The sequence below is a fragment of the Chelon labrosus genome, assembly GCF_963514085.1.
Source record: "Chelon labrosus genome assembly, chromosome: 21".
NCBI classification, from domain to species: Eukaryota; Metazoa; Chordata; class Actinopteri; order Mugiliformes; family Mugilidae; genus Chelon; species Chelon labrosus.
Window position 1 is genome coordinate 9,933,916 of NC_140354.1, and position 71,576 is coordinate 10,005,491.

Sequence of the window (71,576 nt, forward strand, 5' to 3'; positions counted from 1 at the left end):
AAAGTATAGTGGGGACATACGGAAGCCGAGAATTTCCGTGTTTGCAGTGCATTTTAATGCGACCTCGTCTTCTCGCGATAACGAAAAAAACATCCCGTTATCGTGTGGTGTTCGGGTGTTCGCTGTGCAAAAGTCCGTACTGCAGATGGAAACCACCGGATACTACACGTTTACACTGAGTGTATGCATTAACTAGCCAGTTTATTAGTAACACCAGTGAACACAAATGCATTCTGATATAACGTCATTATATTATGGCACTATGGTATTTTCTTAATAACTGCAGCGTCGTTGATTCATTTTGAAATCTGTGACACGTGATATAATTCTGTCAACCCCATTTTAGGCACAGGCCTACTTAGGCTAAACAACAGAAACACTTGTGTGTACCTAATAAACTGGCAAGTGAGTGTACAGTTTCGCTATGGATCTTCCTCAACAGCAGTGGTGATCCTAAACTTTATGGGGACCCGGGGCGAAGAAGATCATCAACTCCACCCCAAGTCAACTGTGCTCCACCAATCGTCATAGTCACTTACTTTTAAGAAACGATAAATAATATCATGTGAACACTCTTTTTCTTTTGCTGATTAGAGATTGCAGTTGTTCCATCGTACACCATTTCTTCCACATGGAAAAAGCAACAAATACCTAAAGAGTAAAGCAAAACCACCACTCTCTTTCTGCTATGCATTTTCTCTCCCACTTAATCTAAATGCAATTAATTGTGTAATTAATAAATATGAACACTAATAGATTAAGATTATGATGAATTAATTTATAATAAAACTTGGATGACTAATGGTTATTTTGAGGAGCTTTAGCTGGTAAGTTTTCCCAAACTAATGTTTATCAGTAGAACTTAGCTACACTGACAATTAACTGATGAGGATTTTAAAACTGGTTAAATCATGATTTGTAATGCTAGGTCTACAAATGCAGAAATAAAAAGGATAGACAAATAAACACCGTGAGAAGGTGCACCAGGTATTGTTTCTTAGATCGTTAACAGGAAGCTGTAGTTGGCATTCTGGTTAAGTTCCATTAAAATAAAAATACTCACACTAACATAGCATTATATGCAGTTTTATCAAAAGAATGATATAACAAGAAGTCACACAGTTTCTGTAAATGATCTCAACATCGAAACAACTCTTTTTCTTAAACATTTGTTCTTTTGCATATCAGATTATAAATGCAGTGTCCTTCCTTTTTGGATAACATTACATTATCCATATTTTTTCTGATGCGATCACAAGAGAACACTTCTTACAGAAGAAGCTGACAGTACTGGTGGGCTCCTCCTTCCCCTCTTGTGTGTTTGTTGTACCGTCACGTGACTCCGCAGCGCCAGGTGACCGAACACCGCCCACCGCTACCAGCCAGGCCTGGCCAGCAGTAGCGCATTACACACAACGAGAGAAAGAGGGCTGTTTGGTTATATTTTCGGGCCGAAAATGAAATGATAGCAAGTTGTACAATTTGAAAAATAGGCTGTAAGATACAGTGGTAACACAACAAACTTGTAAAAGCATATGGAAATTGGCAGGGGGGCGGGGGGCCCTGAAAACAAGAAAAAAAAAGTGCACTGGGAGAGAAATGTCTTATTTTTGTACTGTATTGTACTTCCTAAACATTTCCTTACATTTATAATATTTGTTATGGAATGATCATTTTGTACACTTTGTTTATTTAAGAAAAAACAATCCAGAAAGAAGTGCAATGAAGGGAGAGATTTAGTTTTATAATTGCATTGTAGTTTCTGAACACTCTGAAAAATAGTTTGTTTTTATTTGTTCTCAAGTGATCATTTTGTGTTGTTTCTGAACAAAAACTTCATTCATTCATTCATTCATTCATCTTCTGTACCTGCTTAGTCCTGTTAAGGGTCGTGGGGGTCTGCTGGAGCCTATCCCAGCTGTCATCGGGTGAGAGGCGGGGGTACACCCTGGACAGGTCGCTAGTCCATCGCAGGGCCACGACAGAGACAGACAACCATTCACACTGACACTCACACCTACGGCCAATTTAGAATCACCAATTAACCACGCAGAGAACATGCAAACTCCACACAGAAAGGCGGCCCATGGATTTGAACCAGTGACCTTCTTGCTGTGAGGCATCAGTGCTAACCACCTCTTGCCGCCCACAAAAACTTTTATTGTGATAAAGTATTTTCTATTTATTTTATACTTACTAATTACTATACTTATGTACTGGATCTTAACTGATTAATAATCCTAAAGGCAAATCACAAAAACACTTAAATGTCATGAAAGTTTATTCAGATTTAGATTAATTCAGACTGATGATGCATCCACCGTAATTATTAAAAAATATCGATATCAGTATCGGCCATACTGGCCCTGTATTTACTTATGTGTTTACCACTGTATTTATCGGATCGACACCAAATCTGGCGGCATCGCACGCCTCTAGCTGACAGAGCATATATAACATTCTGACTGCTCACTTTTAAGATCTACATTCAGCTACGGTCTTGCTGTGTAGCTGGAGGATGTGGTTTCTCTGTTTAGCAGTGTTCACTTCCTGGAAATTAACACCAAATGTGAGCAGGCTGATGAAAATCCCAAACTGTTAATATTAAATCAACTTGCAAAAAATGCAGCATCTCAAGTATCATGAGGTTCAAATATTGTCTAAATGGCAAACTGACATAAGGCTTGTGTGTTTTGAGACAATGCTTATAATCCCTTCTTGTTCTTGATAATAAAGTGGGTACTAGGCCAACACTTCAGCAAATTCACACAAAATCACGGTTCAAAGATGAACTATTTTTTCACGATAACGAAGGCAACAGGGCCTCTAAAGGTGAACCCCAAGTAGAAGGAAACATTTTCATTACTGTGAGGCACTGAGGGAACGTAAATAGGCAGGATGCTAAACTTCTTCTGCGGACCTTCAAGGTATACCACTCTATCTTCAGTCCATCCAGACACACGTTTCCGCCTCTGAGCAATCTCAGGCATTTTCCATGCCTCACCAGTATGCCACTTCATGCGTTTCTCAGAGACAGAGAACCCCTTTGTGACTCTTTCAAACTTTCTCTTGTGGACAAATTTATCCAATCCATTCCCATTTCCGAGAAAGAAATGGGTGTAAATCCTTCTTTTCAGCTGAGGAATGTCTTTTCTCTTGTTCCAGTAGCCTTTCTCCAAGTGTTCAATAGCAGTCTGCACAATTTCATATTTGTTTTCTTTTTCCTGGTCTGTGTCATGATCTTCTGGCCAGAGTAGCAGGGTAAGCAAGAACAAAGCACTGGGCAAACATTTCCTTTTATCAGATGGAAACTGATGGCGAAATGCCTGTAGCTCTTTCAGTGGAGCTACCTTTTGATTTTGTGGTGACAGGCAGTTCAGAGAGATGTGGGCCACTATGTAACTGACAATATCCCTTTGACTAAGTCTGGCCTTTATTGGATTGCTGGGGTAGAGAGAAAGGATATTTTCTAGACTAGGTATAGCATCTTTTTGGTCAGTTAACTTGGAGATAGATGTTATGTTACCCCCACCAAGTTGATAGATGATCATGCATTTTTGGAAAGGAGCAAGGTTGGCTGGGAATGGTTGCCCATGACGTAGAAGGGTAGAATACTCTCCACTGAAGTATTTCCCATACTCTGAAAATTTCTTTGCCAACCATGTCAGTGGATGGCTTATCTTCTCTTCGGGACTTTCAGGAGTCTCTCCTTCGTCTGCATCAATGTCTGTCTGGAAGTAACTGAGGTCTTCTGAGATCCATTCCAAGGCATCTTGCATTGTCTTATGAAGTTTTTTCAAACGGTCATGGAACGGTTCCCAGGCATCTTTAATTTCCTCTGGAATGTAATCTGTTAACAGGTATTTCATGCATTCTGAATGGCCATTGGTTCCTTCAGCAAACACTGGCAATGAAGAGATCAGTTTGAGCAGGCTGCACCCAACTTCAACTTCAGAAAAAAACCCTGAACTGTTAACATTTTCCATTTCAGCTTCAGCTGCTCTCTCACATTCTTGAAAACACTCAAGGGCTTTCAGCCCAGTTTCTACAGCATCCGCTGTATTTTGGGCTGTCTTTGGTTTATTATCACAATCAAATGCTTTGCATTTCGCTTGGAACCATTTTCTGTACACCTGCCCTCTTGTGTCGAGTATGTATGAGTTGTTGGGTAGCTGCTTAGCTGCTGTCTCTGCCCAGAGCTTTGCTTCTTCAAACTTTTCGTAAGTATAATGAAGACGAGCAAGCTGTTGTGCAAAGAATGCATCTTGATGGAAACGCTCAAATGCTTCCTCGAGTAACTCAATTGCTTTGTCTGGACTTTCCTCTTTTACAAGAACATGATCAATCAGAGGAGAGAAAAGAGTATCATATTTGTCTCCTTTGCTTATTCTGGATCGCTTTATGAAAAGTTGTCTCAAAAAGGACAGATAATCATCTCTTTCTAATCTGTGCTCAGGAAGAATATCCTCGCAGAGCAAATCCATTGCCAGACTCCCAAGGGTCTGTTGGGGACCCATAAGTTGTTGGAGAATTTCTTTTGCAACAAGTGGATGGATGATTCTGATTGATTCAATATGCATCCTGTCATCTTTAAGATGCAAGAAGACAAGTTTGGCCTGATCACTGAGGGATCTCTCAAACGCCTGCTGGCGAAATCTCTCCAAGTGAATGGTTAAGGCAAGCAAAGCTTCACAATAGCACTGAGAGATGAAAGACTTTCGAACATATGTGTTGAGCAATGCCACATAATGAATGAGGCGAGTGGCAAGAGAGTGACGGTCAATGTCTTCAAGCAAGCGTTCTACAAACTGTTGAATATAATCCTTATTGAACCCTTCACTCATCAGAACAAATGTCAGGATAAATTCAGGCTCGTATCGTTGCTGAAGTAGCTGTCGTTTTCCAGCAAAACTTCTCTTCTCTTGAGAGGACAGTTTGTGAGTGACAGACACGTTCTGTAATGGAGACTCCTTGCATTTCCTCTCTGGATCGTGGGAACGCCAGCAACTCAACAAAATGAAACATAGTGTTCCGATCTGGATTTGTTTAGTGTTAATAGCAACCTCTAGTTCGTTTCTTAGATCTTCTAGATATTCTCTGTCTGTGTCTTCAATGAGGAGCAGGACAGGAAGACACCTCTGAGGATCTTTTTCTTCATATTCTCTTAGTTCAACTGCATGTTGTGCAACAACAGCAAATGAGTATGAAGGCTTCACAACTGCACACCTTAGATCTTTCCTGTTGTTCCATAGCAACTGTCTTGCCACAGTGCTTCCACCACTTCCTGGGTGATGGTAGATGTTTATCCTATTCACAGGAGTTTGGTCAGCATTATTTTTCAAAGTATCATTGAGGAGTTAAGAAGCATCACGATAAGCATCTCGTTCAATGACCTCTCCAACATACTTGTGCTCAGCTAGCCAGAAATTCAGCCAGGTCACTCTCCCACCATGGTAGAAATGCTGCTCGATGTTTTCTTTCTGCTCATAGATGAAGTCTGTGTTTGTTTCATCACAATGATTGACTGTCAGTATTTCCAGAGAGCACATCTGTTCCTCTACATGTGTTTTAAGAAGTCATGTCCCTTTTACAAAGACCGGTAAGTGTTTGGCATATGTTTTTGTGTGTTGCACACGCTGCAGAGTTGAATTAATGTGACTCATTTTCATCCCAACAACACTGCAGTTGTTAACTGTTTCTTTCCCACATGAACCCTCTGCAAAGCTTTGCCATTTCTGGAAGTTTGTCTCTGATTCGCAGATGCAGATGATGTCTTCATGGCCTTCCATGTCTGTGAAAAACTCGTAAAAGGTGTGCAAGAGTGGTTTCTCAACTGGTGATGTGAGAAGGAAAATGACCTGGAATGTTCCTTTTGGCAAGATTTGTTTACAGATCGAAGACACAGATTCCCGAAGTAAAGTCATTTTTGTCTTGATCCAAGTCATTTCATCACATGGAGTTTCATTTCCTCTGAAGTCAGTACGGCCATTACAAAAGATCCAACTAGTTTGATCGAACAGCTGCAAGTTAGATGTGAATTCTTTGATGCTCGTGCCACTGGATAGCCTATAGCTCTGTAGAAAATGCATGTTTGCAGCATGATGCTCAAGGTATTTACTGCAAAGACCTGATATCTTTGAATCCGGATCAAAGTCAAACACACGGAACAAGTTTGTGTTAAGTAGCCAATCAATGTTGCAAAGGTCATCGGGTTTGAATTTGTTTGTGACCAGTATGAACCATTTTTCTTTTTCGATGAATTTCTTTCCACTGGTCATAAGCATTGTGAGTTTTCTTCCAAGGTCTTGACAGTTCTCAGGAGCAGATAAGAACTGACTTTTTTCTGCTTCTTCTCTTTGAGCATCCCGATCTTTGACTCGTTGGTAAAAATCACCCAGGTCTTTGTCGCTCACTGGCTCTGTTTTTGAACCCACTCTTCGCAGAATTGTTTCTTTCTCAAATTCTATCTTGTTCGTTGACTCTTTAAACTTTGGCAGACGAACTGAGTACACCTTGTTCTTGACAATGCCTATCAAAGGCACAATGTCAACCTCAATCACAAATCTCTTTTCTGTACATTGCCTATCTATGACCTCAATGAACCTTGGTGGTCTCACGCACTGACGTACATGTTCCTTGTCGGAGCGGAAACATCTTTCAATGTAGTCCAAAGCATTGACATAAATGTCCTTCTCTTCTACAGGGATCCCGATTACCTCACCATGCACATATCCTGAATTATCCTTGCTGTCCATCACTCCAAAGTGTATTGTGCCATTTGATCTAATATTCATACAGCCAGCTGCAAACTTAAGAACCTCGTAGGCAAACTTAGCCTGGAGTCTTGTGCGGTCCTTTGCAGCGGCTACAGCACAAGACTTATATTCGTGGCATGGAGATATCAAATTAAAAGCACCTCACTCAGGCTACAGAACACTGTGCTTTACATACAGTGCTGCTTGAAAGTATGTGAACCCCCTGAGCAGTTTAGATGTTTCCGTTGTTTTACCATGATTTTCTAATTTTATTATCGCCAGTTTTTATGTATGAAATGTCAGATATATGTTTATCAATTGCATGTACTTGTTTAGTGGGACTTGTTTAAGTAGCCCAAAAACTACATGAAAAATGGATTTAGTGTATGTGCAAAAGTAAGTGAACCCCCCGCTGCATTGATTAAGTCAAGCAGGTAACAGACTCAGGTGAAACACATTTGGGTGCTTAATTAATCATTTAAGCAGACCAATGAAATGGGACATCCTTGGGAAAGGGTTTGGCCTGCACTAATTAAAAGAGAGAGGAAACCAACCAAACCACTGTGGTCCCATACAAATCAACAATGCCGAGAGGAAAGGAGATATCAGAAGACATGAAGAAGAGAGTAGTGACAGCCCATCAGTCTGGGGACGGCTACAAGACCATCTCCAAAAGATTCCAGCTCCATCCATCCACTGTAAGACAAATAATTTACAAATGGAGGGCCTTCAACATGACAGCAACTCTGCCTAGAAGTGGACGCCCATCAAAACTATCACCCAGAAGCACCAGAAAAATAATAAATCAGGTAAAGGCCAACCCACACATCACCTCTAGAGAGTTGCAGACCTCTCTGATAGCATCTGGGACAAATGTGCATGCGTCTACAATCAGACGAAAATTGAGCAACCATGGCATTTATGGGAGGGTTGCTAGAAGGAAGCCTCTGCTCTCAAAAAAGAACAAAGCTGCCCGTTTCAACTTTGCCAGAGAGCACTTGGACAAACCAGAGGCCTTCTGGAAGTCCATTCTCTGGACAGACGAGTCCAAAATAGAATTATTTGGTCACAATCAAAATCACTATGTTTGGAGAAAAGCCAACACTGCATATGAAGAAAAGAACCTCCTCCCAACAGTGAAGCATGGTGGTGGAAACGTGAAGGTCTGGGGCTGCTTTTCTGCTTCTGGACCTGGACGACTCCATATCATCCAAGGAACCATGAATTCTCTGGCATATCAACAAATTCTTGACCAGAATCTCCTGCCATCAGTCAGGGAGTTGAAGCTGGGCCGAAAATGGATTATGCAACAAGACAATGACCCAAAGCATTCCAGCAAAACTACAAAGGAATGGCTTCAGAGAAACAGGATTCGTACTCTGGATTGGCCCAGTCAAAGTCCAGACCTTAATTCAATTGAAATGTTGTGGCGAGACCTGAAGAAGTTGGTACATGCCAGATGTCCCTCCAACCTCTCTCAACTGGCTGAGTTCTGCAAGGAGGAATGGGCAAAAATCCCCGTAAGCAGATGCGAGAGACTAGTTACTGGTTACAGAAGACGTTTGGTTGAAGTAATGGCTGCAAAAGGAGGAGCCACAAACTACTAATACAAGGGTTCACATACTTTTGCACATGTGAAATTTTCAGTTTTTGTGAAATAAACCACTTTTGTTGAATTAAACAATGAAAATATATCTCTTTTTTTGTGTGTGTCCATTATTTGGAAGGTGTTCTTTACAAATTGGGATTTGGATATATGTTTAATGAGGTTATTTTAATGTTTTTTACAAAGACAGTGACCATGTCTGGAGGGTTCACAAACTTTCAAGCAGCACTGTACATGAAATCAATCCCTTCTTGATCAAATGGTCGTGGTTTGCAGTCTTTTTTTGCAGCAAAGTTGTCAGCTGAATGGTGAAAAGAGACAAAAAAATAAACGGGTTTCATTACAAATAACATAATTAAAGAAACACAGATCTTTGGTAGCAGCACATACAGTAAGGCCAATACCTGTTTTTAACGTTGTTATTTTCGCTGTAATTTTTAGTTATACTGTTAATATAGGTCAACAGTGCGTACTCTAATTAAATTCAGATAGGAGGAAAGGTGAAGGGATTCCTGTCATGTATATTCATATGGCTCAAAAGTGATTGGACACGTGACCAAAAAACATTTTCATCATCAGTTAAGCAGATGAAATGTTTTGGATTTAGAAACTGATACAGAACAAAGTGTGTGTGTTGTGCGTGAAAATAAACAGTAGTAATCCCTACACCTTCCCTCAAATTTGGATGTGAACACTCTTAAACCAAAACTGAGAGTCTGCACCTTAAGCCTATATTCGTTATAAAATTATACCTTCAGTATGTTTAGGTACACAGCTAAAATAACAAAGTTTTGCAGGGCTAAAAGCATAGACTGTATAAATATGGACAATGTGTTCCCACTTCCTTGCATTGGCCAAACTCCCGCTATTTTCCCGGGGATACGGGCAGCGCCATCTTGCGAGTTTGGACCCAGAGTCTGTGCAGTACACCAGACTCACTCACATTTTCATTTAATTAACACACTTTCTGCTCTACCTCCACCAATTACAAGGGAATGTTAAATTATACACTGTACTTATTATTACTGTACTCTGCTCGGCAACTGGTGGTCACCATTTTGTCACATTCTATTTTCTATAGTGTCAAATAAACTAAAATGAAACTTATCCAGAAATTGACATTTGAACATTCATCAATGTTATATTAACTACCTAAAATGACAGAAGACATCCTTGAAAATGTATATTTTAATGTTTTAGTTCGGCCCAAGTCCCATCTATTAACATGGAGGAGGTTATGACCTATACTGCAGCCAGACACCAGGGGGAGCTCTACTTGCTTTGGCTTCACTTTTGAGGAGCAGTTCCACTCCATCTTTAAACAGTCTGTGGTTAAAAAGATATAGTCATTCCTACACTTTGAGATTAAACAACTATTAAAAATGTTATATTCTGTCATCAAATCCAATGAAAAGCCAAAAATCAACAACAAGAACAAGTGTTCAGTAAAACCAAAACTATGCCAAATTGTTGGTATTAAATTATCCATATAATAGAAGAAACTGCAAAGTTGGGTAATTGCAATTACCAGTTACCAGTAGTGATTGGTAGATTTTTTTAAAACAACCAACTTGTCACTAAACTCACCCATGGTTTTTGTCCTTTTGTCGCGTCACCACCGCCGTTGTTAATTATCATCAGCTCCGTCTGCAAAAGAAGACGTTTACCTTGAGCCCACAATCATATTGCTGACACATTTATGTCATCAAACTTTGTCGTGGCTCTGAAACTATAAACACATATAGCTCTATTTTACAGTATCCTTCCTGGCACATTCATGTACTGAGAAAACAGTCTTCTAAATCTTACATTTCATTTACATGAAAATTACTCAGTGCATATTTGAGGCTGGAAATTGATATAAGTATCTCAGAGTTAGACAATATCAACACAAACTTTGTGGGGATTTGTCAGTGGGACATTATACAGTAAAAAACAAATTAGTCAGGGCTCTCTGGAGGACAGGTAATGGTGACACTATTTCATTATTTGACAAAATGTTTCTGACACCAATGCAACAAATCTTGAAGATCAGTCGGTGCTGCTGTTAATTACTATTCACTCTGGGGTCTCTATAGAAACCATCAACATACGGACACGCAATAAAACAGGATGTTGCATCATAGATGGGTATTTCATATAGCGAGATGAATGCCATTACTAAAGCAAGAAACTCACTTAGAACAATTCAAAAAGTCTCCTCTCACTCACTGCAGTCACCTTGCACCAGTGCCAACAGAAACATCAATGTCAACTCAGTAAAATGGCAAAATTATACATAAAAGATGTAAATACAATTCATTTTACTCACTAGAACTAGAACGGTCATAGTTGCTGCCCTCAAAGTGGCAGACACACCCTTTACCCGTCTGGGTCAGGCCTCCTAGCTCCAGGATTAGGCAGCCTTTCCTCACAATATCCAGCTTTTCCTTCAAAGTCCACCGTGAAAATGTCTTTCTAAGAAGATCTACAACCAAATCGATAACCTCTCCTTCTTACGTCATTGTGGGTTCAAAGCATTAACGGAGACAATTTGCTTGTGCTGCTCACAACAAATGGACATGAATCGCTAGCTTGGCTTAAAACGGAGTGGCTTTCTGAGCCTCCAATGAGAGGATGCAAAAATGCCGGTACCATAGGCCACAGAGAAAGCCTAAGAATATGAACTTGAAATGTGATTGGTTAAAGGAACAGGATCATTATGCATGAGTAATGTATTTCAAGCTTCATTCAGTTTTAATTGTGAAGGCCCAGGCAGATTTGTTTGAATATGATGAGATATGATTGGATAAAATGTCTAATGCAAAGTTACACTGCCAGAGCCACCGCAGCTGGGAGACAGACAAGCCATAAAATCAAAAAAATAAGCTATTGGAAATAATTGAATAAGATTAATGGGAAAATATTAAATTGTTAAGTCAGTGATTTTGTTAAAGTTTAGGCCAGCAGAGAAGACTTTGCTAACCCTGACGGCCTGCCACTGAGGACTGAATTTGGATCTTTATTTGTTTTAAAATAAAAATAAAAAACAACTGCCAGGAACCAAAAAACAATGCTACAAGAATTATGATAATTCATTTAATTTTCTTCCTCCCACCGTCCAAAGACATGCTCATTAGGTTAATTGGTGATTCCAAATTGGCCGTAGGTGTGTGTGCGAGTGTGAATGGTTGTCTGTCTCTCTGTGTTAGCCCTGCGATGGACTGGCGACCTGTCCAGGGTGCACTCCGCCTCTCGCCCGATGACAGCTGGGATAACAGGAATAAGCGGGTATAGAAGATGAATGAATGAATGAATTTAATTATCATAATAATTTTATATATATATATATATATTTTAACAGTAAGAAATGTAAGAAAGCACATTTCAGCCTTACACAGATTAGGAGAAATGTGTGGTTCTCAGTGGAATTTCTCGCTACAACTTTCAAATACAGATTGTAGGTTATAAGGCATAACCATGAGCTTCATTTTTAATATTAAAATATAGATTACAAAGCACATAGCAGAGGTACAAGAGTCATCACAATAAGAAAAACACAAACATGTGTGCACATGTTACCAAATGGATTTTAGTCTGAATTCCACGTTTTTCTTCCAAACAAAGACTGCACAACCAACTTTTGTCACAGGCAAAATCCAGGGGAAAAAGCAAAAGGCGATCTTAAAAAAACAAACAAATACAAACTAAAAAGAAATCAAAATCCTTGTTCTTACCTTGCATGAATACCGACGGAAACTTTCTGCTTTAGACTGCACTGAGAGACGGTCAACTTGATATGTGCAGCTGTAATCGTATGCCTCAGTTATTCAGTCTGGGGCTGACAGTACTGCGCATGCTCAGCTCTTAATGTTTCGTTTTCAAGGAAACTTGAACAAATGACAACGAGAACCAACCAATATAGTGTCTAAGAGTCCGTTTTACATTTTACATTGTAAAACGGCAGGTCCGAAATGCAATCTGGCTCCACATCTTTTTAATTATGGGTGGCAGCAGTATTATTATGTTAAGGCTTTTAAAAGATACAATAGTTTGGAGTCCGGCATCTAGGATCCATGGTCTATAATGGTCCATATGTGTTAATTATGTTTCTGGGGCTTTTTTATTATTATTTATTTTGTTTAAAAAACCATATTAGGTAGGACTTGAGCCACTGTGACTGTGTGCAACAACCACAGGCTTTTTAAAGTGAAGGAAATTAAGACGAGCCTGGAATGAAATGGCTCATTTTACACTTAAACTTCCAGCACTTTATTTAGTTGCTTAAATTCTTCTGAAACCACTTCAAATTCACTTGGTTTTCCTGATAAATGTCAAACATTCATTCACGTTTACCTCCGTCTTAGGTCCCCCCCACCGTCTCCTGTTTTATATCCGGGGTACAAAGGGGGGTAGAAGCACCAAGGGGGGAAATTAATGAATGAATGAATAAATGAATGAATGAATGAACTTTATTGTCACTATAACAAGTACAGCGAAATTACAGCACTCAACCCGTCCGTACATATACAGACAATACATACAATAAAACAGACATACGGGATGAGTGTTAGGTAATAGAGGGGGGAGGAAAGGGGAGAAAAACAAGAGGAGAGGGGAGGATAAAAAAAAAGCAGCTCCCAGACTACACTCCTCTGGGGGAGTACAGTGTGGGACTGGGAAAAAAACCTCAGCAACATAAGCACATATGAGCACACTTAACAACATAAGAACTCAAAACAACTTGCACGGGGGGAGGGGGAAAGGGGGTGGAGGTGTTCCAGCGCAGACAGGCAGCCAGCCGCGGCTGCAGCCATTCGGCGCCGCCTTCGAGGGAGGTGTATTGCATATGTGCATGTGTGTAAGTGTCCGTGGGTGCGTGTGTGTACATAAGCCTGAAGAGTCGCTTCGTCTAGCCTTCCAATCAGTGCCTCAGTTCGCAGGATGTCATCGCGATAACACAGCAGGTTGCCATGGATATGTCCCTGATCGGGTCCCAGACGGAGTCAACCATCAACAGGTGTCCGTGAAAGAAGGGAGGGAGGAATAGGACAGAGCGTCTCACTGCAGCGATCTCCTGGGGGGTTGTTACAGCAGCCGGTGCTGCTGTGGGCCAAAATGCAGATTAGATTATGATTGTTTGGGTTAGCCAGCTCCAATAGCGTATCTTAAAGTTGCTGCAGTTAAAAAGCTCGTAGTTGGATCTCGGGATCGAGCTGATGGTCCGCCGCGAGGCGAGCTACCGTCTGTCCCAGCCCCTGCCTCTCGGCGCCCCCTCGATGCTCTTAGCTGAGTGTCCCGCGGGGTCCATAGCGTTTACTTTGGGCAGCACAGTGGAGAGGTGGTTAGCACTGATGCCTCACAGCAAGAAGGTCATCGGTTCGAATCCATGGGCTGTGCCTTTCTGTCCCTTTCTGTGTGGAGTTTGCATGTTCTCCCTGTGTCTGCGTGGGTTCTCTCCAGGTACTCCGGCTTCCTCCCACCATCCAAAGACATGCTCATTAGGTTAATTGGTGATTCTAAATTGGCCGTAGGTGTGAGTGTGAATGGTTGTCTGTCTCTGTGTAGGGAGGGTACTGTCCCTGCTATGGACTGGCGACCTGTCCAGGGTGTACCCCCGCCTCTCGCCTGATGACAGCTGGGATAGGCTCCAGCAGACCCCCGCGACCCTTAACAGGACTAAGCGGGTATAGAAGATGAATGAATGAATGAATGTTTGGGTTAGGGCGAATAGTCGCATTTCAATAGACATGACTTACTCTGTTTGTCCATTCTGGTCTTCAAATCGATCCATGTTGCGATTTATAACCACAGTCAGTGCGCTGATAGCTCTTTCCAAGGTGTTTTCCATGTTGCGGTTACAGTCTGAGCTAACAGCTCTGCTCACTCCATCAATAATGTCAGGCAACTTTATGGGGCTTTGGACTGCTGACACCGTCTTCCAAAATTTTCATGTTATGTAAACCAGTACTGCATATACTTTTGCAAACAATAGGCCTACTTCCAAAAGAGACCAAAAATCAGCACAACAAATCAATTTTGGGGTACTCACAGTGAAGTGCAGGCAGCCTGTGGTCTCATCTATAACATAGGGGGGTCATTTCTGAATCACATAACGACCCCAGGTAAAACTAGTCCAGTGCGAATAGGGCGAATGGTTATTTTGAGGAACTTTAGCTGGTAAGTTTTCCCAAACTAATGTTGATCATTAGAACTTAGCTTACACTGACAATTAACTGATGAGGATTTTAAAACTCATCAGGCATTGTTTGTAATGCTATGTCTACAAATGCAGAAATAAAAAGGTTGAACAAATAAACACTGTGAGAAGGTGCACCAGGTATTCCTTTTTAGATCATTAACAGGAAGCTGTATTTGGCAGGCTGGTAGTCCCACAGGCTCCTCTCCTGTTGCTTGAACCCAAACAGAGTTTCACAGATAACATTACAGATTGCTCAACCAAAATGAGTGACATAACACACTTATGTAGATAGATTTTCAATTAACAAGTCTGTCTTATACAGGTGTCAGTAGTATTATTCTGTTTTATATATATTTAAGTGCAATGATATTTAGAGTCAAATATGTCTTCGTCAAAAACCATTAAGTGCCATTAAAATAAAAATGCTCACACTAACTTTGCATTATATGCAGTTTTATTAAAAGAAGGATATAACAAGAAGTCACACAAAGTTTGTGTAAATGATCTCAACATCGAAACAACTCTTTTTCTTAAACATTTGTTCTTTTGCATATCAGATTGTATATTCTCCCTCTGTGGATAACATTACTCAAGTGCTCATAATACATTATTGTTAAAATACTGATACAATTGCCATGTTGTTTCCGTTCTCGAAAATACAGGAGTAACTAAAACTTCCAAGATCTACTAGAAACTCTGATATTTAACATGTGTTCACACCAAAATTAATTTTGTGTGATGCGAACACAAGTGAACATTTCTTACAGAAGAAGCTGACAGAGCATATATAAGGTTCTGATTGCTCACATTTAAGATCTACATTCGGCTACAGTCTTGCTGTGTAGCTGGAGGATGTGGTTTCTCTGTTTAGCAGTATTCACTTCCTGGAAAGTAACACCAAATGTGAGCAGGCTGACAAAAATTGCTGCAGGTCTAAATAAAACAATAAGAAAAAATAAGAATGAAAAAAAAAAAATACGAATCAGACATACGAGTTTTAGACACAGGTCTAAACAGTGACTTAACACTGAGCTGTTGAATAATACAACCATGTTTACATCTCTGTGAATAATGAAGCATTTTCTAGTACAGGTTAAATGTGCTCATATATACACAACAATGATGGTCCATTTTGTGAAACTTTTTGCATAACTTCAAATCCGTCTCAAGTATCACGAGGTTCAAATATTGTCTAATTGGCAAACTGACATAAGGCTTGTGTGTTTTGAGACAATGCTTATAATCCCTTCTTGTTCTTGATAATAAAGTGGGTACTAGGCCCTCAATTCAGCAAATTCACTCACAGTCACAGTTCAAAGATGAACTATTTTTTCACAACGATGTTGTAGGCAACAGGGCCTCTAAAGGTAAACCCCAAGTAGAAGGAAACATTTTCATTACTGTGAGGCACGGAGGGAACGTAAATAGGCAGGATGCTGAACTTCTTCTTCTGCGGACCTTCGAGGTACACCACTCTATCTTCGGTCCATCCAGACACACGTTTCAGCATCTCAGCAATCTCAGGCATTTTCCATGCCTCACCACTAAACCACTTCATGCGTTTCTCAGACACAGAGAAACCCTTTGTGACTCTTTCAAACTTTTTCTTATGGACAAATTTGTCCAATCCATTCCCATTTCCAAGAAAGAAATGGGTGTAAATCCGTCTTTTCCGCTGAGGAATGTCTTTCATCTTGTTCCAGTAGCCTTTATCCAAGTGTTCAACAGCAGACTGCACAATTTCATATTTGGTTTCTTTTTCCTGGTCTGTATCATGATCTTCTGGCCAGAACAGCAGGGTAAGCAAGAACAAAGCACTATGCAAACATTTCCTTTTATCAGATGGAAACTGATGGCAAAGTGCCTGTAGCTCTTTCTGTGGAGCTACCTTTTGATTTTGTGGTGACAGGCAGTTCAGAGAGATGTGGGCCACTATGTAATTGACAATATCCCTTTGACCAAATCTGGCTTTTACTGGATTGCTGGGGTAGAGAGAAAGGATATTTTCTAGAAGACATATGGCATCCTTTTGGTCAGTTAACTTGAAGAAGATGGCTGTTATGTTACCCCCGCCAAGATGATAGATGATCATGCGTTTTTGGAAAGGAGTAAGGTTGGCTGGGATTGGTTGCCCACGACGTAGAAGGGTAGAGTACGCTTCACTGAAGCACTTCCCATACTCTGAAAATTTCTTTGCCAACCATGTCAATGGATGGCTTATCTTCTCTTCAGGACTTTCAGGAGTCTCTTCTTCGTCTGCATCAATGTCTGTCTGGAAGTAACTGAGGTCTTCTGAGATCCATTCCAAGGCATCTTGCATTGTCTTATGAAGTTTTTTCAAACGGTCATGGAACGGTTCCCAGGCATCTTTAATTTCCTCTGGAATGTAATCTGTTAACAGATACTTCATGCATTCTGAATGGCCGTTGGTTCCTTTTTCAAACACTTGCAATGAAGAGATCAGTTTGAGCAGGCTGCACCCAACTTCAACTTCAGAAAAAAACCCTGAACTGTTAACATTTTCCATTTCAGCTTCAGCAGCTCTCTCACATTCTTGAAAACACTCAAGGGCTTTCAGCGCAGTTTCCACTGCATCCGCTGTATGTTGGGCTGTCTTTGGTTTATTATCATGATCAAATGCTTTGCATTTTGCTTGGAACCATTTTCTGTACACCTGCCCTTTTGTGTCGAGTATGTATGAGTTGTTGGGTAGCTGCTTAGCTGCTGTCTCTGCCCAGACCTTTGCTTCTTCAAACTTTTCGTAAGTATAATGAAGACGAGCAAGCTGTTGTGCAAAGAATGGATCTCGATAGAAACGCTCAAATGCTTCCTTGAGTAACTCAATTGCTTTGTCTGGGCTTTTCTCTTTTTCACGAACATGCTCAATCAGAGGAGAGAAAAGAGTATCATATTCATCTCCTTTGCTTATTCTGGCTCGCCTTATGAAAAGTTGTCTCAAAAAGGACAGATAGTCTTCTCTTCCAAATCTGTGCTCAAAAAGAACATCCTCGCAGAGCAAATCCATTGCCAGACTGCTATGGGTCTGTTGGGGACCCATAAGTTGTTGGAGAATTTCTTTTGCAACAAGTGGATGGATGATTCTGACTGATTCGATATGCGTCCTGTCATCTTTAAGATGCAAGAAGACAAGTTTGGCCTGATCACTGAGGGATCTCTCAAACACCTGCTGGCGAACCCTCTCCAAGTGAATGGTTAAGGCAAGCAAAGCTTCACAATGGGACTGAGAGATGAAAGAGTTTTGAACATATGTGTTGAGCAATGCCACATAACGAATGAGGCGAGTGGCAAGAGAGCGATGGTCAATGCCTTGAAGCAAGTGTTTTACAAACTTTTGAACGTAATCGAGATTGAACCCTTCACTCATCAAAACAAATGTCAGGATAAATTCAGGCTCGTATCGTTGCTGAAGTAGCTGTCGTTTTCCAGCAAAACTTCTCTTCTCTTGAGCGGACAGTTTGTGAGTGACAGACACGTTCTGTAATGGAGACTCCTTGCATTTCCTCTCAGGATCATGGGAACGCCAGCAACTCAACAAAATGAAACATAGTGTTCCAATCTGGATTTGTTTAGTGTTAATAGCAACCTCTAGTTCGTTTCTTAGATCTTCTAGATATTCTCTGTCTGTGTCTTCAATGAGGAGCAGGACAGGAAGACACCTCTGAGGATCTTTTTCTTCATATTCTCTTAGTTCAATTGCATGTTGTGCAACAACAGCAAATGAGTATGAAGGCTTCACAACTGCACACCTTAGATCTTTCCTGTTGTTCCATAGCAACTGTCTTGCCACGGTGCTTCCACCACTTCCTGGGTGATGGTAGATGTTTATCCTATTCACAGGAGTCTGGTCAGCATTATGTTTCAAAGCATCATTGAGGAATTTAGAAGCTTCACGATAAGCATCTCTTTCAATCACCTCTCCAACATACTTGTGCTCAGCTAGCCAGAAATTCAGCCAGGTCACTCTCCCACCATGGTAGAAATGCTGCTCGATGTTTTCTTTCTGCTCATCGATGAAGTCTGTGTTTGTTTCATCACAATGATCTACTGTCAATATTTCCAGAGAGCACATCTCTTCCTCTACATGTGTTTCAAGACGACATGTCCCTTTTACAAAGACCGGTAAGTGTTTGGCACATGTTTTTGTGTGTTGCACACGCTGCAGAGTTGAATTAATGTGACTCATTTTCATCCCAACAACACTGCAGTTGTTAACTGTTTCTTTGCCGCATGAACCCTCTGCAAAGCTTTGCCATTTCTGGAAGTTTGTTTCTGATTCGCAGATGCATATGATGTCTTCATGGCCTTCCATGTCTGTGAAAAACTCGTAAAAGGTGTGCAAGAGTGGTTTCTCAACTGGTGATGTGAGAAGGAAAATGACCTGGAATGTTCCTTTTGGCAAGATTTGCTTACAGATCAAAGACACAGATTCCCGAAGCAAAGTCATTTTTGTCTTGATCCAAGTCATTTCATCACATGGAGTTTCATTTCCTTTGAAGTCACTACGGCCATTACAAAAGATCCAACTAGTCTGATCGAACAGATGCAAGTTAGCTGTGAAATCTTTGATGCTCGTGCCACTGGATAGCCTATAGCTCTGTAGAAAATGCATGTTTGCAGCATGATGCTCAATGTATTTACTGCAAAGACCTGATATCTTTGAATCCGGATCAAAGTCAAACACACAGAACATGTTTGTGTTAAGAAGCCAGTCAATGTTGGAAAGGTCATCAGGTTTGAATTTGTTTGTGACCAGAATGAACCATTTTTCTTTTTCGATGAATTTCTTTCCACTGGTCATTAGCATTGTGAGTTTTCTTCCGAGGTCTTGACAGTTCTCAGGAGCAGATAGGAACTGACTTTTCTCTGCTTCTTCTCTTTGAGCATCCCGATCTTTGATTCGTTGGTAAAATTCACCCAGGTCTTTGTCGCTCACTGGCTCTGTTTTTGAACCTACTCTTCGCAGAATTGTTTCTTTCTCAAATTCTATCTTGTTAGTTGACTCTTTGAACTTTGGCAGACGAACTGAGTACACCTTGTTCTTGACAATGCCTATCAAAGGCACGATGTCAACCTCAATCACAAATCTCTTTTCTGTACTTTGCCTATCCATGACCTCAATGAACCTTGGTGGTCTCACGCACTGACGTACATGTTCCTTGTCTGAGGGGAAACTTTTTTCAATGTAGTCCAAAGCATCGACATAAATGTCCTTCTCTTCTACAGGGATCCCAATTACCTCACCATGCACATATCCTGAATTATCCTTGCTGTCCATCACTCCAAAGTGTATTGTGCCATTTGATCTGATATTCATACAGCCAGCTGCAAACTTAAGAACTTCGTAGGCAAACTTAGCCTGGAGTCTTGTGCGGTCCTTTGTAGCAGCTATAGCACAAGACTTATATTCGTGGCATGGAGATATCAAATTAAAAGCGCCTGACTCAGGTTGCAGAACACTGTGCTTTACATACACGAAATCAATCCCTTCTTGATCAAATGGTCGGGGTTTGCAGTCTCCATGAGCAGTCTGTTTCTCCTCAAAGACATCTTGACTTCTCACTGGACTCTGCGCTGATGGACCTTCAGTTACTGTAGGAAGACACTGAGCTGATTTCTGATTATTTTTCTCTGACTCATTTGTATTGCCAGTGGTGGCCTTTTTCTTCTCCTGGCCTTTTTGCTGTGAGTTGACAAGCTCATCTCTTTTTTGAATAATTAAATGAGCAGGACCAGATTTCATGCAAACCTTTGACTTTAGGAAGCTCTCATCCAATGTAAGGAGGACTTGTCCATCTACTTCTTCTTCACAGAGCTTTTCTATGTACAGTTCCTTCACTCCGATTGATCTTAGCCATGTGCTCACTTGAGATTCTGTCCAATTTTTGGGTGACTCATTGAAGTTGTCAGCTGAATGGTAAAAGGAGACAAAAAATAAATAGGCTTGATTACAAATAACAAAAATAAAGAAACACAGATGTTTGGTAGGAGCAAATAGTAGGCCAACAGTGCATACTCTAATTAACATCCAGACAGGGGGAAAGGTGAAGGGATTCCTATCATGTACATTCACATGGCTCAAAAGTGATTGGACACATGACCAAAAAGCATTTTCATCATCAGTTAAGCAGATAATGTTATATTCTGTTATCAAATTGAATGAAAAGCCAAAAACCAACAACAAGAACAAGTGTTCAGTAAAACCAAAACTATGTAAAATTGTTGGTTCTAAATTATCCTTATAATTCAAGGGAACTGCAAAGTTGGGTAATTGCAATTACCAGTAACTATACTCACCCATGGTTTTTGTCGTTTTGTCACAACACCACCGCCGTTGTTAATTATCATCACCTCCGTCTGCAAAAGAAGACATTTACATTGAGGCCACAATCATCTTACTGATTATGTCAATGTTAAATCCCAAGTATCCACCTCACCTGCCTTATCACTGTCACACCTACCTGGACCACACCCCCTACCTTATATAACCCGGCCCTTCAGCCCTTTGACCCCTCTCTTTTCCCTCCAAACCATCGCAGGAGAACAAAGAGATACTGGATGTGAGTTTTACAGACTTTCACCATTCCAATGATTCATTTGGTTGATACTGCATATTGTTTGAAGATTTATTCATTGTTTGTATTTCATTATAATAGATTCCTAAGTTTAATCCTTTACCGAGAGAAAGTGAGTGTCGATGCATTACTGATGTAAGTGTAAAGACCACTTAATTTCTTTATATATTTCATTATATATTTGATACTTTCTAGATTTGTAATATTTCCTTTATTACTTTTCACATAGACAAACTCATCCACCTTTACCATTCATCACCAACAACTGTTAATTTCACCAAAATAAACTATTGGAACTTGGAATGCTGTCTGGATCCTGTGTTTAAATGTGCACCCAACGTTTGATGTTCAGTAAATCAAAGGCATCTCGGATACATATGGTTTACAGTTTTTTCAGCCATCAAACTTTGTCGTGACACTGAAACTATAAACACATAGTTCTATTTTACAGTATCCTTCCTGGTACATTCATGTACTGAGAAAGCAGTCTTCTAAATCGTACGTTTAATTTGCATGACAGTTACTAAATTGATATCAGTATCTCAGAGTTGGACAATATCAACACAAACTTTGTGAGGATTTGGCAGTGGGACATTACACAGTAAAAAAAATAAATAAAAATAGTCAGGGCTCTCTGGAGGACAGGTAATGGTGACGCTATTTCATTATTTGACAAAATGTTTCTGACACCAAAATCAGTCTGTGCAGCTGTAAATTACTATTCACTCTGGGGTCTCTATGGAAACCATCAACAACATACCAACACGCAATAAAACAGGATGTTGCATCATAGACGGGTATCTCATATAGTGAGACGAATGCCATTACTTAAGCAAGAAACTCACTTAGAACAATTCAAAAAGTCTCCTCTTACTCACTGTAGTCAGCGCGCACCAGCGCCACATAAATCAAATCCAGCAGAAACATCAATGTCGACTCAATAAAATGGCAAAAACATACATTAAACATGTAAATACAATTCATTTTAGTCACCAGAACTTAAAAAAAACTGTTTAGAATTCTCCTCATAGTGCTCATAGTTGCAGCCCTCAAAGTGGCAGACACACCCAGGGTCAGGCTACATTGTGAAAATGTCTTTCTAAGAAGATCTGCAACCCAATCGACAACCACTCCTCCTTCCACTATTGTGGGTTCAAAAAATAGCTATCAAAGCGTTAACGGAGACAATTTTGCTTGTGCAGCTTGCAGCAGATGAATGTGAACCCGCTAACTTGGCTTAAAACGCAGTGGCTCTCTGAGCCTCCAATCAGCTGACGCTACCATAGGCCACAGAGAATGCCTAAGAATACGAACTTGAAATGTAATTGGTTAAAGGAACAGGATCATTATGCATGCATAATGTATGTCAAGCTTCATTCAGGTTTAATTGTGAAGGCCCAGGCAGATTTCTTTGACTCTGGCAACACATGATGGCTGAAATATGATGAAATATGATTGGATAAAAGCTCTAATGCAAAGTTACACTTCCAGAGGCACCGCAGCTGAGAGACAGACAAGCCATAAAAAAAAAAAAAAAATTCTTAATAAGATTAATGAGAAAATATTAAGTTGTAAATCAGTGATTTTGACAAAGCCTAGGCCAGCAGAGGAAGGACTTTAGATCTTTATCTGTTAAAAAAAAAACAGCTGCCAGGAACCAAAAAACAATGCTACAAGAGTTATGATAATGTATTTAATTATAATAATAATTTTGATTTAATTTAATAGTGAGAAATGTAAGAAAGCACATTTGAGGCTTACACAGCTTAGGAGAATGTGGGATTTCTCGCTACAACTTTCAAATACAGGTTGTAGGTTATAAGGCATAACCATGAGCTTCATTTTTAATATTAAAATATAGATTACATAGCATACAGCAGAGGTACACGAGTCCTCACAAGAAGAAAAACACAAACATGTGTGCACACGTTACCAAATTGATTTTAGTCTTAATTCCACGTTTTTCTTCCAAAAGCACAACCAAATTGTGTAAAACCCCACTGTAGTACATTAAGTAGTACATTAAGAGGGTACCGTTATGCAGCACATGAAGATCTCTACCTACGACTAAGGCAAAATCCAGGGGGAAAAAAACAAAAGGCGATCTTCAAAAAAAAAAAAAAAAAAACGTAATGGACTAACCCTCCATCCGACCATGCAGTTTCGTTGTACGTTGTATAATGACAAAATAAAGCACTTTACTTTACTCAGAAGGCGATCATTGTTCTTACCATGCATGAATACCGACGATAACTCTTCCCTTTCTGCTCGAGGCTGTACCGTGGGACCGTCTACTTGGTATGTGCGGACTGTTATTCAGTCTGGGGCCGACAGTACTGCGCATGCTCTGCTCTTAAGGTTTCGTTTTTGAGGAAATACTCGGAACAACTGATAACCGAGTCAGTCTTAGCAGTTTTATTCTGTTAAGGCTTTTAAAAGGCTTTTTGGGGCGTTGTTTTTTTGAAAAACGAACTACATTAGGTAGTACTTAAACCACTGGAGCATTTGGTGAAGGTCAAACTTCCAGTAAGCACTTCATACTTTATTTAGTTGCTTAAATTCTCCCGACACCACTTTAACAACCAGTTCAAATTTGCTTGGTGTCCAACATTCATTCACTTTTTTTTTTTTTTAGGTCTCCACCACCTCCTGTTGCTAAAAGCCCCAAGAGCAATTGTGGGCACTAATCAGAAAACCAGAGGAAGCAATGAGTAATAGCTTGGAACACAATGAGAATAAATTAAAAAAAAAAAAAAAAAGAAGTGGCCTGAGGGGTAGAGTGTCATTTATCAAATTAACTATAACACTCTAGCAACCAGGGAGTGACTGTTTAACCTGACATTGAGCTGGATAGTAAAAAGTTTTACTGCTCCACAAACAAAATCTGGGCACCGGTGATTATCACCACATATCCTTCAGAGAGGAAGTAAAGCACTTCTGTAAAAGTTACTGAGCGACTTGTACTTTGTTTATCACAGCGTGAATGCATTTGTTCTTTGTCAGAGCATCTACATAATTAAATTCAGCATAACTGGACCAAGTTGTTTTCCCATGTACAGTAGGTAGGATGTGCATCCAACGCATATTTAGAAGAGTGTTGTAACCAGTTGAATCATCATCATTTTTGTTTCTTGTCGGCAACACTCTAAAAGGTAAAAGTCTTGCAATTTCAAATGTATTTATTTTAGCCTTCCATCTGGAATTGTTCTCCATTTAGCTTTACAACATCTCACAACATTTAACATCGGATAAATCTGTAAATAAAGCAGGACATCAATGAACAAGTATTAGTATAAAAAAAATAGAATTTAATGTGCAAGTCATTAACTTCACTTTGACACCCTCGAAAAAGTCATTACACACGAGGAACTCGCAGCTCGATTTCTAAGCTCGTATTTCACGACATAAACACGAGGATTAAATTACTGACTGTATTCAGATCCTGAACACGCTTTGGAACGGTTCCGCTCTCACCGAGTCAGTACAATAGTCTTGATTGACAAAAGAGAAGCGGTCTAGCAGCATTAACTGGAATTAAGCACATGTAGCATAGTCAATTTTTTAAGATTCTTACACATAATGCACAGTGATTTTTTTTCTTGTTTTTTCTTAAAAGGCACGCCGGCCGCGCGAACTGATTTAACATCGATGATGCAAATTCTGAATCAGTTTATACAAAAATATACAAACAGTTATCTGTGCAGTGAACAGGCTCACTGAGAAATACACAACATTGCACAATAAAACTTCCCAAGAGTTCAACAACATCTGGACGTGTTTCCCACAGCAGAGACCAGATGATTTTTGGGATGAAGACTGTTTTTGGACATACCATAATGGATAAAAAAAAAATTCTCTTTGCTCGGTTCAATAACAATAAAATGTCAATAAACAAGCCCTGTTGGTTATCTGACTTTCTCTTAGCAGAGACAGATGTGTGGACTCGTCGGGGGACCATTCTGACACTGGTCAGCAGAAGGCACTTAATTCAGGGTGCAGCTACTGAACCTGGCATCAGATCCAAGGCACTGCAGGCCTGGTCCTCGCCAGCTCACAGCACAGCACCCGATTCCTGCTCAGTTTCCACTTTTTAAGACAATGCTTCTGCCTGTGCTGGGTCAAACGGACGCTGCACCAGCTCACACTGGTCCATTTTCCAGTGTCGGATGATCCGTCAACGAAGGCAACTCAGGCTGACTGGATTCTTGTTGCCTGAGAGGAACCGGAGGCGATTCTGACGCAAACGCGGGGCTCACCGTTTGACTGTGCAACTCAGTCTGCGTGGATTGTGCTGGCTCTACCGGCCGTAACGTCTCAAGCTGAGAGTGTGAAGACACAGGCTCTTCTGGTGATGAGGGCACTGACCGAGCAGGTGCCGTGTGTGACGCCTCCGGGGGCGCCGGTGACTGTGTGGGTTCCTGGGGTTGCGGGGAAGGTAGTGAGGTGTGTGTTGGCGGGTGCTGAGAGCATGGCTCGTTTTGTCTTTGTGGGCCATGGGGCGCATACGGTGCATTTGTTTTTGCAAGCTGCTCTGCAGTAGAGTAGTAAGGCAGGAAAGGCCTCTCAGGTGCACAGGTCCGCATGGCCAAGTAGGTGTGCATCAACAGGTGGGGAAAGCGGGACGTGAAGTAGGAGACAAAGTCGTCAGGGATGGAGCCCAGAGTCTCCTGTACTTCAGCAGGTAACTCCCGATAATGGTGTTTCTGTTGAGATAAGGCACAGCTGACATTGGAAAGCAGTTTTACATTAACAGAAAGCAGTTTATTACACGTGAACACACGCTCACCTTGTTTCTCATCGCACGCAGCAGGTCTCTTACCGAGCCGCCCTTATAGGAACGAAATTTGCGCAGATCTATCAAAGGAAAAGAAAAGTAAATCCCCACACATATAGTCACAAAATGAATCGATGATCATTGTACAACATGAAATCAGTAAACAGGAAATCCTGAAGTCATACAGCTTTTTATTGGACCCTGTAACTGAACAGCAATTATGAAATAACAACAAAAACTCAAGGTGTTGAAAATGTAAAAGGAGGCGAGTATACTTTTAAAAAATAACATATACAAAATAATATAATAGCCACACATTCAGTCTGAATTCCCTGCCCTCCTTTCTGATCACATCACGCACATCTGTGTCATTTGTGGTATAGATTATCTCTTGATGTTGTGATAGTCAGTGGGTGGCACCGCTGAGTCGATGTGTGGAGGGTGTTACTATAAATCAAAGTCTAACACAACAAACAAAAAGGCTCCTGGAGTTTTCATACCTGTCTGCAACGGTACTGTGATGTGTTCTCTCCAGTCGCTCTTGACAACAGCCCTCCCCCCTCTCTCCAGATTCCTCACGATAGGTCCGTCCAGCGGTTCCTTTTCTATCCTGTCGCTCACGTCCTGCAAACAACCACGAACATAAGAAAATAATGAATATATAACTATCAAAGAAGAACATACATGGCTCATACCACTTTGAAGAAGTGGGTGTACACTGTTCACTGTACGGAGTTCACACAAACTGTCATGAACTATGATGTGGTTCAAGTAAGGGGAGGTTTACACCACATCATTGACAGCCTAAAAAAGAGAACTTTACAACATGCGGTGAAAGTGTCGACTCGTGAAGTGACTCACCTGAAAGAACTGCAGCTCCTTCTCCAGGCTCCAGAAGAAAGGGTGTTTGAGGACACTTTCAGCGGAGGGCCTTCTATGGGGATCCATGCTCAACATCTGCTCAATAAGATCCTTGGCGACGATGTCTCCTGGTAACAAGACACAAACATGCTGGATTTGATATTGTGCTTGCAGGGTATAATGCAATTTCCAAGACAGCCACGCATTGATTAGGGAAAAAAGGAAAGACAATGTTATTAATTTGTTGCCTATACATGTCAATACATCTTTACACCAGGGTTGAGCAACACAACCTAAAATTGCACTTCTTGTCGTTAAATCATATTACAAAATGAAACCTGGTTCTATATCTTTTGACTCTACTGGCAGCGTAAAAGAACATATCTTAAGACAAAACAATTACTAACAAAAAAAAAAAGGAAAAGTATTCCATACGTTCCGTTTGCTTTCTATGAATTCTGAGCATCAGGTGTGTATGAGTCTGGGTGCAATTTGAATGAGATACAGTGGGTACGGAAAGACTGCCTTAAAATATTCACTCTTTGTTATATTGCAGCCATTTGCTAAAATCATTTAAGTCGATTTTCGCCCTCATCAGTGTACACACAACAACCCATTTTGAAGAAAAACCACAGAAATGAAGACATTTTTGCAAATTCATTAAAAAAGAAAAACTGAAATATCACACGACCATAAGTATTCAGACCCTCTGCTGTGACACTCGTACATCTAACTCAGGCGTTGTCCATTTCTTCTGATCATCCTTGAGATGGTTCTACACCTTCATTGGAGCCCAGCTGTGTTTAATTAAATTGATTGGACTTGATTAGGAAAGGCACACACCTGTCTATATAAGACCTTACAACCTTACAAGCAAATGAGAATCATGGGGTCGAAGGAACGGCCCGAAAAGCCAGAACCAGAACGATCAGAACTCTTCCTAGACCTGGCCGTCCAGCCAAATTGAGCAACTGGGGGGAAAGAGCCTTGGTGAGAGAGGTAAAGAAGAACCCAAAGATCACCGTGGCTGAGCTCCAGAGATGCAGTGGGGAGATGGGAGAAAGTTCTAGAAAGTCAACCATCACTGCAGCCCTTCACCAATCGGGGCTTTATGGCAGAGTGGCCCGACAGAAGCCTCTCCTCAGCGCAAGACACATGAAAGCCTGCATAGACTTTGCCAAACAACACATGAAGCACTCCCAGACTATGAGACATAAGGTTCTCTGGTCTGATGACACCATGATTGAACTTTTTGGCCTTAATTCTAAGCGGTATGTGTGGAGAAAACCATTCACCGCTTATCACCTGCCCAATACAATCCCAACAGTGAAGCATGGTGGTGGCAGCATCATTCTGTGGGGGTGTTTTTCAGCTGCAGGGACCGGACGACTGGTTGCAATTGAAGGAAAGATGAATGTGGCCAAGTACAGAGATATCCTGGACGAAATGATTTTCCAGAGTACTCAGGTAGACAGAACCAATGTTTCTCAGAAGACCATTACATTATAAAGAAATCATCATTTGTTTTTCACTTCACTGGTTGGCGGTTTTAATGTTGTGGCTGATCGATGTACATATGAAACTGACTGTAACATCTATGTCACCACCAGTGGGTGAGTGCACTGAGTTCACTGGGTGTTGTGGGAAGTAGCTCCCCCTAGTGTGGGAACACTTACATGTGTGTTCATGCTTATCATCGTAATGCCAATATTGCAACATCCATGTCACAGCAGAATGTTACGCTGGTGTTATTGAAAACACCAGTACACACCCCAACCATAGCAGCCATTGTATTTTTTTCCTTCCAAACGATCAACAAGAACAACTTGCATAACAAAGCTGTGAATCTTTTTTATAACATCGAACACGTGTGCTATCAATTAAGAAACTCAACCGTTGTACATCTCAGAAAACAAAACCAGAAGTTACGCTCTCACCGTGTTTGTCACTTAGCAGATGGTTGAGGCTGTATGTGCCCAGTAGGATGTTAGCTTGCCTCTGCAGAGATTTGCCAAAAGGGTGGCTTCCCTGGGACACCACGTAGTAGAAAACACAACCGGCAGAGAAGATATCAACCGCACACGTCTACGAGAGAGAGAGAAATGGAAATCAATCACTGGTTTAGATATCACCATTTGAACAGGTAATGCTACCATGTCACTGCGATAGAGCTGCAACCCTTGACTCACTGGGTTGTCTTTGCTGTCCTCACTGAGAACCTCTGGTGCAATCCAGCCCTCGGTGCCCGGCACCCCAGACCTCCTGCTGAAACTGTGGCGACCCACTGCTAGCTTCTTACACAAACCGAAGTCTGAAATCATGGCCCGGACCCGGCCATGTGCGTTGGGCATGGATACCAGAATGTTGTGGGGTTTCAAGTCTCTGTGGACTAGAGGACAAAAATTAACCGTCACTCAGTTCAGGATCGAAGACACTTCTTGGTAATACACAACAACTAATGTCAATGAGACTGTGGAAAAAATGTCGTAATCAGTGACAAATACCAATCTTGAGAGAATGCAGGTGGGCCAGTCCTGACATGGTCTGCTGAAGAAGTGTAACAGGCTCAAGTCCATGACGATTGAAATCCTTTTTCTCCACATACTAAGAAGATGAAAGACAGCAGTTAGTGTGAGTCAAAGTATTCTAACAGGCTTTGTTTTGGTTTTTTTTACATACAAAGTTGAGGTTTTGTTAAGCACTAGAGGGAAGTTATTGTTGTTTTTGTTCTCCATAATTGGTCAGCTGACCACCAACCAGAGCACTCCTAGCCCTTGTCAAGTCCAAGGGGGCGTCCAATCCCATAGGAAACTACTGAAAACCCACAGACTTGGGAAAAGACTAGCTTTTTTTGCTACTGCTCGTGTAGCAACAATATCATAGGAAGTTGGGACTTGACAAAGCGTAGGAGCCCCTCTGTTTGATGATCAGCAGACCAATCAAATTGCCAGAAAAGGGCCAAATACCACTATTTTTCCCCAGAGACCTCAAAAGAGCGCCCACATAAACCACTGACTACCTCCTGAAGTGAGGCTGCACACAGCTCAATAGCGATGTATTGAAACTGACGGTCCCTCTCTGTGCAGAAGTATCGGATGACATTTGGGTGCTCATCTGACTCCCTCAGCAGCTGGACTTCCCGGTCTGCAAAGCTGAAGCACTCTGGGAGAATTCTCTTCACTGCCACTGGACGGTTGTCAAACTGACCCCTTGTGGAGAAATGAGGGAAATGCAACAGTTGTGACGTATTCATTTATTTTTTCAACATTTAACAAATTGAACAGAAGCCATCATGAACACTTGTTGACTGGTTTACTTACTTGTACACGATAGTTCCCTCAGCACCATGACCCAAGACCTCTTTGGGATTAAAAGTTATGTTGCCCACTCTGACAATACTGGAGTCCTCATCTGATGAGACAAACAGGAAACTGGGTTAAAATGGTCCAACAAGCACAAAGTGCATGTACATAGTCTTAACTTTCCAGTGTTTACCTCCATCTTCGTGCTCATTGGCTGAGCTCCCCAGCTCAGACACAGACAAATTGGAGTGGTTGGACGCGCGGGGGGTGACATTGGGGCTGCTGTGGTCTGAGCAATCCGAGCGAGCGCGAGCCACCTCCAGGTAGTCACTGTCTGGAGCCAAGCCCAGGCCCACATCTGCCGGGGGGAAGGGCTGCTGCCTCTGGAGCAGTTCCAGCCTCTCCTCCATCTGTCTCTGGAACTCCTGGTGCTGCAGCTGCTGCTGCTTGTGCATACTCTGAAGAGAGGACAGTACATTTAAGGCTATGGGTGACTTGTTTTTGTATGCTGTTAGTTTAACAAACCTTTCATCAGAGCAATGACTCTTACACACACACACAGCAGTTTCCTGAGCAATGTCTGACTTTTAAGTTCTGTCTCTGCTGGTGGTAAAAATCACAAGCTCATTAACCAACATCTCTGTTTGTGAGTATTTCCTTTTTGTACTACTTTGGATTTCTACTCCCCACCACATTTCAGATGCTAATACTGTACTTTGTTTTTCCACTACACACCCTTTGAAACCCAAGACTCCTGTAGTTTTATTTACTTCTTTCCTCAAGTTATCTGTGACTATTAACTAGTGGTAAATACTCAAAGACAAAAAGGTTTTCTGTGACTTACTTTGGGGTAGGTAATCACAAATGCCACCCAGCCAGCCAGCAGGAACGTGGAGAAGATGATGGTGGCCATGTCTTTGAGCATCGAGTCCACGGGGGCCTCTGGACGCACAGTACGGCCGCTGGTCCCAGGTTCTTGGATCGACGTGTCAGGCACAGCTGAGGCGGGGCCGTCGTCCATACCGCTGTCGTTAACCTTCTAAGGAGGATATTGAGCGTGTGGATGAGAAAATCTGCACAGGTGGTTGAATAGATCTGCAGAAATAACTAACAAAATAAGTCATGGATCGAAACACTGACCTCGTCTACTTTCTTGTCAGTAGTAGGTGGGATGACGTTGCCTTGATTGCGAGGGAAGCTGTCAGGGAACTTTTCTAGGATCTTGGTGTGAGCTTCAGGGGGAGTTTCATGATGACCTGAACCGCAAAAGAACTTTTTAAGTGGCTGGATCACAGATAGTCATCCATTCTGACATTTAAGAAATCAGTGTTTAAAACAGCAAGGAAAGACTATGTAGATATTTCACAATTCATTTTATCGTCCAGCAGAGGGCAGTCTTGGTGTAACACTTGTAGTGAAAAGGACCTGCGTTTTAAACTATAGAGAATAATGTAGACAGTGAAAAGGCTCAAATATTATGATTTTAGAAGATATGATATTAATAAAGAAAACAAAAATTAACAAAAGGCTTTATATCAAGTAACACAATAAAATAAGTTGGCAGGTCAGACCGACTGTCACCGTCTGATTTATGTACTGGTGTCAGTACCTATGAGGAGCAGGTAGTTCCTCATGAAGTTGATCCGGTTTCGTTCACGGAGTGCAGCGTTGAACTTCACACTGGTGCTCGGTGTGATGACACACTCCTTGTCCTCGCCCGTTTCCTGGCTGTCGGGGCCTTCCAGCATGGGGAAGGTGCTGCCACGAGGCTTCGCGCACACACAAATATTTAAGGAAGTCAGATTCATCATTCCATCTGATGCCTCGTGGGCTCACATAACAAGCGACAAGGATTAAAAACAGCCAGGGAAGCCTGACTCAAAACTTCCACATATACAACAATAACTTTGCACTGAACTCGTTTCATCTCTATTATTTTAGTTGTAAATACAGCATTGTGCTTTAATCACGATCTACGTGTGAATGGCACTCACCACCACAGTGACTCCATCGTGCACCAGAGAGGGCGATGCATACAGACTGGTGGAGTATTTACCCACGTACAATGTAGCCCTGCAAAACAACAGTCAAAGCAAACTTTTAATTAACTGCCCAGTGCACTATGCTTTCATGCTAAGAATAACAGACGCAACTTCACCAACAGGAAAGCTCAAATTCTGAATTATTTTCAGTTCTCTTTCACCTCCAAGCGAAAGTTTCACAAAGCATCAAGAACTAAAAGTCGTGTTTGTGCATTTCGACACAAGCAGGTGTGGACGTAATCTATAAAAATAAAACTTTACAACACTGTGAAACCAGAGCTGAAACCAGGCTCTTTGGCAGCCGCTTATTAGATGTTACATGTCTAGACTCCAACACTAAGCAATCATAAATAAGAGGATTTTGATTTCACCATAGGGGTGTTGGCACACAAACGTTTGCCAATGCTTGTTCTCTGAATGGTATTCAAAAGTACAAGAAGCAAAGCATTCAAAAGCATAAAGCATTACATGAATTTATTCTTGGGCTTCTTCTCCTTAGGAAACGGGTATTTCCACTGAGTGATGCGGCCGACCTCTCCAGACATGAAGGTGAGGTAACGAAGCGTTTCCACGGCCACATTAGTATGGGGAACTTTGCGGAGGCCCTCGCGCTGCCAGATATACATGGCCACCACCGGTGAGTTATAGTTCTGGACCCACTGGACGTCTCCGGAGTCGCTGTCCACAGTCACCACAAGGCCGTCGCCGTTGGACACAAAGTGAGCCATCTCTGCGTGGGACCAAAAGAGAGCGGGTGAGCGTTCTGCGCCGTCCGTGACAAAGCTACGAAAGGGTGGGCTTTTCCAAGTATCTTACTGTATTTGGTGTCATCATCGGGGAGGGTTGAGGCGTAGTCAGAATAGGTGGCGTTCCAGCGCAGCTCCCTGCTCTTGGTGTCATACATGGTGATGGTATACTCTAAAAAGAAGAAATTCAAAATCATTTTTATGACTTTGCTTATACACAATACACAAAAGCCAGGCTCTGAGTGTTCTTCAACATCATATCAAGTATCTTAGTGTGCCCTATCCCCAATTACCACTGCAGGTGCATCAGTCTTCCAGGTCAAATTAAATCAACAATTTAATGGGATGGGTTGCACTGGCTATAGTACCTTTCACATAAAAAAATAAAGGTTGTGTCGCTTCTCGTTACCTGTGCGCCCCAGATAGAGAAGAGACGAAGAAGGACAGACCATCTCAGCAAAGGATGAGGTCAGAGTCTGCTGTTTTTCACCAGTCAACAGGTCCACCACGTACCACAGGTCCTGCTTCTTGCCTGCACGCGAGCACACGAGCAAACACATTAAGAAAATTATTTAACAATGTAATACGATAATGTTTTTGTAAGAGTCCTTAACTGTAACGACTTCCTTTGTTACTCTTGCTAGATTAGACAAACTATAGCCACGTGGAGGTCCATTCCCATAGAAAAATATTTAAACCCGGTAATAACGCGGTAGTGAGACAGCTCACGTTAGCGACCATGCTAACATTTGGCAGACATTGAAAAGGCTTCCTTGTCTTTTCACATGTTTTCAGTTTAGTTATTGCCACCTCTGTACCCACATTTGAGTTTTTTCCATGCATGTTAAGAATCACAATTACAGATTTTGCCTGTAGTCCAATGGGAATGGAGCCCTGCTACATTACCAAAGGACTGTCAGGACTTGACAAAGGGTTAGAGGCTCTCTGGTTGGTGGTCAGCAGACCAATCAGAAAGCCAAGAAAGGATCAATTCTACTACTCCTGCATGGGACATTTCAATTTGCCACAGATGCACCTGTCCACGCTGAAAGGAGGTTTTCATCAGGTTTCCACCCAGTTACTCCTTCTTTCCTATTCTAAAACATTCAACTAATGCGAGTGCAAACCACTCAGGGAACAATTTTGGTCCATCTAAAGAAAAATGACTGACTATTGTCAGGCAATGGAACAAAAGAAAGCAAGATGCAGTCGTTTAGCCTAAACAACAAGCCCTCTTTGTGCTTGTATTATACATATCAGGTCAGTGCAGGGTGAATAAGTAATGCCCTAGTCATAGATAATTATATTTAGAATATTTAGATCCTGCAAACCTACTTGGCAAAAATTTCATACATGAAAACGGTTAAAGCTTCTGAGCCCAAAACACGCTGTGATAGCAGAAGCTTCCGTTAAACAAAAGCTTTGCTGATAATGACTGTGGGGAGGAAAATGTCAACCGCTTCGAACAATGACACACAGTCCCCCGTGGTAGATCACTTTTCCTGCGTCAACTGTTGTAAATTCAAAAGAGCAGATGCTACGACTGCAGGTTGAGTGGAAGAGACGAGCTCTGTAACCGCTGACGGCAGATAACATGGACAGCACATGTTTATGGATAAGGAAACCGATCACCAAGGAGTCTGAAGAATCTGGAACAACATCCCTGAAAAAAAGGAATAAATTAATTTCTTTCTTTATTAAGCTTACCCATGTAAAGGATTCCATCAGAACTGCGACAGGGCGAGGCTTGGACCAACTCAGGGATAGTGAAGGGTAATTTCTGTTTGGGTGAAATGAATGAATGTTACACAGCCGTTTATTAGTCATATTAAAATATGGGAACACACCACCACAGCTGTAACTTCAGAATGAGTCTGCAGTGCGTTTGACAGTTTTCTAAAGAACAGGGAACTGAAAAGCCTTTCTTACTAAAGATGTGAGATTATAGTATGCGATAAAGTCGTTTCCTCTTACCGTGAGGCCTTCGCTGTTTTTTCCGCCCAGAGAGTACAGGCTTCCATCATTGGGGTCAGGCAGAAAAGCCGGCCTGGTGGAAAGAACATGGAAACACAGCTTACATCTCCAGACTAGTAAAAGGTAGAGATTATGTAAGCAACTAGTTTGCATTTAACGTCTTTTGTCGCAACACAAAAGGATGTACGCACACACCCGAGCAAAAAATGACTCAAAGATACGTACTCTGCGACATGCGTAGGGACCTGAAGAACTGGATCTGTGAAGGCAAAAAAAAAAAAGTCAAGATGCAAGTCAGGACCGACGAGAATATCAACCAACAATGAAAAGGATGGCGAGTGGCTGTTGGGTAAGAGAATGACAAGAACACTGGTGACATTCACCCATTGAGGACACAAAGTCCAAATGAACAAGGATTCGCAGTTGGCAAGGCAAACAATCATGTCTGCAAACAGCGATCTGAATAAATCAAGCATGCAGCACCAATGACAGCAATAAAATAAAACGGACTGAGGATCATATCGTATAAAAACGAGCATTTTAACCCGTGGATGAACTTTTACGATAAATGTCAGATTTTATTGTTATCCAGGAACAGTAAAAAAAAAAAAAGAACGTGCTCTGTAAATATTCCTATGTGGAGTGTACTTGTCCCTTATATGGATTAAATCACTCCCTAGCATTTTCCAAATACAACAGGTAGTTATTTTGTGAATTTCCATACTGCATGGCATTAATAAGGAGTAACAGCTGCCGGAAATGAAAGACAAAGTAATTTAAAAGGTGTTAGGGAGCGGGTTAAATTAAAGGTGTGGTTCTTTAACACAAAATAAGAGCCCTATTTGTTTTAATGCCAAGAGTTAAAATGTGATGCCTGAGTCTCCGTTGCTACTAGACAAACACACACCTTCCTGCAGTGTGAACATACAGGGTGTGGACCAGATGGAGATAATCTGCGTGGAAGTGCCCAAAGGGGGTAGGTATAGGATTATCCGAAGGTGGTAAATGACTGTTGTGTCGGAGAATCATTAGCATTCATTAAACGTAATTGCAGGCTGTGTCGAGAAAACAATTGCTTCCTGTGCTACATATAAGAACCTTAATTGGCTGATATACAAATACATGTCAACAAGGAGTGACGAGCAAACAGTTACAGGACTTGTATGTGGGTTTTACTGCACCGCTTTGGTCCGAGTAAACGATCCCTGCTTCCCCCTCGTTGTGTGGGCTGGAGCACAACAACAGGTGTGTGCGGAGCCTGGTACAAAACTCGTCAAATTTATATTCAATAGCTGTTCCAGATAAACAGATGATGCGGAGGAGGCAGCCTCGGCCGCAGATTATTAATGATTTGGGCATCGGGTGGACCTAGCCAGGACTGGCAGGCACAATTTTCCAAAGCAACAATGAATGTCTCAAGCACAAGTTTTCCTATAACCCCCGAGTCTATCTTATCTAATGCAGTTCCTGAGCGTATAGTGCCTACATTAGCATGGTAACCGCAGTACATGCGGCGTGCGCACGTGATTCTAGAGAAAGTTGCTTACCCTGGACCACTCTGACCTTGATTACAGGCTATATTTGCCCCTCTCTCAGTTAATGATTACGCTGCTTTCATGCCTAACGGCCCTTCTCACAGTTTTTTCTCCAAAAGCGTGGCCTAAACACAAGATATACCTCAAGAAAACATTTACTGTAACTGACGTGCATCAATCAAACAGTTGGAAATATAGGCCTGTTCTCCCATGTTTACCTGCAGTACTGGTGTAAATAATACTTAAGACAGCATTAGAAAATATAATAGTTTGGGTGTTACTTTCATCCTATTAGGAGTTATGGTGCAATAGAAACTCTGTCAGTTTGGATACCCTTTTATTCATAAAAAAAAACCCCACAGTGGTCTCCCTGCAGCAGGGAAACACAAAGGCACTTCACCAAAAAAGGAACTGTGCCTCGAGACAAGCCACGCCAACAGAAACATACGCTCTCTTCTTACCTTCTTTCAGAGTCCATTTGATAGAGCCGGATTTCTTGCTAACGGCGTGCAGGTTTCCATCCAATGTGGACACAAAGAGCAGGCTTTCAGGAAGAGCTACTGTGCTGGCACTGCAAAATCCCTATAGAGAAAAAAAAAAAGGATGATGTGAACAACACCATTCATCATGAAAATACAACAAATTATGTAGGACACATGTAAATTAAAATGATCACGTATACAAGTTGAAGTCAAGCATGTGTGAGCATGCACCCTCCTGTTTAAATCCACTGGTTAGACCAGAAGGTATTTTCTTGCATTAAGGCATTCATTACGTATCCTCTCACACACCTAGAGATACCAGTTTTTAAATGTTGAAATTACAGCTGGTTTAATGTAATTAAATGAATGATTCTCTGTCTGATAAATGCTGGTGATTGAAAACGAAATCATATTTTCACAATTATCAGTCTTTATGCTGATTGCAAACAGTGCAGCAGTGACGATGCTGTGCACATGGAAGCTCCTATAGCGGAGGTTATTATCTCTATCAACGCTGCTCTCAGTGAATAAATAATAAATGAATATATGTGCATGCTTTCAGTGAGTGGGAGATACTTTAAAGCTTGTTCCAAAATTTGTCATCATATCCCCAAGTCGTGAAACACACACAACAAACAGCGCAGTTCAGGGTTCAGATACAGCAACAAACGGTTGTTACAAAATGCTACTGAGCGCCTAGTGATGTCTGCGTTTATTTGCATACAGAGATTTAAAAATGTGATCGGCTCTCTAGGCGCCGCTGGAGGCGCATTTAACGTGTCAGGTGTATTTCCAGTTCCAGTTGCATGGGAAGCATTCGAATAACCAGGTGTTAACAGGGCCTCAGAGAGTTTTTCGGAACAACAAAGAAAACACGATTTCTGAGGTCACGTTTTGGTATGTTTTTCGGAACAACAAAGAAAACACAAAAGAATAGAAAAACATCTACGTCTCTTAAATCGCAGTAAATATTCCGAGAATGACCTGAAAAACCTGAGACAGACCTCATTTTCCTCAACCACAGGAAGCTTCACTGACTAATCCCCCTAAACGTCTCCCTGAGGGCAGTGTACCTATGAATAAATCTGTTTACTACCACTCTTTTGAGCATTTAGCCACATTAGAAGACACATGGAGGTGGGGAGGAGGAGTCTAGTGGTCTTAAGCAAGACGCAAACAAGCCAGGCCTGCGCATGGGCTATAGGGAACAAACTCAACCACAAGGAGTCATTCAGGATGTCCCTATTGCTAACTCAGCTTGTATTTCCCCTAAAACTACTACCAGTACCACCAATCCAACTGAGTCCTTTTAGTCATTTTATAAAGCTTACTTGTGAGTTATTCATCTTAAGGTTGGGAAAGCGCTAGTCTGCTGTAACTGTGCAAACAGGAACCCCTGAAAGTTTCACACTATCTACAGAGAGAAACTGGTCCCTCCCACATTTGCCTAAAGATCCGTCTACTGTACTCCCGCACATCCTATACAATCTTTTGTGTCAATAACGTGCACCTGTGATGGTTCCCACAGCACTCGCGAGCATCACACAGCAATCTGTTTTCGAACCCGCTCGTAACCTCTACCAGGGCTCTTGGTTTCGCAAACAAATAACTCTCAGAGCACCTGTTAGTCTCGTAGCCGTGGTTTGACGCAGATATCCTACAGCTGGAGAATATTCTGCAGTGTTAGGCTTCAGGGGCGTTTGTTGTGCAGCGTCTGTGCGTGTTCAGGGTGACCGAAGGATGTGCGCTACAAAGCATTTTTTAAAGTGAAGACAAATATTGGGGCATTCCCTCTCATTTCCTCATTCTGTGTGCAGCAAAAAGTTTAAGTTATTGCGTAAGAGGGTTACATAATACTACAGAACTGGGCGAAACCAAACTCTTGGCAAGTTCTGAGGTCTTCTTTTCCCTCTGCAATGAGGCCAAGCGTGGCTGGAAGGTACACTGACTACAATGCTCACGGTGTCACTGACAGCAGTCACGCTGCTTCACAGCCTGTTGCTTCCTAGACGAAACTGAACACAGGATAGGGTGTAATTGACATCTTCTGTGCTGGGTGTAAACAAAACGTTTAATAGCATGTTTGCTTCATAACCCCTTTCTCAACTATTGCGTATTTAGAGATGCTAAAGAAAATACATCGCCAAATAATGGTAAAATGGAGCCGCTTGTCTTAGTTTGCACCAGAACAATGGCTGATTTTGGACACGTGTTGAATAACATTAGGAAATGATAATATTTTTTTTTTCATGCTCACATGCATCGTCAATTGCACAACACAAGTGCACTAACTCCAATTTATTTAGCCCTGAATCTGTTACATCCGCCAGCTTGCCTGTAACAACAAGCAGGCTGTTTTGCAACTTGCTCAAGTGCAGGCAAAAACCAACAGGAACCAAGAAAAGAAAAAAATGATCACACATCTGAATTCTTGTCATGGGAGGTAAAGTGCAGCGACACATCATCAAAAATCAGTCGGTTGAGAATAAGTCAAGTCATGTGCACGATGAAATCGCAGCATTAAGAAAGGCCTGGTAAACCATGAGCCTTGCAGTCCGATATGAAAGTAGGTATTGGAGGTTCGGGGCTGTGCGGGCATAGACTGGGCTGGGGATGTTTAAATGTTACTGGAACAAGGCAGGTGATGATCAGAATGTTAACCCTCGTGCTACCTTTGGGGTCTCTGGGACCCCAAGCGAATGGACAGACGGATAGAGATCATGCAAGAGGGTAGCACGAGGGTTAAGAAGTGAAACTTTTCTACATTTTTAAAAGGAGTGGCGACGTTTTAGCAACTTTTCCTGTGAACAAAATCTCTCATCAGTATCTCTCCTCTGTGGTGTTATTCGAGGAGGGAGGATGTCACGTGTTAACCCAAGTCCGGGCGCACATACGGCTGTGATAAGACAGCATGAGAGTACAGGTGTTTTATTTTGCAAATCTGATTCTTCTACAAGATGGGCAAAAATTAAAGGAATAAAACATTATCGTGGCGATAAAGGGAATACACACACAAAATGGGTGTAAAAAAAAAAAAATGGGTGTGAAAGCAAACATTAATAGCAACCGAGACATGTAGCACCAACGGACTGTTTGTTGGCTTTCCGATTGGTCTACTGACCACCAACTATTACAGCGTAAGTAAAACAAACGCTGACAAAACTGCGGACTGCAATTTTTCACAATCCTGAATAGCATACAGTGGACAAGTGTGGGTGCAGGGGAGGAAATAACCACGCATAAAAACTGAAAACTGGTCTATTTTTCCAATGCTAATGCTAGCATGATTTCTAACATATAGCTATATCTCAACCCCTCGTTACTTCTAGACAATTATTGCTCACACAAAATGTTCTACGGGAATGAACCCGAATGGCTGTCGTTTGTCTAACATAGGCACGGTAACACAGGAAGTTGGGGCTAACAAAGGGGTAGAAGATGTCTGGTGGTGGACCAATCAGAAGACAAACAAAGGGTCCATTAGGCACATGCACCCTAACTTTAAGGAGAATCAGCTGACCTTAAATAATACCTCAACTGTGAAGAACGGACAGGTAAAGAAAAAATCAGACAGCTTCTATAGACAGCTTATCATTTGTCAACCTCACTGCACCAGCAGACTGTTCAACACACACACAACTAAGAGATGACAGAGGATTATATTATATCTGCTGCTTAGCTGAGGTGGTTTACTAACTACACAATGAAGGGTCTTCCTCTCAAGCCTTTCTAGGGATCCAGCTCAGTTTTAATACATTAGCTAAATCGCTTTTCCATCAACCAGACATTTGCTCCACCATTTCTAAATCGGATAACACATCATCTCCACGTGCCATGTTGTTGTTCTATGTACTATGGGCATCACATAATGTTGCTGTTTGGCATACAAAAAACAAAAAAAAAAACAGATGTTTGTGGGATTATTTCTGCACTGGCCTGTTGTAGGTAGCGCATAATTAAATCAACCTAACCAAGAGGAATCGTCATGCATAACAATGCCATGCTTTGGCGTCAACCTTCTGAAATTAGACAACAGATGGAGCGGACGCACTGTGTGGTCTGGCGACTTGAGATCATACAAGTGTCCGAAGGAGAAGGTTTTATAAGAAGTGCACAGCGAATGTGAAATGAGAGAGACTGAGGATAATCATCAGCTAAACTAGCATCAGTACAGGGAAAGCTATTTACTGCTTGGTGTAAGGGTATCTAATGTGGTATCTAGTGTCGTTTCACGTTAAGCCTCACTTGCCACTAGTGAAACCAAATACATTCTTACATAATATTGCAGTCCTGCCCTAAACCGTAGCTTCGTGACTGCTACAGGTTAGGTTGAACCTGTGTCAGAAAGGGGGTCAATTTTATTTATATAGCGTCAATAACAATGCAAATCGTCTCAGGACGCTTTACAAAACCCGGCCTGAAACCTCCAGAGCAAGCCAGAAGGCGACGGGGGCAAGGAAAAACTCCCTTTTAACAGGAAGAAACCTTGAGCAGAACCCAGCTCATATGGAGGGACCCATCTGCCTAAGGCCAGCCAGGTAGAGACAGAAAGAAAGAACGGCAGGAGAAATGAGATAAACATACATCTGTCATAGATACATACATCTGACTAAAGCGTACGTGTAGAGCGTACAATTCAATTGGATGATCATTCTGGAGGATGTAGTTTACGGTGCTGTTAAACTGGGCTGAAGTATTTCTGTTATTTGGCCTAGCCCACTGTCTAAAACGGGGTTGTCAAATTAGTAGAAACGTGTCACTACAACGCAATATAATCCACTAGTACTACAAACCACAATGAAAACACAGTTTAATCAGCATCTCTTCCAGTCAGCTGAATACCACAACCTTCACAAATCTAAAATTTAGTGCAGGGTTGTTACAGTAGGATGCTTTATTTTCACTAGTGTAACAAAAGAACTGGCAAATGAGTGTTTATCCTCTTAGACATACCTCAAAGAGCGAGAAGTTTTACCAAGACACCAACCCAACGCTGCTTGTTGCCTAGTTTGCTCCCTTTGCAGCAGAAAAAGCTCAGAGACACTGATATGAACATAGATATCTGTGATGTTGATGTGCAGGATGTTCACATGGAAGCAGTCGAAAGATTAGCCCGTCACCGAACCTTCAAAACACCAAACCTGATCTAGCGTGAGGCGCAAATGCCACGAGCAATGTGACAAAATGGCTTTTAAGAACAAACGTACTCACTTAAGGTTCATACATATGCTCACCTGCCAATTCATTAGGTACACTAGTGAAAATAAACACATTCTAATATAATAGTAGTCCACTAATTCTTATCTCCATGAAAGTTATAGTATTCAGCATGTGTTTAAAACAACAGAGAGTTGTTGAGTCAACTGTGTTTTCATTTTGGAGGCTGTGGTTTGTGGTACTATGTACCTGTATCCTGTGTTGACACACTATTATTTTTCATATTATGTTATGCTGACATTCTCATTTTAGTCAGTGGGCTATGCTAAAAAAAATTACCACCTTTTTTAAGCAATTTCAACATATATTATAAACGTTGTAATAGTCATGAAGGGGGATAAAAATCATATTAAAATGCACTTCTTTCTCTAGCGTAGGCTACCTAATGAACTGGCAAGTGTACACATGAAGTAGTTTAGCATCGTCCCTTATTTAAGCAGGGTCTTTTAAGCAAATATCTAGTTACCGAGTTAAAATAAAAACATATTTGAATTATTCAGGAACAAACTGAAGACTGCTCTAGACATCTAGTCTGCCTCGACTTGTGAAACTGAACTAAAGAAATGCAAATTATCTGCGTTAGCAATTAGAAATTTAGCGCCAGTAGAGTTGACTTCTGCTTATAAAGCTAATAAATATTAATGCTTTTAGCCAGGAAGCTAACGTTTAAATGTTAGCTTACTTCTGTCAGGTCAAGGCAAGTCGCAGCTCACACACATGCTTAAACATTTACCCTAATGACACATTTAAAAAAAAAAAAAAGATAAATGTTGTGGGGTTTGAAGTAAAGAATAAAAATGAAAAAAATAAAAAATAAACACGCGTAAAATAAAAGTGCAGTTCAGCGTGCAAACTCCGAGCTAATGTTATCGAAGTTAAGCTAGCTTATCCAGTTAGCCCTCTTACCTTTTGTGGTAGACCAGCGTAGCAGAGCAACGCTAGAATGCACCACACCAGGGCCCGACTGCTCACTGTCCAGTCCATAGTCTCTGGTCTCAAACCGGGATAGACAAGCCTGGTCGCTGCCGGGCGGCCTACATAGAAAACGCGATTTGGCTTCCGAGCAGTTACTGCGAAATTATTTTAACCAACGCCGTTGATGAAGGCATTGAGACAGCGGCAGCGGCGGCGGATACAACGTTAAGATCGGCTTCTTCCTGAAATGATGGGGGTTGGACTTTGGGATGGAGCCACACGAGTGGAGGAGGGGAAGCGTGGGGTCGATCCGAGCCAATCGGAGGACTCCCACGGACACGGATGTGATATAAAATAGATCCGGGGGGACATTTTCTGCAGTCCACTCCCTGAAAGCATGCTCCCGTCCGCAGCTAAACCAGTTAGACTCGAAATGTTTGCCGCTAAATTGTTCGTAAAATCGTTTATGTATGTATTTTGTAGTAATTATTCCTACACTTGACTTAAATATGCGACAAGAAACGTGTTGCATAAAAAGCCTCATGTTTGAGCAGCGTGACTAGGCCGCACCAGCGAGGAGGAAAATGTGAAGGTAACTTATTATTATTATTATTATTTAATAACCTAACTACATTTTCCCTATTCACTCTTAAATACATGTTTTTTCTTTCTCTTCCGGGTAGTTGGTCAACTCGGCTGGATGCGATGTTGCAAGGTTGGTTGCACGTCAACACGTGGTCAGATGGTCGGAGCCCGTTTAAGATGATTCTGCTCCATGAAGGTGAATATTTTAATACGATCTACAAGCGTTTTGATGTCTTTGGTCCATAAATGATGTTATTCGTGCGTTAGACTTCTGATATAATAATGAAGTCAACTTTAAACTCTGATTTGACCCCACACATGCAACTTCCTGCTGTCTTGTCCCCTGGAATCAAACTGAACTCCGGACATTTTCTCATTTTTCATACAGGAGCTGGACGAGAGCACGTGGATGGATCTCTGAAGCATACTGATCAGACTTCTGGATCTGTGTTATCGCCTAAATGTTTAACTGATCTCGAAGAATAAAGCATTTGTCTTCAAACTTTTAACGTCTCATTAATTCACTTCACACATTTTGGTTTGTTACTTTTGTGCACATCTTGAACCTGAAAGGCCTTCTCCTTGGACTTTCGTATAGGTCAAGAGTAGTGCAAGATCACCATGTCTTGTTATAACTGGGGTTTCTTTGCTTTCCCACAAAGTCTCTCTTTTAACGCAAGACACAATTAAATTGTTAAATTCATAGAACATGCATGCCAGAAGTTTAGAAGTAATGTTTCAAATACTCTCTTGGCACCATTTATTAGGTACACCTTGCAAAACTGTGGCACAGAGTCAATGTGCTGAAAATATTCCTTATAGTTTGTCCCTTGACATATTTTTCCTGTCGTCCAAATTTTGTGAGCATAGCCTCAATTTTTTGCTTTTATCCAAAAGGACTGGCACTCAATGTGGCCTTCTAATGTTGTAACCGATCTTCTGAAAGGCTGTAATATGCGAGTTGAGATGCTCTTCTGCATACTTGGGTGCGACAAGTGTGTAACGGCTGCCTTTCCGTCGGCTTAAACCAGTATGGCTATTGTCCTCTGGCATCTACACCTTTCACCCAGAGAGCTGGATACTTTCTCTTTCCAAACCATTCTGTTCAAACCTTGTGATGCTTGTGTGTGATAATCTCAGTAAGATACTCAGACCAGCTTGTCTGGCACCAACAACCATGCCATGCCCAAAGTCACTTCAATCATATTTTCCCCCACAAATATTATGCTCAGTTTGAACTTTAGCAAATAATCCTTACCATGTCTACGTGCTTAAATGCCCAGAGTTGCTGTCATGCGATTGGCTGATTAGATACACTATATTACCAAAAGTATTCGCTCACCCATTCAAATGATCAGAATCAGGTGTTCTAATCACTTGGCCTGGCCCCAGGTGTATAAATTCAAGCACTCAGGCATGCAGACTGTGAAACAAGACATTTGTGAAAGAATGGGCCGCTCTCAGGAGCTCAGTGAATTCCAGCGTGGAACTGTCATAGGATGCCACTTGTGCAACAAATCCAGTCGTGAAATTTCCTCGCTCCTAAATATTCCACAGTCAACTGTCAGCTCTATTATAACAAAATGGAAGCGTTTGGGAAAAACAGCAACTCAGCCACGAAGTGGTAGGCCACGTAAAGTGACGGAGAGGGGTCAGCGGATGCTGAAGCGCATAGTGCAAAGAGGTCGCCGACTTTCTGCACAGTCAATTGCTACAGAGCTACAAACTTCATGTGACCTTCAGATTAGCCCAAGTACAGTACGCAGAGAGCTTCATGGAATGGGTTTCCATGGCCGAGCAGCTGCAGCCAAGCCACACATCACCAAGTGCAATGCAAGGCGTCGGATGCAATGGTGTAAAGCACGCCGCCACTGGCCTCTAGAGCAGTGGAGACGCGTTCTCTGGAGTGATGAATCACGCTTTTCCATCTGGCAATCTGATGGACGAGTCTGGGTTTGGAGGTTGCCAGGAGAACGGTACATTTCAGATTGCATTGTGCCAACTGTGAAATTTGGTGGAGGAGGAATTATGGTATGGGGTTGTTTTTCAGGAGCTGGGCTTGGCCCCTTAGTTCCAGTGAAAGGAACATTGAATGCTTCAGGATACCAAAACATTTTGGACAATTCCATGCTCCCAACCTTGTGGGAACAGTTTGGAGCGGGCCCCTTCCTGTTCCAACATGACTGTGCACCAGTGCACAAAGCAAGGTCCATAAAGACGTGGATGACAGAGTCTGGTGTGGATGAACTTGACTGGCCTGCACAGAGTCCTGACCTGAACCCGATAGAACACCTTTGGGATGAATTAGAGCGGAGACTGAGAGCCAGGCCTTCTCGACCAACATCAGTGTGTGACCTCACCAATGCGCTTTTGGAAGAATGGTCAAAAATTCCTATAAACACTCTCCTCAACCTTGTGGACAGTCTTCCCAGAAGAGTTGAAGCTGTAATAGCTGCAAAAGGTGGACCGACATCATATTGAATTCTATGAGTTAGGAATGGGATGGCACTTCAGTTCATAGAATGAGTAAAGGCAGGTGAGCGAATACTTTTGGTAATATAGTGTATGTGTTTAGATGCAGTAGAACAAGTATGTCTGCAGTGTTTGAGAGATAGTGAGTTCATGTTATTCCATATGTGTCAAGGAAATGGGATTACAGCCCAACAAATACTAGATTCTTGTTTGCAATCTACATATTTCACCCTCTGAAGAATTTGATTTGTGAATATTTGGCACGAGCTGCAGCTAATGCTTGTTGAATGCCTTAGAAGTGTTGAGAACTGACTCCTCTAGTAAGTCTTGCCAAATTACCAGATATACTTAATTTTTCATTTTAGATCTTGCTGTTTTTACGTTTAAGTCATTGCAGATTGGGCGTCTTTGGCTCGGACATTTACTTACACTACCTACCTGACGTGATTGCTAAACCTGTGCATTAACTAGTCATTGAAAAAAAGTCAACACAGGTCATTTCAGTTTGACCCACAAAGCTGCTCATAGTCTTCCCAAGCAAAAGGTTTTATTGATCCACAATGATCAGAACAATAACATTCGGCAACATCACTGAACACAACAGCAATGTCTGATATATTTCTCTTTTTTTTTTTTTATCACTGTGCAAATGAACAACACTGAAAATAACAAAAAAAAGGGGGGGGGGGGGCTTGTAGTTAACAGACACAGTAATGGCACAGACATTTTCTCTATCCTCAACTGATGCAAGAAACGCGGTGGCTGACACTGTGGAGGAATGTTTTTGATCATTTTAAAGGCACTTTCTGCCTCATACACTTGCCGACACGCACGAACATAAAAACACGTGAAGTAAAAGTCAGCTGTAAAGCGGACGGTGCCTTGGCAGATTACAAAGTTCTTGTTCCAGCGTATTGGTGTTCCTCTTTAATGTGTACAACATAGAACGGCAAATAAATAAATCGGATTAAAAACAAAGCATAGATCAACAACATCAAATCATATGGCTAATATCCAGTCTATTCAAATATAATGTTAAGATTGGGTTTCCCACTACTGACGAATTCCAGGTTCACGTGTCTTGATCAATTAGTTTCGGCCTCCTGCTGTCTAGAAAGATCACTCCCTCCGCCTTCTCGCTTTCTAGCTACGATTATTAAAACGTTGACTGCAGGTCATTCGACACTGGCGTCGATGGGAACGCAAAATTACTCACCCATTGCTTGCTTGTCCTCGCTTTACCTCTCACAGTACCTTTCAAATGTGACTGAAAGATTGCTTTGGCAAGAAAAATAGAAAATTATTACTTTTGCTCGAAACAGAACATGAAAAGAGTGCCTGAAAACATGTCTCTTAGATGCACATCAGTGACTGAGCTATTTGTTGCACAGCTAGGGAGCTGCATTCATATTTATACATTCAACAGACCTAGGCAATCTTCAGCTGCTGTAAAGTGGGCTTTAGTTCGACTTCCTACCACACGGTTAAAAGCACACGGGCTCTATGATATGACATGTGTCCATAGTCAATTTAAATGGACACAATGCCACTAGTGTGTTTGCATATAAGTGCCAGGCAGCTGGCACAGGCAGCAGTGTGTATGGTTGATGAATGGAGGTTGCGGTATCCCTGTGGAATGCGGACTAGCGGACACCGGGGGGTTTCAGCGAGATCATCTCCAAATTTCTGGATTTATTCGTTAAATGTGGCTGCAAAGTTCTCATAGAGTTACGGTAACCACGCGATTAGAAACATGAAACGAAAGAAACTGTACAACTATCATGTTTGGTGCAGCTGTAGATCACAGGTAGGGGCCTATTATGGTTCTTCCGGTTGAATCAGATGGCTGTTTGGCAATCCACCACCACAACACACACACCTGTTAAGCAGTCCCAACATGCTCCACGTATTGGCATTAGGAATTTCATTTGACGTCACACAAATTGTGTGATTAGGACGGGCGATGCGTGAGTCACTGTTCTTTTCCATTGTCCTGCTTTTAGTGGTTGTAAATGATTAGAAGCTCACCGGTAGCCTTTTGTTTAGTTTTGAGAGCGCACCTGGTGAGCGACCACAGGACCGGTGGCCACGATGGGTCTGGAATATGGGTAAAAACTGGGAGAGCTGGACAGGCCCACTGATGTTCCCAGAAGATCGGGGGAACAAGTTGTGTCGCCAACCCGCGGCCTTCACATGTCGGAGACCTCGGGCTCCTTGGGCTCGGGATCCTTCAAGGCGTCGTTCATCACAGTAACCAAGTTGGCATTTGAACGAGAATCCATGGCAGAGTGCATTATGGGTAGCCATAGGTCATCCATGTTAGGCATCACAAATATTTTCTGTGGGGGGGACAAGCAGAGTTACAAATGAAGCAAGTTCATCAATAACATTCTGTGATTTAAAAAAAAAATGGTTGGACATAGTATTTTTTAACAAGAACTAACGAAGAACTAACACAAAGAGGCCTAAGTATGGTACTTGTTGAAAGACAGATCTATACACTCACTCACAACTGACAACAGTGTGACTACAGCACTATATTTTGCTCGAGGCATAGTAGAGGGGGTGTAGGGTGATACGTAATTATAACCCCAGAAGAGTCAGGCAGAGATAAATGTAGATGTGTGGTAGACCTGACGGGTACACTTTGTTGCAGTAGTTTGCAGGTGTGCTTCTGGGCAGTTATCTAACAGCGGGGGGATCATTGTTTTGCTTATACGAGGGGAGGGAAGGCCACAGGCACACTGCTTTGAAGTGCATGTAGGTAGAGAGCCATAAATGAACCCCAAGTCGTCTTTTACAACCTAAATTCTCACCCTGAACATCTGGGGTGGTTCTTTTTGTCGTTCTTGAGTAAACTTCAGTCATGCCAACCTGAACATTTCGTAAGCCGATAAACACCGTAGGATGTAACACTGGCTACTTCACTGGCTGTGTACGGTGTTTATGTATAAACATTAGGATTTACTCGCTCCTGTTTTTTTTTCAGTGCATACCTGGAACTCCTGATCAAGTTTCTTCTCAATCCACTCGGTTATGTGACCTAGCGTGACCTCCCTCTCACCGAGTTTAGGCCGGGCCTTCAGCTCCAGGTGAGGCGGACTCCGGAAACCGTACCTGTCGTCAGCCAAGAGGAAATAATTGGGCTGACAAATTTTAAACCAGAGCAGTGGCAATGTGGTAAGTTTTCAACGACTGCAGGAGACCTCCTTTAGGGGTCCACACCTGACACAACTGCACACCGTCTCAGACTGTTGACTATTGAGGTGAAAGTATTTCATATTTCAAGGATAAAAGCACAAAAACGGAACGTACATGCATATTTTCTTCTTACAATTAAAATTAATAATCGCACACCTTTGTGCCCTCATTTCTAGGATGGTAAGTATATTCAGTTCACTGGTGATTAAACATCTGCAGGCTCTTTCTTTCACTGCATGCATGTCTGGGTTTGCCCAGCAGAGGGTGCAGTGGTGCAGTGTAATATTCTCAAACCAGGATTACGTACAATTACTGACTACTTCCTGCAGTTTTTAATAAACCTACCATATTCTGTCCGTGGGGGGAGGCGGGATGTTGACAGCCAGTGTCCCGTGGAACTCTTGGACCTCTACGGTGAGTAGCAGGGGTGTGTTGGATACCTCCTCCATCTTCTTCTTAATGAACTCCGTCTCGGTGGCTTTCTGGAAGTACTTTGACTTGGCTATCTTGTCCACAAAGCGCATGATCTTGCTGGGTCTGTGGCCTCCCACGTAGCTACATGAGCAGAGGGTTCGGAAAGGAGGAGAAGGGGAGACGAGGAGTGAGTCAGGTTCATGATTTATTCACGAGAGCACCTCTTGCTACTCAGCACCCACGATGGAAGGGAGTGACTGCATGCTACATTAAATCAGGACGAGCTTTCGAACGCGTGGAGCTGAGTGGGTGGGTGGACAGAGAGGGTTCTGCTTCAGCACATGAGTATGAATCGGAATCTGGACATTTTCAGTTCAGATATGCGTTGATGTTGTCATAAAGGTATATTTGCTCACCCCTCGCCTCCAGGCAGAATAGGTTTGTCACTGAGCAGCTCTGGGGGATCCTCCTCATCTGATGAACCAGCACTGGACGATTCTTCGTCACTGTCTGCGAGACAGTATGTCCGTGGCCTGGACCTGTCACACAAACATAAACACACCCTCACTGTTGCAAAGTCAGGCCACGATAGCTTTCCACAGAACAGCTAGCAATCAATACTAATCCCCATCAAATGAATCCCCACTGAAATAAACCACAGGAAGTTAATCTTCACTGATTTCCCCAAGAAAAAGAACTAAACAAGTGTAAAACAAAAGTATTGTTTCAGTGACAGGCAGCTGTAGGCACACATTCCCAAACTCACCCATCATTTGACAAATCCATAGCGGGAAGCGTCCAGAGGAAGGATTAGTGTATAAAGAGAAGGGAGGAAGAGCCAACACAAGAAAGGGTAGGAATCGTGAAAAGCACACATGACAACTAATATGGCTCGAAATGCAGCGCTCCCCAATTAACATCCAGCTCAGAGCTGTTCCGTTAAGCCAAACAGCTAATCCTTCAAACATTTAATTTCCGTCCCGTCACCGAGAATGTATTATCAGACAATGACCAAAACAAACGTGCAGGAATAAGAACAAACTGTGGAAGATCGCTTTCAGAAATGTGTAAGCTGTAAAATAAAATCAAACACTATTTCACAAGCTTCGGAAAGAAATAACTAAACGGAACTGAAAGCCTCACCATTCTTTCCCATGCTCTCCGAGCCCCTCGCCTTCCTTCCCCAGGCGGGCCAGGTTCATCTTGGTCTCTAGGGTCATGAGGAAGGAGCCCGCATACGAGACTTCTAGATCAAACCACAGACCTGCAGATAATGACAGAAAAGAATGGAGACATGTCAAAAATCATGTCTCTGATTGCCGTCCGAATAAACAAGAATCTTTTGTCTGGTATTTAATCAGTGTGAGGTCCACTTTAGAGCTGTCAGGGAGAAGACCTGTCCATTAACAAACACTAAAAAGGTTCAGCTCTGGGGCATTGCCTCCATATTGGCTCAGTTCATCAGGCTAGATCAAGCTTACGCACAACACTTTTTTAGTAGACAGCTGGAGAATTATTCAGATTTTGATCCCTCCACTGTTTGCTCAATGAATACAGCAAAGCCAGTTCATGTTAAATGGTGTCTCACTGTCTAGGACAGGACAAATTTGGAGGACTCATCATGCACTGCAGTTTACGCAAATATCTAATCAGCCAATCACAAGATGATCAGCTGAAGTCCAAACTGAGAATCAGATCGGGGAAGGAATGTGCCATTGAATGTGGCATTGTTGGTGATGCCAACTGGCTGGTCTGAGTATTTACTGGGATTTCTAAGCACAACCATCACTAGTGTTTACAGAGAATGATTTGAAAAAGAGAAAAGGCATTCTACTCTGAACTCTGGCATTAACAAGGCATTTTTGCGCCAAAAATCCTGTGATAATGCCAGAGTTCAGAGTAGAATAACCCATCTGGTTTGAACTAACAGAAAGCCAACAGTTAGTCAAATAACCATTCGTTACAACCAACGTATGGCGAAGAGCATCCCTGAAGGCACCGCATGCCGAATCAAGAAGAAGATGGGCTATAGCAGCAGATGATCAAGCTGACCGAGTAAACTAAGAACAGGAAACTGAGACTACAGTTCGCAAAGGCTCACCAAAGTTGGACAACAGAAGATTGGAAAAATGTTGCCTGATTCTAATGAGTCTCGAACTAAGATGGTAACAGTGATTAGCAAAGATGATGGAGTTTAAAGTGTACAGAAATTACAAGCACTACAAGTATTCTTTTTCGCCTCTTGGCTCATCTTGGATTATTACCAAATCAAAAGTGATATATCAGTAATGTCAAGCTCAACTCTGAGGAGTTGTTGTTGGAACACAGTATAAATACTGCAAATGTCAGGAATCCGTGGGGGGATGAAGCAGAGAAAAAGAAAAAGAAAGTATGTCACTACTGAAGCATGTTAATCCTCTTTAGTTCATGCAGGTTTATAGTGCAATAAAAATTCTCAAAATTCAGATACAACAGTATAGACTTGGCCACTCATCTGCTCTTTATAACCATAGAAGTTTAGGAAAAAGCAAACCTACTTTTAAAATCATAAACACGGAATAAAAAGGCACCTTAAGCTTCTCTGATTTTCCCCCAAAATGATTAAGCCTCACATTTCTGTATTGTCTCAGTGTATCGAGCTAGTCCCTCTGCTGGGGCTCAAGGCAGGCAGGGTAAGTCTGTGTCTCGGTAATAGATGAGGGGGAACCGAGACTTGAAGTTTAATTACTGTGGCTTAATAGTGCAAGGCACCCAGCCTAGACTCCAGAGGAGAGGGAGAGTTGGGGGGTAAGGGCAATGTCTTCATCCAGCGAGAGCAGAAGCAAAGCAAGAAGAAGGCCATATGGTAGGAAGGGAGAAGAAGGAAATGAGAGTGGAAGACGGATGGCTGAAAATAATAAATCTCTGCTGTAGAACTGTGGAAAGATATAGCACACCTCGTGTTGTGTATCTTCCTACCTTGGTGGTCCACAGAGGGTTTGGAGGCACGGAGGATCTTAGGAAGGGAAAGGCCCATGTCTAGCTCTGTCAAAGTCAGCTCATTCATAACATATGGCAGCTGAAACACAAGAGACAGTTTAGAAGGACATACAAGGACATAAAACAGAACACATGGAATCTTGTCTTTGTTGATACATATGTGTGCAAACTAATTCCACTACCCACCCTGATTTTACTGAGCTTCATTTGGATCTTTTTGGAGACTACATTGGCCCAATACTTCTCCCCCAGGAAGTCCCAGAATATTCTTCCCAAGAAAGCGTTGACCCAGGCCTCGGGCTCTGCAGTCTCTTCTGAACTCCCTGGTATCTAAAGGACACACGTAGACCAAACTGGTTTGTTGACGGATAATTCTTGGAAACAGAGCATGAGGTCCCATGTGAATGGAAACATAACTATGAAGGTCTGGAAACACAGAGTTTTTCTTCATGACAGCACCACAGATTAAAGGTACCCTGTAGGTTTGTAAGAGATGCGAAGACAGAGAAACTTTCAATAAGGAATCCTTGGTTCCAAAGAACTCATTCTTCAGCAACATCAATGGCTCATGACGTCAAATTAGTGGAACAGCAATACAAAAACAATGAGAACCCATTCATTTGAACCCACTTGCCTGAGAGCTATTAGAAAGTCTGATTGATTTAGTTGATAATGTGGTGTAGCAACTTTGAACCAACAAGGCTCCAAAGGGACTCCAAAACAGATGCCCACTTTGCCTGGTTGGTTGTCCAGTTCTTCTCCGGCTTACATGCAGCCATCTGTCTCATACCTTTTTGGTTGTTTTTGGGCTGCTCTCAGGGCTGTGCCCGGGGCTGTCAGCGGCAGTTGGGCTCCTCGGCGGCGCCTGGGGGTTGACATATTTGGCCATGTAGACGTTATAGTCCAACAGCATCTTCTGCTTCATCCCCCCAGTAGAGCCACAGGGGAGAGCAACGGAGGTGTCTTTGTGGCGAGACTGCGACAACTCCTCCAGGCTCCCCCGGCTGCTGCTCCTGCTGTCCACCTCCGGGCCTCCGCCAGACTGGATGCTGCTACTGCGACTTTGGGAGGCCAAGAGGGCTACGAGCGGAAGGGGTAGGAGTAGGTCGTGAAGAGTAAGGTTAGTGGGGGGTGTTGTGATGGGACTATGCGTCAACAAAACAGTCAGATTTCATATTCATATTTGCATTCTCAAAATTTTGTTTAGCCATGGATTGGTAGCATCCATTTGTATTCCTACCACAGCATGCAGCTCTCTGAATTAGCATGCTTTACAGTGGATGACACAAACGCACCCTCTCTGTGCCTCATATTACAACTGAAATAGTCATGTAAATCCACAATACACCTTGATAATTGAGTCATCTACTCTGTAATCCTGTCTACACCGTACGGCCTTTATCACTGGACCTTTGTATATGTCTTTGTACAGGACCTTATCCTTACAAGCTTATATCCCACAGTGGAAACCAGTGCTATAATGTGCTGCTTCTCTGTGCATGTAATCCTGCTGACCCATTCACACTCATCTGTTCATTCAGTTGAAAGGATTGGCAGTCCCTAAGCTGGGGCTTATCCACAGATCTGCTGCACAGTTACATACTCCAAAGAAAAGCTATTCTGAAAGCGGGGAGTGGCGTATGTCTGTGCAAATGATACGTGTGAGGGAAAAGTAAGCAAGACGGATACCCTGGTAGTGTACACAGCTCAGTTTTAAGCTCACCACTCTTGCAGATGCCCGGCAGACTGCTACCTCTCCCCTCTGACTTCATTCGCGACGCCAGAAGAAATCTCCGGAACCACTCTTCCTTTTCCCGACCCGTCCTCCCAAACAGGTAGATTGTCAGATCCCCTCCTCCAGACGTTGGTCTTTTGGGTTCCTCCGTCGACACAGACCCTTCAGCTTTCTCGCCCTGGTCTGTTTTCTCCGCTTTCTCGCTCAGCCCTGTTAATTTGTCTTCCCCAGCTTCAGGCCTTTCCGCCTGAGTCTTGGACATGAAGTCCTCCTGCTTGGCCAGCTCAATGCAGATGGGGTACTTCTTGTTCCAGACTCTCTTTCTAGCCAAGCTCTGGGGCATCAGATAGATCTGTCAGGACATGGAGATTGAACTTTTTGAGACACCGGCAGAAATATAAATTTGTCTTTAACCAACAATGTAACACAGCTGTAATGGAGTATGACAATTTTTAAAATATATTTCATTCAAGCCTAAACTCTTGGTGTATTGTAACTAATCTCTAACACGGATATAAGCATTAGCAGATTGTAGCCCTTTGGCGGTATGAAGTAGATGGAGGAAGGGTGTTATCGGGAAAAGCAGACCTTGACCATGAGCAGAAAGTTGACTTTCCGGTTAGGGTGTAACCGAAACACATCCAGCTTCATTCTATGCAAATAACATTTATAACAGACTAAACAGCCACACTAATATTAGGGAAATGGCATTTTAGGAAACCAGAGAGAAGACTAAGATAGTTGCACAACAAGGACAACCATAATGAAACCTCTGCTCAATGATACACTGACATAAGAAATGTCTTACGATCCTGAGATATGCAAAAACCCTTGAGTCAGCTCACTAATTCACAAGACACACAGCTGTGTATACAGGGTCAGCGACCTGTGATATTCACTCCATGTTTACACACTATGGGACATGAGTAGCTTTGTCACTGAGCATGACCGATGGCAAACATGCACTCAGGCAAAGGCAAATTTGAGGGGACGTGTGCTCGATGTCACTATCGGTTAGGCTTATGATCATCCACACACATAGAGCGAGCACACACATTTCACACATTAATACCCCTCGTCTCTTTCTCACAGTCACAACAAAATCTTTCTTTTCATGACTGAAACGCTTCCGCAGCCACCACCGCACCTTGCTGTCGGTCAGATCATAGATCTTCTGGCTAATGTAAGTGACGTCAGGCTTAGGCTCGTTGTGTGTGGCACGGCGGGAAATGTTCCTGTTTGGCTTGGACAGGCGCAGGACGGAGCCCTCCAGACGGACGTAAACAGAGTGAGTCAGGGTGGCGTGGTACATCTCCGGGTCGTAGCTGTGGATCTCATTCATCCAGCCCTGAGAGAGAGAGAGTGGGGTGGAGAGGCAGTTTTCAGTGACAATCAAAATTTGCTGTCACAGCATGTATACACACATCAGACTCCCAGTCAAACAACATCCAGGGTTACAAGTCGACCCAAATGAGCCATGTATGTATGTTAACAGACAAGTGAAAGAGTTTTTGCTGCGTTAGGTATTTGAATTTAGTTCAGAACATGACAAGACAAAATATACAGTGCCATTCATAAATATGTTAGTTGAAATTTTGTACTGTTACATACTTTTGGAGGGTATTATGAGAACTGCTGACCTGGAGACTTAATAGTGTCGTTTAAACAATATGTTTATTCATTATTTATTTGTATGATTCTGTTTACTACTACACATACACACTGTATATGGGATATGGTATAGGATGCTACAATCTGTCCTTTAGAGTGGAAGCCACCCACATACCAGGCCATGGACCAGTACTAGACCACAAAGCATTTCCTACTGGACTATGAAGAGATAATATGATTTGGCTAAACCCCATGAATAATATAGACTTACAACATTATCAGCTATTTGTGTGGGTTGGTCTGTCTGTGTGATACCTTCCCTCGCCACAAGGGGGAGCTAACGGGCCAAATTTTTTTTTTTTAGCCACAACAGAAAAAGTTACAGCCTTCGCCACAGTGGAGTGGATAGTGAAATATGTTTAATTGTGTGACACCTACTTCCCTTGAGGACTCAATTTGTCACTTAAGTTAGGTGTACAGGTTGTGGACACTCCCGGCCTTCAGGTCTTATTACAAATTGGCCAAGATTTAAAATGAATGTAATCCGTCACACTGTCCTCCTTTCTGCATTTTTGATTTCATAAATCACCTACCATTAATTTAAAAACACATACGATAATCACTTGTGTCTATGGTTCAAATGCGTTCTACAACCGCACAGCTCCTCATTTGGAGCAGCTGTGGCCTCTAGCGATAAAGGTCTCCTGTGAAACGGCTCAGTCAGGCACAAACATACATGTACACATGGTTGCGTAACTCCTTCAAACTGCTAGACATTTCTAGCACCGAGCGAGGCAGCGAATGTTGTGGCCCTCTCATTTAAAGGTTCTGGTTGACAGCAAAATTGTACAGTTGTCACAAGAACGGTGAGATAATGTGATCACAGTGCTGCAGCCATATATTGTGCTGATGCTATTAATATGTAATACAAACTTGACTCTTGGTTTCAAAGTAAAAACTGGTTTGCTCTGTAATGCCATTAAAAGCTAAGGCTTTCCTGTAAACTGTCAAACAAATACACAAACGATAAAGCTGCAGACCTTGGTTGCCCTAAAACCACTAAAGCAATAATAATACCTAAAAACCGCTCAGAGAACAAGATCCAAAAGTCTCACCTTGAAAATTCCTGGTTCTTTGATATCCAACTGGGCCACGTTCCAGTGGTCTGTCATTCGCCTCCCAATTCTGGTCCTTAATGAGCCTCGGGGGGAGGACAGCCAAAGTACCAACAAGGCCAACAGGAACCCAGCTACTATTCCATGCACCACCGCGCATACACTTGGTGGCACTGGAAGGAGTAAGTACCAATACACCAACTGTGTAAAGAAGATGAGGCCCGTCACGGGAACCGTGTCCACCTCCTCCTCTGCTTTCTCTTCTTCTGTATCAAGTTCACTACACAATCCAGTGCTGCCAGTATGGGGCTGCCGAGACCCAGAATGATCCCCATCTGGCGTCTCGGTATCAGTACATAACTCAAAGTCTTCACTGTACAGTTCGCAGAAGTCCTCGTCTTCCTGTCGAGCAACCAGGGCTGACATTGAACAGCGTCCCAGAGTGAGAGAGGGGGACTTGTGGAGAAAAGAGGATGAAGCTTGGGTAAGGGCTGGAGATGAAAAGAAAAAAGAGTCAGGAGCCTTTCCTGTAGGGGTTTCCTCCTCCTCTTCCCCTTCTGCCCCTTCTTCCTCCTTGATACTGTAGTTGTTGTTACCTTCCGCATGTCCATTTACAGCTGTCACCCCGCTAAGTTCCGATGCACTGGAGGACAGTGATTTGGCACGTTGAGCGGCAATTCCTGCAGCTCCCACACCAGACTCATCCCCCATGATCTTACTGAAAAGCTGCAAGGGATCCGACATCACCTCTGACAGCCGCCGCTTGGTATCTTCTATCCTGGCCTCCACCTCTTGGACTCTGAAGAAGGACCTACCATCTGGGGACATGATGGGGGAGGACGGGGCTGTCTTGGAGTCTCCTCCTGCTTGAGTGACAATGACAGGGCTAGAGGATAAACGGGGCTGGGAGAACTGTTTGAAGAGCTGCATATTGCGAGGTGGAGGCCGATGGGACGTTTGGATTTGCTGCTGCTGCTGATTATAGTGATGAATAAGCCCTTCCTGATGCTCGGCCTTAGCAGTGTCCGTGGATAGGGACTTAACAAACGATTTCATTAAGTGTCTGTGGCGCTGGTGCGGTGGTGCGACAGTGGAAAGTGCAGGAGTGGTTTCTCGAGACTCAACATCATTGGACAAAGATCTGACCAGGCTGAGAAAAGGCTTGGAGGACGACAGTGCTGCAGATTTGCACGGCGAAGAGGTGCTGGAACTTGTGGATAAAGGATTGCCTGATGGGTGGTCGGAGGGCCAGGAAGAGCTAGCAGGAGGCGTGGAGCTCAGGTGGGATTGAGTGGAGCTGGGAGTAATGGTCATGGCTGGAGAGGGCATGTGTGGCTGAGCGTCTGAGGGCTCCGCAAACAGGTTGGTGGATAAAACAGGGAGAACGGCAGCTCCGGAGGCCTCCACATCAGCGGTTTCAAACAGCAGTTCCTCTTTCGCCTCCAAGCCAGTAGTGACACCCAGTTCATCAGCCCCTGAAGCAAGACCTGGAAGTCCCCCTGCCTCTTCAGGAACAGATGCAGCTGCAGCAGATCCAACGTGTACCCCGTAGAGCTCCTCTTCCTCGTCGTCTTCCTCCTTCCCCAGAGCAGAGAAGTGTATGGTTATGGTGTCACGAGACAGGGAGCGCTGCACCTGCAGCTTGGGTCCCGGGGCGTGACGGGGTGGAGGAGTGCCACCTCCCTTAGTGTTGCAGCCCTGAGTGTTCATCATCACCCTGCACAGGGCTCACAGCCTGGGAGAGACAGATTGAGACAATACAGGGTTAATAACAACACTGAAACATTAGTACAACGTGTCAATGCAAGAGACATTGCCACCACATTGCCAGTGTAGATGTGATTGAACCACTTCAGAGATACATGGGACAGAGGGGAATAGCCTTGTAGCTCTCCATTCATTGTAATCTTAGTGGACTGGACAGGTATGTCCACGTTCCTCAATCCATTAGCCCTCATTATGCAAGGTTGTAGCTAGCAGACTGAGTTGCTCTCAGGCCAGGCCTTTCTCTCTCTCTCTCTCTCTCGCCTCCCAGCTACTTAATCACTCACCCGACTATGGTAACATGATTAATGGGTTACTTCAGAACACACAAGGCTCGAGGTGAAGGCCCATCCACATCTCAGCTATATTTAACTCCACCCTCCAAAAGGGGTGGAAAAGAGCAAACTAAATGAAGAGAGATGGTGAAGATAAAATAGGATGAAACAAAGGGACGGCCACTCTACCTAACTAGTCAAAATTCATTGTGACCTGCAGTAATTGGTCATTTTGGGATCAGCACAGCAAGCTGAAAACACGCCGCTGACATGTCATCACTTATCACCAGTTGAAAATACTGTTCACACCTGACATTTTAAAGGCAGCTCCACATGAGATCCAAGTGAGATACGATTACTGTTTCGTGCCCTGTATGCAAACACGACAGGAAGACTTAGGGAAATTACATAACGAGCTGTAAAGTTTCGCTCACTCACTGAGAGCACACACATGCTCTAGCTCACACATGCTCTAGCTTAACTTATGATCACCACTCACATATCAGTTGTTTTGGAGAACCGCACAAAGCTCATGTTATACCTTGAATTCTGGAAGCTTCCATATGAACAGTAGTCTCACTGATGCACTGTTTGCAGCAGCGTAAGAAAAACCTCTGGTAGTAAAGGTAAATAAAGACAGCGTAGCTCCACCTGGCTACTTTGCACACACCAACATCTTCGCAACGATAATTAACCTCATGCCTCGTGTTTTCTGTTATTTTTTAAATGACTGAATTACATCCGACACACTCATATTCAGTCATTTCATTTGTTAATTTGGCTTAGATTCCATTTATTAGTGTCGTTTGTTAACAGCTACAGCGACAAAATGTTTTAAAAGCCTCACATTAGTAAGGACCAGACATCGCCTACGTTTTTTTTTTTTTTTTTTTGTCCTTTTTAGGGGGGAATTTATAATGGCGCTTGGGTTTCATTTTACGAATATGATGCAAAATTTCACCTACACATGAGCATGGCAGCTGAAAAGGTGATCCGTAATGTGACCCCGGCTGCTTTGTGTGTGTTCACGCCAACAAAGATATTTGGACAAATGCTTCCTCAGCCACCTCCCACTGTGGCCTGAGATTGGATAGGACAAATGTGTCCTCAATGTGTCCTGGGACATTTGTGATTGGATTACTCAAATAAATATATAAACCTGACCACTCTAGACTGGTAGCTCATCAGGAACTCAGACTCTGTAACAGCGCAGCTTTAAGCTGATGTGACAGAAAAGCAAATATTCTTGTTCTTCTTCTTTTTTTTGATTTACATTTACAGCCCAAATGTTAGTCCGATAGCGCTCAACCGTCAGGTGCACAACTGATGCCACATTTTGTCTTCTACGAGTGTCATGTATTACATTAATTCTGTGCTTTATGGGATTGAGCAATATGGGGAATATAATTACACAACAAAGTAGCTGTTCGGCTCCAGGGATCGTGGGAAAAAGATGACTATTGTTTAGTCTAGACGCAGCGAAAAACACAGCCATTCATCAGGCAGTGATTCTGCTGAACAAGGCGTCGCGTTGTTGTTGAGTTATTGTGCCTGTTTGTTCGTCCACGTTGCATGAAGTGCATCCTCCCTTGTTAGCAGCATTAGCAAACACGTAAATTACAGCAAGACACACACAGACAAACATGCACACAGGCTCTATGGCTTTCAGACTTTCAGCTAGTTCATAAAAATGGCCTGTAATGGAAGAACAGCGGACGGGGGGAAAACTTTTGTGATTGTCTGCATTTCAGAGAAAGCTTCCGTGCCCTCTGGGGGCTCTCTGGTTGGCGCTGCATCTTCAGAGATTGCATTTGCTGGGATGGAATAACAGAACATTTGACTTCCTCAGCCATCCATCCATCCATTCACTGTGCTACAATGGGTTTTGTGGCTTTACTGTATGTGTGTTGTGTCTGGTGCCTCAGCCATGGCTGTGCTGGCGGCACAGCAGATCGAATAAGAACAAGGAAATATACAGGGGGAAAAAAGGAGCAACAAAAAGAAAAAGAGCCACGGGGGTTTATGTAGAGGCAGCAGACGACCTTTCAGAAACAACATCTTTAGAAGTGGAATTCACTTTACGGCGGCTGAATTGGTAAGGCTGGAGAGACAAAACAGGACGGATGGCACAGACAAGTGAGAGCGAAGGACCGGAGAGCAGAGTGAGGGAGAAGGAGCCATGGAAACGCAAGTCGTGGTTGTTGTTTCCTTCAAAGCCTGAAGGACGAATTAAAAGACTGGCTCCAGAGTCGGGTTTTGGAGGAGGGCAGCCAAATGGCAAATGAGACGCAGCTTCAGACGCCGAATCAATGCAAAGCCATTTGAGTAATCCGAATCTCATCAGATCTATTGTTAAGGGAATAAATACAACATTTATTCTCTTTTGTGTCAAGTGTGTCGCCTCGGCTGGCGCATTATTGGGCTCATCTCTGACTTTGGTGCGACCCGTTATTCACTGACACGCCCGCAGTTTGAGTTCACCTCCTTTCAACAAATGCACTGCCGTCGTTTGGAGGAGAGGAGAGGACAGGAGAAGGGAGGAGAGTCATCCAATTAATAAAAGCAAGCGGGGCCACTCTAATCAGCTAAAGCAAGCACCCTTGATGACGAGACAGAATGTCAGAGCGGTTAAAAGCAGCAAGGTGAAAGAATGATATAGGGGTGAACAGACGGCATATTAGCAAATTAAAGAAAAGAAGGACCAAGAGGAAATTATAATTTATTGTTTTAAAAGATGTACAGTGACATACTACAAAAAAATGTGTTTTGTTTTCTTATCTATAATCTACAATGGCCCACCCCCAACATCCTGCTTCAGATCATAATAGACTCCATTAAAACTATTAATTGGGCACAAAGGAGGCAAACCATTTGAGAATGAGTGGTGAAGAGGAGAGGTACTGAAGGAGAGACTGAAATTTATGGTCAACAGCTTATCGCATGTCTCTTCTCTGAGCTAAATCCCCCGCTGTGTAGAAGAATAACTGTTGCTAGTTTTGACTAGCTAGCTAAGTCTACAGGCTTTCAACATCTTTCTGAGGGAATGGACGTCTGCTGTTGCTTCTCTGCTAAAATATGCTCCATAATGAAATCCAAATGGCGTGTTACCATACTCAGATTCTGATTACTAGTTACGTTGGTGGCAAAATACAGTAGCTGTGCGATGTAGGGATTGTACATGCTAGCAGTTGGAAACTGTCTGCTAAGTCTGGTGAGTGCCTTTGCATTTTATAACAATTGTAGTTTATTACGTTGCTGAATACTGTATAAACTGTAACCACTGGTTCTCTTCAATTAATCAATAAAGCTGCAGGATTACCTTTAAACAACGGGAGCCAAAGATCAAACTTACCAGAGTGGAGGGTGAAAGAAATGAAAAAAACGGATGGACGCACAAGGTTAAAAGGAGTCACATCCACATTTCACTTTCAGTTAACACAAAATGGCCACAATATCCTGTATTTGTGGAAGCTGTCGATCACTACAATGACTCATCATGGCTTTTAAAACGAGCCAGCGCTCGTGCTGCTTGTACCAACCACACTGTCAAAGTAATACAATGATGTGTTTTGTACATTTGTTGGATCCGTCCTTGCTGTGTTTGTTCCACGGTGAAAATACAAACATTCATTTCTATATTTAATGTCAGTGTCGCTGCTGTTCCTTGGTTGAAGCCCAAACTACTGAATGCGCCTCTTAAAACGTCAGTCTGCCGATATGACTGGATGCGTCGCCAGGTGTTGAGGACAACATGAACTCTGCTGCCGCTTGTAAAGGAAACGCACCTTGTTTAATCAAACACAGACGTGAAGCAAGTAAAAGAAATGTAGGCAACTACCCTGACAGACTGTGTGACAAAAATGGGGTGGGAGGAAAACAGAGAGAAAGTCAAGAAAGAAACGACTCAGCAAGGCACTAGAAGTGGATGGGTGAGGATTGGGAGAGAAATCGGGTGAGACGGAGAAATCAGATCAACACGGGATGCACACAGAGAGAGAGAGAGAGAGAAAGGCTGATGGAGCAGCTGATTGTCCCTAACAACCAAGGCGCGCACGCACACGCGCAGTTTTCCCAATAACAAGTGCACACACACAAATGCATACACGCCAGAAACAAGCTCCATGGGCACATTGTGTAAGCAGTTGCCTAGATGAGTAGGGCGCAAACACAAACATAGACAGAGGGAGAATAGACTGAGGGATTGAGGTAATGAGCACACCATACCAAACAGGGAACAGCAGCAGAGAGCAGGTAAACACAATGCATGGCTTGTTTTAAGCTCTGCTGCACCAGTAAGTCACCAGCACCTCATGACACAAAAATATCTAATTAGTCAGTCACATGGCAGTAACTCAGCGCATTCAGGCACATAGAGACGTGGTCAACAAGATGTGTTTATGTTCAAACTATGAATCAGAGCTCTGAAGAAAAGTGATTTAAGTGACTTTGAGACATGATGTCAGTATTTCAGTATTTCAGAAACTGCCAATACACTGGGATTTTAAACCATCCCTAGGTTTTAACAGAGAATGGTCTGAAAAAGAGAAATATCTCATGAGCAGCAGTCAGGAGACAATGCCTTGTTGATGCCAGAGGTCAGAGGAGAGTGGTCAGACTGGCTCGGGGTGAATAAGCACTAGTTACAACCGGACTATGAAGAGGAGCATCTCTGAACACACAAGATGTCAAGCCTTGAAGAAGGTAGGCTACGGCAGCAGAAGATCACACAGAAGATAAGAAAACGTTACCTGGTTCATTAAGTCTCGATTTCGATGGTAGGGGAAGAATTTGACATGAACTAAATGAAGACAACAGCCATCCTGTATTGTATCAGTGGTTCAGGCTGGTACTAGTGGTGTATTTTCCCAGAACACTCTGGGCCCCTAAGTACCTGAGTATAGTTGCTGACCCATGTCCACCCATTTATGAACACAGTGTATCCTTTTGATGGCTACTTCCAGCAGGATAACAAGCCATGTCTCAAAGCTGAACTCATCTCAAACTGGCTTCTTGAACATGACAATAAGATCACTGAACTCCAAAGGCCTCCACAATCACCAGATCTCAATCCAGTAGAGCACCTTTAGTATGTGTTGGAACGGGAGATTTGCATCATGGATGCACAGCCAACAAATCTGCAGCGACTGCATGATGCTGTCAGAGCAAACTGACTGACCAAACTCTGTAAGGAACGTTGCCAGCACCTTGTTGAATCCATGCCATGAAGAATTAAGACAGCTCTCAAGACAAAGTGGGGCCCAAATAGGAACTAGCAAGGTGTACTTAATGAGGTGGCCAGTCAGCAATCTATACAGTTATTTCTAAGATTTTTGCATGAAACAAGAAGGAGCGACTCAGATGGTTAAGAAACTAAACAAGTTGTTTTAACTGATTTCTCCACAAACACAAGACAACAACGCAGAGAAAAGGAACTTGAGAGTGAACTGCTAAACATAGATGATGGGATGACAGGCTCGTCGTCGCCGGATCATCTCTGCGAGCTGACACAAAAGCCAAACTATACCCTCTTTCACTTTCTACGGCAGTCAAGAAGACCCGACTCTGACAGTGAGGAAGCAGCAAAGGCGGCGGCTCCTAAAATAGCTCAGAGGGGCTGTCAATGTGCTGTTCCCCTGACACAGGACTGGCCACTTACAGCGTTCGCTGGAGGACAGGTAGATGCCGGGATAAAAGAGGATGCGCGTGGGGAAGGTTGTGAGCATGTTTCCACAGACAAGCCAGTCAACACTGCTGTTTGAACAACACTGCCAGATGACATAGCTTTTCCACATTAAGCCAACATTGATTAAACTATTTTCATTGCGTCATTGAATCAATAAAAACTAAAATCCATATCTCAGACTCCAGAGTGCTTTATTTATTTTCCCCAGCTAACCCTGCACAACCTAAAGCTGTATTCAGCTGCACCAACGTAAGAAGCATGATGTTTATTCCAGATTTAGTTAAAGGAGAACTCCGGCGCAAAATGAACCTGGGGTTAATAACACATGTGTACCGAGTTCGACCGGTCTCTGGTATTTGTTTTCATGCATTTGTTTTGTTAGTCAAATGTGACCAGTTTTCTTGCAAACCGCTAAGTAGAGTATAACACTAGCCTTCGGGGCACACTAACACATAAAAAGAAATCGCTATTTCTATACCACTAACAAGGCTCACAATATCACCACACTTACACGGTAGCATAACTAGGGTCTCTACATGTAAACCGAAGCATTGAGAACTTTGCAAGTATACAGGCAGTTTATTAAAAAAGGAACACAGTACCGTTCATGTCTGGCTCGCATATCCAGGCGGGCGCCATCTTGGGGAAACTGAACTCTCTTCCTTCAGTGCTTCTCTATGCTCTAAGTGCTTTCTTCCGGCAACAGACAGTTCAGTTTCCCCAAGATGGCGCCCGCCTGGATATGCGAGCCAGACGCCAACGGTACTGTGTTCCTTTTTTAATAAACTGCCTGTATACTTGCAAAGTTCTCAATGCTTCGGTTTACATGTAGAGACCCTAGTTATGCTACTGTGTAAGTGTGGTGATATTATGAGCCTTGTTGGTGGTATAGAAATAGCGATTTCTTTTTATGTGTAAGTGTGCCCCGAAGGCTAGCGTTATACGCTAATTAGCGGTTTGCAAGAAAACTGGTCACATTTGACTAACAAAACAAATGCATGAAAACAAATACCAGAGAACGGTCGAACTCGGTACACATGTGTTATTAACCCCAGGTTCATTTTGCGCCGGAGTTCTCCTTTAAGAATCTACACCTTTGTAATGTTAAATAGTTATTTTCATATATGCGTACCGTACTTTTTGGCCACATAAGCCCCAAATGAACTCATAAACTCACATCCTGTATGAGCACACAAAACCCTGCACACTCCTGCTGCAGGATCTGAAGACACAGGCTGGTGGTGTGATGAGCTCCAGCAGAGCACAGACGAAACACAGAGGAACGTTCTGATGGCGAGTATCGCCGCTCTGAGTCACGCGGCACCTCGCTTGAAAGAAAAGGAGGCCAGAGAACAAAACAACGGTAAAACAAAGGCCAGGGAGATGAAGAGTGCTCACACAACTGCACTGGATCAAACCAGTTTTCTTCACCTCTCTCTTTCTCTCTCTCTGCATCTCTCTCTGACCCAGAATCCACCATCAACACATCAAACATCTCCATGCAGATGATCGCATGGTTGTCATGCCAACGGAAAAAGCTTTCATCTTCTTGCGCACTCAACCCTGCGTCCGATTTTTTGACAGGCCAGCTTCTCCTCAATCTATAATCGTGGTCTCTCGGGAGTGTGTTGTGTTGTGTGTGTAGGATGCGTGGATACTAAGCAAAAGCACAAGAAAAACCAATGGCAAACCCAAACTTCACGAGGTAAAAACCTCCACGAGATGCAAGAGTCAATTGAATAAATAAATACGCTCCAATTATGGTTTCCTCCTGAGACTTCAGCTCTTTACCCAACTCCAATCGTCTCTGAACGCTGAGATAAAAGGTGTACCCTTTTTTTCCATTTCATATTTGCTCAAGTAGTGTCGTGCAGTTTAAGGCTTCCCTTCAGTAAATAACAGACTTGCAGTAGATATCGATGTCTGGTGCTGCCTGATCCGGTTTGACATTATGGAGATCAAAGTGTGGATGATACACAAAATCCTAACTGAGCACTCGCAAACAGCCACCCGTCCAAATATATTAAGCAATTCCTAATCTGTGTGAAAGCTGCTTGACGGCCTGCAAACAGCTGGAGGGTTGGGTATTAGTCATAATCCATCCAATTACAAGATGAATGGAGTGATGGAGGGAGTGAGACATGGGGAGCAGAGACGGAGAAAGTAAGTTTACACACATATTTGATATGATACCGTATCCTGTAAGAACACCAATAAGTGGTCCATATTACAGTTCACATATTAAACAGAAGCGCACAGAGCAGGACACACTGGGCCTGGTTATAAGGTCTACAGTGCATACAATTTCTGATTAGTAATTGAAATTAGGGCGATAACTAACTAATTACAGAAGAAAAAAAGGAAGATATCTTAAAAATATGTGAAGTTGGTAAAAGCCCTCAGGGCATTACCAAGAAAGCCTTGAAAGTATATTCACATTTCTGTGTGTACACCACATTATTTCACATAAGTTCATATTTCCTAAATATTTCACTGCTGCACTATGCATGTCATCATTCACTGCAAGGTCATCATTGTCGGTTTCCCAGATCCATTTCTTCTTCCCCTTTGTTGGCAGTGACGTGGCACACAATAGATGCTTCACAGTGGAGACTGATTGGCATATTAGTTACATGAAATAAAGGGTGCATTTTTTAAGAGTGGTTCTGCAAGTGAAAACATGTCATTTTTGCTAAATCTAACTTTCTGTGTGTGTGTGATCACATACTCATTAGTGTCAGCGGTAAATGCGAGAGGCGGTGATAATCTCCTGATTTGTCAGGAGGAGCAAAGCTCCTTTTTGTAAGTAGGACACCCACAAAACAGCTATCAGATAGTCATATTTTAAGTGATTGAAGAAAAAGGCTTTGCATGTAGGATATCACAGAGGTCCACCTGTAATTTTGTAGTTGTAATACGTTGTATAAGACACTAATACAGTGTTAGTACTGCATTAGCTTAATGGAACCTAACTGGATGGTTGTAATAGCACCCATGAATACCAACATACACTCACAGACCACCTAAAGGGTTGGGCCTACTTTTATCTTCAGATGTGCCTTAATTCTTTGTGGCATGGATTCAAAAAGGTGTTGGAAATATTCCTCACAGAGTTTGGTCCATATTGCCATGATAGCATCAGACAGTTGCAGCTAGTTTGTCAGCTGCAAAACCATAATGCGAATCTCCTGTTCTACCACATCCTAAAGGTACTGTACTGTGCTGTACTGAGATCTTGTGACTGTGGAGGCCATTTGAGTTCAGTGAACTCATTGTCATGTTCAAGAAACCAGCTTTAGATGATTTTAGCTTTGGGACATCGCACATTATCCCACTGCAAGTAACCATCAGTTGATGGCTACGCTGTGGTCATTGAGGGATAGACATGGTCAGTAATGTTGCTCTGACATTTAAATGATACTAAGAAGCCCAAAGTGTTTGAACAACAACAGAGGTCTATAGATTATGTCTGGATTTGGATGTATAGTACATGTTGTCAATCCAAAATATGGAATATCACCACAACAATTCTCAGCTAAACTCACAAGTGTTGGTAAGGGTGCTCCTACCTTAAAATGCACTTCATTTACCCTGTACGTACAGTATAAATGGCTTGTATGCTAAGTGCAGTGTGCGCATACCAAGTGTGTATTCTGTGTGTTGGTCAAATCTCTAATCAACAAAGACTTCCTTCTTTCTCTGTAACACTGACTTCCTGTTTGTCGAGATAGCCGCAACAAGAGGAAAGCACCACCCATTACTCTCTTTCTCTTTCTTTAGCGCAAGCAGAAACAGATGTGTCTTCTGCAGACTGACTTATTTTTCCAGCTGCAGTACATCACTGATAGGATGGCTCAGCTGTGGCGTGGGGTATGTGCTTCGTCAGTGTGTGCTTTCATTAAATCCGTACCCTGGCGAATAGCGGCCGAGTCAGTGTGTATATATACACACAATACCACATATACAGCCACGGCAGCAGCAAACCCTGAAGGCTGTGACACTTGTGGAAGCTTTTCTCTCCGACAAGCGCCAAAGGATTCTCCACCACGAGTGCTGCGCATGAACGCATTTCTCCACCTCAAAATGGCATCCGTTGGTTTGCATGTCAGTTAACTTGCAAACCAACTGATAAAAAGTCAAATTTTACGCAGCGCTTATCAGTTCTTCAACGGAACTCAAACCACAGATACACTGGTGTAAATCCACAGAATACGTTGGACATCACTTGCCACGAGTACTTTGACATAATTTGAAACATGGCAGAACAAATTTGTTCCTACTCTGCTACAGTACAAAATAAGTTTCAGCATGGCAGGAACATAGGAAGTTGCACGTCTGACAACTGATCTGGAACGTATCAGATGGTGTTGTGGTTCAGTCACACAGGGGAAGCTGCTGCTACAGAGCTAAGAACACGCTATTGTCCAAAATATCACTGACATTTGAGACTGAGATTTCCCCAAAACATAAAAACATCCTCTGAAAAAATATATATAACGGTGTATGTGTCTACATGCTCTTGGATAATACCTACAGTCCAGTCAGAGACGTTAAACAACAACAACAACTTTTTTGAGACCAACACTTTTGATAACTGCTTCGTTTAGGATTGCACTGTCCATTATTCTATCTGCTTTCAACCTGGTCTACTGACCACCAACCAGAGCGCTCCCAACCATTGTCAAGTTCCGACTTCCTGTGTTACTGTTGCTAGGTTAGACAAACAGAGGCAAAGTGCGAGTCCATTCCCTCTGAACAACGCTGAAAAACTTGTAGACTTAGCTAGCACTGAAATCCATAATTGTGAAAGCTGTAGAGTTGACAAGTGTGGGTACAGCAACAAGTACATTTTCCAATGTTCGCACATGTTAGCAGCATTGCTAATGGTTGCTAGTGTTAGCTGTTCCACCTCCAAGTTACCTCATTACAGGTTTTCAACAGGAACAGGAACAAAAGAAATTGGGACTTTACAACATGCAGACAGCCTCTGGTTGACCAAGCGTCAGTTGAGAACAAAACCCCTGCATGTTAACAAAACAGAAAAATGAAAGTGAAAGAGCTATAAGATTTTTGCATAATATGGCAGGGTGTATACAAATAATTTTGAAGCTGAGAGCTTACAACTGGCCAAAACACACACAATCATCTGACCGCTTTTCACACCGGTCATGTCGTCATTCATTCTTGTCTCTTTACTTCACACCGATGCTACCCTTATTTATACTGCGCTTGCAGAATGACACACACACACACACACTTGATGCGTATTTACACATCAACACTGCTGTGCCCTTGACAGTGCGCATCCGCGAGGTTTTACACATGATGTGCACTGACCCCGGGGTTCAAACCATGAATAGGGAACATCGGGGCCGAATGCTGACTCAAGAGACGGCTAGCCAGACAACCCCCAAGCTGCATTTCTTTTAACCTTAAAAGTTCACAGCCCGTAGTGCACAACATACAGCAGATGCACTTTCCAAACAACAGCCTCTCAAGCTTCACACACACAGTCTTACTTTAGTCGCATTTGGGGACTTTACATGGACATAACATTAATTTCCTAGATACTTACCCTAACCATCATAAACAATTTCTCAAACCTGATCCTAGCATAACTGTAACGTTAAACAGCGACACACAAATCAGTGGTTTTGCAGTGGAGGACCCCACTTTTGTCTGTGGTCCTGAGTCCAGTATGGGTCCCCAAAAGGGACTTAAGGCACACACACACACACAACGGTATTTTAGTATATTATTCTTTAGACAAGGGCCTTGTGACAGAGAGTGTGTCATCAAGTCCCCTTATAAACACAAACAATAGCTTATTCAGATGAACCAGCTGCTACTGTTTGGTTCAACCCTCAAAGCAATGTGTGTAATTAAGCTTAAAAAAAGAGAGTATTCCCTTTAGAACTAATATAAACCACCGTCCTGTGTGCACATGAATGCAGTACGTGTACAAACACAACTCTTCACATCTGGGGAGAGCATTTGTGAGTATGAGAATGAGGTTTGGCAACGAGAGAAGTCCAGATAAAGGCGATACAATTAAGGAGAGGGAAAAATGAGGCAAGGGGGGAGCGGTTCAAGGCCATGCCATGGACCTCCTCCAGTGCTGCCACCTCCCACAGATATATAAAAACATGCATTCACAAGGTCAAAGCAGGGGCAGGAGTAGGGGGAGGATGCATGGGAGGGGGTCTTACCTTGAGATTTTAGAGGCATTCAATCCCCTCTTGGAACACAGTCTGCACCGACACACACAGCACAGCCATGGATCATTGTGCTAACATGCCTGCGAAGACAGAGAAAGAGACGATCTTTTTAATTTAACACACAAGAAGAGACAGATAGAGAGCTTAAATGCACCCTGACATAGATTACTCATTGGTCAACCTTTGGTTTTATTTTGCCGGGAGGGTTGAAATGTTCTAATGCTGCAACAATTGGGCGGTTCAAGGGATTAGCTGCTTATCTAATCAGTTTCATATTCACACTCCTTAAGGGACCAGTTAGCATGACAACACTGGGCAGGGGCTCCCTTCAAATGATCTCAGAAGGTATTCATCCGAAGAGTGAAAATGGTTGACGAAGTAACACAGATTGATCAGGTCAGACCAGTTCACAGCAGGCCACATGGAGCCATAGATGCTCCACTGAGGTGTCAGTCGCCTGCCTAGACAGAGCCACTTCCTGGAAAAGGAACCAACCCACAACACCATAACATATAGCTGAGATATTCAACATGATCCAGAG

At 42.6% G+C, this 71,576-nt stretch overlaps 3 protein-coding genes, 1 long non-coding RNA gene and 1 pseudogene across 7 annotated transcripts in view; 1 reads left to right on the forward strand and 4 right to left on the reverse strand.

Annotated features, from left to right (window-relative positions):
- Positions 1-2,346: 2,346 nt before the first annotated feature.
- LOC311507179 (sterile alpha motif domain-containing protein 9-like) lies at positions 2,347-6,799 on the reverse strand (annotated as a pseudogene). Its single transcript has one exon. The product of its transcript is annotated as a sterile alpha motif domain-containing protein 9-like (transcript).
- A 7,721-nt stretch (positions 6,800-14,520) lies between these two features.
- Positions 14,521-23,450, reverse strand: LOC311506854 (sterile alpha motif domain-containing protein 9-like). Its single transcript, XM_084570972.1, has 3 exons — positions 23,367-23,450; positions 20,858-20,917; positions 14,521-20,470 (listed from the first exon to the last, which is right to left on the reverse strand). Exons 2-3 carry the CDS (start codon positions 20,859-20,861, stop codon positions 15,867-15,869), a joined length of 4,608 nt encoding a protein of 1,535 aa, XP_084427098.1. The 5' UTR covers positions 20,862-20,917; positions 23,367-23,450; the 3' UTR covers positions 14,521-15,866.
- Positions 23,451-24,185: 735 nt separating this feature from the next.
- Positions 24,186-43,192, reverse strand: ern1 (endoplasmic reticulum to nucleus signaling 1). 2 transcript variants are annotated; one of them, XM_084570275.1, is made up of 22 exons: positions 42,975-43,192; positions 36,831-36,951; positions 35,060-35,093; positions 34,835-34,907; positions 34,568-34,640; positions 33,270-33,392; positions 32,931-33,032; positions 32,583-32,844; positions 32,067-32,145; positions 31,682-31,841; positions 31,213-31,328; positions 30,917-31,108; positions 30,266-30,530; positions 30,091-30,181; positions 29,790-29,979; positions 29,275-29,374; positions 28,960-29,159; positions 28,708-28,855; positions 26,771-26,898; positions 26,410-26,533; positions 25,922-25,989; positions 24,186-25,838 (listed from the first exon to the last, which is right to left on the reverse strand). In XM_084570275.1, the coding sequence occupies exons 1-22, from the start codon at positions 43,050-43,052 to the stop codon at positions 25,275-25,277; spliced, it is 3,291 nt and encodes a 1,096-aa protein (XP_084426401.1). In that variant the 5' UTR covers positions 43,053-43,192; the 3' UTR covers positions 24,186-25,274. The 2 variants fall into 2 exon arrangements, with proteins under 2 accessions (XP_084426401.1, XP_084426400.1); XM_084570274.1 differs by having other exon boundaries at positions 30,917-31,111.
- Positions 43,193-43,396: 204 nt separating this feature from the next.
- On the forward strand, positions 43,397-44,073 carry LOC311506353. The gene is made up of 3 exons (XR_014699692.1): positions 43,397-43,575; positions 43,667-43,764; positions 43,957-44,073. It is a non-coding gene; the product is annotated as an uncharacterized lncRNA (long non-coding RNA).
- Positions 44,074-46,495: 2,422 nt separating this feature from the next.
- Positions 46,496-71,576, reverse strand: part of tex2 (testis expressed 2) — a 25,746-nt gene continuing 665 nt past the window's right edge. The window contains exons 2-13 of one of the 2 annotated variants that reach the window (XM_084570276.1): positions 71,027-71,115; positions 57,096-58,830; positions 55,517-55,717; positions 54,358-54,721; positions 53,425-53,714; positions 52,821-52,964; positions 52,614-52,713; positions 50,799-50,919; positions 50,072-50,194; positions 49,587-49,796; positions 49,037-49,157; positions 46,496-48,379 (exon numbers count right to left, since the gene is read on the reverse strand). In XM_084570276.1, coding sequence (XP_084426402.1) covers positions 48,230-48,379; positions 49,037-49,157; positions 49,587-49,796; positions 50,072-50,194; positions 50,799-50,919; positions 52,614-52,713; positions 52,821-52,964; positions 53,425-53,714; positions 54,358-54,721; positions 55,517-55,717; positions 57,096-58,808 — 3,537 coding nt within the window. In that variant the 5' untranslated portion in view covers positions 58,809-58,830; positions 71,027-71,115 and the 3' untranslated portion in view covers positions 46,496-48,229. Of the gene's footprint in view, positions 48,380-49,036; positions 49,158-49,586; positions 49,797-50,071; positions 50,195-50,798; positions 50,920-52,613; positions 52,714-52,820; positions 52,965-53,424; positions 53,715-54,357; positions 54,722-55,516; positions 55,718-57,095; positions 58,831-71,026 lie in introns of both variants that reach the window. The other variant, XM_084570277.1, reaches the window with a different exon arrangement.

Bases quoted from the DNA above. Each gene is read 5' to 3' on its own strand.
- ern1 (XM_084570274.1), bottom strand. From the start codon at position 43,052: ATGGACTGGACAGTGAGCAGTCGGGCCCTGGTGTGGTGCATTCTAGCG. The intron at 30,531-30,916 runs GTAAGTCACAGA...TCCTCTCTTCAG, and splicing joins TTGTGATTACCTACCCCAAA to AGTATGCACAAGCAGCAGCA. The intron at 29,160-29,274 runs GTATTTGTCACT...TTTGTCCTCTAG, and splicing joins CCTGCATTCTCTCAAGATTG to TCCACAGAGACTTGAAACCC.